The sequence below is a fragment of the Coffea arabica genome, chromosome 3c (genome assembly GCF_036785885.1).
Source record: "Coffea arabica cultivar ET-39 chromosome 3c, Coffea Arabica ET-39 HiFi, whole genome shotgun sequence".
Classification (NCBI taxonomy): domain Eukaryota; kingdom Viridiplantae; phylum Streptophyta; class Magnoliopsida; order Gentianales; family Rubiaceae; genus Coffea; species Coffea arabica.
This window is the reverse complement of record NC_092314.1, coordinates 39,800,024-39,872,112: the sequence shown is the minus strand read 5'-3', so window position 1 is coordinate 39,872,112 and position 72,089 is coordinate 39,800,024. Positions and strand designations below refer to the sequence as shown.

Here is a 72,089-nt window from a genome sequence, read left to right as displayed (position 1 = left end):
CAATCTCATCTTCAATTACCTAACCTCTCACTTATTCTCCTCATTACCACCCCCTTTTAGGTGATGGTATTGTTCGTCTTCCTTGAAAGTTTTGGAAGCAAGTAAAGTAAATTTGCTTTGTACAAAGGGCGAAGACATTATTTAATTAAATAAATATATAGGACATTTTCCCCTAATAAGTTATCAAATTTTTTTCTTTCTTTTAACTATATAAAAAAAAAAACCCACTTTGTATGTATGTATATATGTACCACATTAAATTTTGCAAACCAACTGCTTGTTACCGGTGGTGGTCCTGATTAATCTGGTACCAATGCAATTCAATTCAATTCGTCCAAGGGAGATGTCAGCAAATTAGGGGTCTCTATCACGTTTATTCAAAAAAAAAAAAAAATTGAAAGAGAGAATATAGCAGTAGATGCTTTCTTTAGAAAAAGCAAAGCAAGATACGGAGGTGTCTACTTTAATTTTGTACTGTTGTTTCACATGGTACGCTACATATGATATTTTGCATGTTTTCTTGTGTGGGAAAACTCCTGAGTTACAACACTGATATGAATACAATTATTTTTTAATTCTTGCTACTTGAGAATTCTAAGATAATCAATACAAATGGTTAGGTTTATAAGTCTATACCTTTTTCCCCCTTTTTTTGACTAAATAAAAACTTGACAAAGTTTCTAAATCAGCTAAAGTTACTAAATTCTCGAGCTGAGTCCAACTTTTGTGCTTTTCAAATATGGGTAAAAGGCAAGCTTTAAATTATACTCCAAATTGTTAGATAATATGTTAAAAAAACATATATTTTTATCTCAAAAGTAAAGGACCCAACATATATTTTTGTCTTAAAGGGGGTATCCATGTCAAGTATTGTGCAGTAGATGCCACAAATTCAAATATTTATTCCTTGGCTCAATATGTCTATTGATGAATAAACATAGTGAAAAATATGCTACTCTACTATACAGTGTTGGGTGGCAACTCCTCTTTTTTTTTTTTTATTCACATTTATTTCTTCAAAAAATGTGTCCTTGATTTCTCCTTTCCAATGATAATTGGGTCCATTATTTGAGCTATTATCTGCATATTTATTTCTTTGAAAGATGTGTCCTTGATTTCTGCTCTTCAATGATAATTGCGTCCATTATTCGAAAAATGTGTCCTTTGAATAATGTCTTCTATTCTATGTTTTGTATATTGAGCTACAAAAATAATAAGAACTTCGGTATCAATGTCAATATTCCCAAACATATACACAAGTACCGCTGTCGCAAAGTTTAATAAATAAATAATTCAATGTTGTTAAAAAAATAATTAATTCAATGTTGTTTAGAAACAAATAATTCAATGTTGTTAAAAATATATAATATTTTTAGGAGAGGGAGGATATTAATGATAAATAATCAATTTTTGTAGAGAAAATACGCTTTTGTATTTAATTGGTCAAGTAAACAACTTAATTTGGTACCTCCACGCAAGAGATGGAGAAAAATTTGTACTGCATATTCTAGTTCACCCTTGTACCACACAATAATAATAATACTAATAATAATAACAATAATACAACCAATATTGCACCAAGAACTTGATTTTTCCAAGCCACGGTGCAAATTCATCATTGGAAGTCTGGCAACCAGAAGATGTAAAATATATATATGATAATGTGCAATTGCAGGTCCCCTCTCACCCTATAAATACTGCCTTATGTGGGCAAGCATTTCACTAGAGAGACTAAAGACATGGCCAAGCTTGCCTTCATAAGTGTTCTCGTGCTCATTGCAACTTGTAAGTACACAAGCTAGGTCACTACTCTTTTTTTTTTTCATGTGGGCAAATGAGGTTAGCACTTCAGAAAATTTTTTAAACAACTTCAAATTTCTTTTATCAGAACTAAATTGACAGATATGCCTCCAACACTTACAAGGCTACCCTTTCAAGACTCTCTCTTCCTCTATCCCAATAGCCTGCTCCTTAAATTGCTATAGTGTCTGCCACAATTGTGTACATCTCCCGTTCTAAACTTTGTCATCAACGAGCCACAGATAGCTGAGCCTTCATACGCACCCCAAAACTATAGTAAAATCAACTAATTCGACTAATTCAAACAAGGGAGAAGCAAAGTAGGTAACGGTGAGTTAGAGTTTTGTCTCGGTTATCAGGATATTCACTTTAGGATCGGTTTGCATTGGCAAGGTTGATTGACGGTTGTGGCTATAGCAAGACGAAAAGACGAAGAAACTAAAGATTGTAGAGAGGGTAATGTTGTAATCTTAGTAATATTTTAGAGACACATTTGTCAGTTCAGTCAGTATAAAAGTGAGGTAGAGTGCTAAGGGCTTTTTTTTTTTTTTGTTTTAAGAGTACAAATATCATTTACCATTATTTATTGTAAACTATGATGAATTAACGGCATATCAAGTTATTTTAATTTTGGATTTTATATGTATCATCAAGAAATTTTAATTCTTTGGAAAATGACCAATTAATAATACCATTGATCAGATAACTTGAGTCTTTATTGCAGTGGTGGTCATGGCACCAGGTGGTAAGATACTGGAAGCTGAGGCAGCCACCCCACCAAGGAAACTACGGGAAATCGACCACCAAGAAAAGGAGATGCTCATAAAATTGCCCGCAAAAGCAATGAGCTCCAAGATTGGAGTTCCATATGGAGAACCCTGTTCACCGTACAACGAGTGCGACCCTGGTTGTCATTGTGCTTATATACGTTTCAATTACGGCATTTGTGAGGGTGACTGCGAGTGAATTGGTAAGTATTGTGTCAAGAAACCCTTCAAGTACTGAATGGTTTGTCGTCTGCATGTGTTGTATAATATGTATTGTGCTTCTGCATTTCTTTTTTTTTTTTTTGGTTTTCTGGTCGATGACATGGGATCTAGCATTCCCTTTATGGGAAGCAAATTATCATGAATGATAGTCTCATGCCAATAAAAAGCAGTCTATGCTAAACGGACCTTGTGTCCTTGTCAATCAGTCTTTGTTGTGAAAGTACTGCAAAAATATCTATATGATTGTGGTCGTTTTTTGTTGTTTATTGTGATACTCTATCTTTTTTTACCTTAACCCTTTAATTTAAACCAGCATTATACTGATACAGCGGAAAAAGTTTTCACAAAGAGAGTACACCAACCCCAAAATATAAAGAGAGCTGTAAATACCTAAAACACTACTATTTGCTCAACTATAGCTCGACAGACTCAATATTTAATAAAAAGAAACATTAAGGCTTCTTGGAATTCTTCTCCATTTCCCAGCTACATATCTGGGATCTTGAATAATTCTTCTCGGTGCAATCTCAGCTGGCATTTTGATCTTCTGGCGTTTTGGTCTTCTGATACATGACTTTGGAACAATGAAAGCACACCCCTTCACCTCGTCAGGCCAGGGACATGCCCCTTTCTATATCAGGCTTGAAGCTATGTTTTCAGAACCGGACCGGATATCGACTCGGCCGAGGTCAGGGTCAGGGGTCAATGGGTTCGACCGGGGGTCGATAGGGGTCGATAGGGGTCGAACCGGATGACGTCATAAATAAAAATTATTTAAAAATTAAATTATTGTATATAAAATATCCAATAACATATTGATATTAATAAAGGTATATTCATATATATTTGATGTTTCAAATATATTTAACAAGAAAATACAAAGAAATTAGAACAATCAAGTAACAATTTATATTATTTAATAAACATTAACAAGATTAGAATTAAAATTATGGATTTAATTGAAACATAACATCAAATTTTAGGACAATATTTATAAAGTATGAAATATTTGAGGTATATTAATAAATTTTCACAATTTAGGGGGTCAAAATATAATATTAAAAAAGTTTGAACTTTTTTTGCAAAAGCTCCTGTTGGACCGGTTTTTCCGGTTCTGTACCGGTCAAACCCGGTCAAACCCGAGTTTTGACCGGAATTGACCGGGTTTTGAATTTCTCGGTTTTGCTGATCAACTCGAACCGGACACATCACCGGTTCCCGATCGGACCGGTCGGACCGGCCGGTCCGGTCCGAGTTTGAAAACACAGGCTTGAAGCTCGTTTTTGCCTTCATATTGCAAAAATAAAAATACACCGACAAGAGAAAAAAGCAAAAAAGGGTAAATTACATATGACCCCCTTGTGGTTTCGCCTATTGCTATATGACCCCCTTAACACTACAAAATGACCCCTCATCATTTTATGTAAAGTGGAATTTGATGAAAAATAGCCTATGTAACATCCTTAATTGAAATACCAATAGTACCCTTACTTAAATACTAAATCAATCGACGACTTAGTCATCTTGTACAAAAGTATAAGAGGATATTTATAACTTATAAGGGATAAAGTGAATATTTATATAAACTATAAAGAGTTACATGGATATTAATATTTTCTCACATATACTTTGAGAGCGTATTTGACATAAACACTGTAACTGATTGTGTATTCTATCTATTTTTCACTTTATATAAAACTATACAGAGATTATGTGGCTAATTTGAAATTTTAGAGAGTCATCTGGCGTTATGTAAAATCACTTGGGAGTTATAAGTAATTTACCCCAAAAAATGGCAACCAATGTCTATGATCAAATTGTCTTGGCATAGGGAAAAAAATAACAATTCATGCATTTCTTGATTTCTTTTTCCATCCTAAATCGAACATACTATTGTTCTGGAAAAGCTTAACATATTTCACATTTTTTAGACAACTAGCTAATTAATAATAGACATTTAGAACTCATTTATTAAAGTAGATGGTTTTCGCATCTTGGTCTAAAGCATAACATAGCTATCCGGATATTAACAAATGAGTCGAATTCTTGTTTATAAATATTCGAGTTCAAACTTGGACCCAACTCATTATTCTAAATAAGATCAATTCGAGCTCGACTTCAAATTTGATTTTGGAGATTATTTAATTATATTTTTAATAAATGATACATTACTTAAAATAAGTTTAATTGTATTTCTTTGTCTTAAAAAAGCAAATAATAACTAATTTATGTATAATTACTTTTTTAGTAAAATATAGTATGTATTTAATAATATAGTATGTATTTATGTTTATATTTATTTATTTTATAGTATTCACGAACTATATGAATAATTTGCGAACATGCGTGTGTTTGGCTCAGTTATTAAACAAACCTAATATTGCACTCGAATTCGATTCGATTATCAAATGATCAAGTTTTTATTCGAACTCGAGCGAGCCAACTACAAATGCGGTCGCGAATAATTTGGTTCATTAAAAGCTATATTCAATTTCCTGATGAGCTACCCCAGAGCCCCGCCCCCCCCCCCCCCCCCCGCCCCAACCCAGCAATAAATTTGTGTGCTGTATTATATATAGTGGCTCCTGTTTTGGACCAAAAAAATATGTGGGGCCTGCCAAACTACTAATTTGCTATAGGGGTCCTATGGTCGCTTTAACCGACAGTCGCAGCAGAAAAAATCTCTCTAAAATATTAAAATGCGAATCTGGTTCAAATAACGCCTTTTTGGGACCATCTACCCCGCATGCCTCTTCAAAAGATTACCCTGAAATAGGGCTACAAACGAGCCGAGCCGAGTCGAGTTTTGAGCTAATCGAGCCGAGTCTCGACTAAGTTTTACCAAGTTCGAGCTCGAGCTCGAGCTCGACGAGCTAGCAATTTTCGAGCTCGAGCTCGAAAAAAATAAAAAAAAATTATTTTATTTTTAAAAAAATAAAAAAAATAATAATTTTTTCTGAATAAATAATAAAATATTAAGGATATATACGTAATTTCACTATGAAAATAAAAAATTAAAATATATTTATATATAATATACGTAATTTTATTATTAAATAAAAATAAAAAATATATATAAATATATATACTCAAACTCGCGAGCCGGCTCGCGAACTAACGAGCTTAATATTCTGAGCTCGACTCGAGCTCGATTAATCTCGAGCTCGACTCGAGCTTGACTCGAGCCGCTCGCGAGCGGCTCGATTCGTTTGCAGCCCTACCCTGAAACAAATAAATGTCAATCAAAAAAAGAGGAGTTGCCGGTATCTTGGGTGGAGTGATGGGACAAAATTACCCCTGAAACAAATAAATTATGTTTGAGGTATGGTCCGCTTTAACCAAACATGTTAAGGGCTGGTTTGTGATTGTGGTAGTTTATTGAAAAATAATTTTACAATAGGCCTCTTAATAAAAATATTTATTAAGTGCTTTTAAATATACTGTTTGAAGACATAATTCAATAATTGATTATTGTATTGGATAATATGTAACTTAAAATTGTTAAATGTATTTATCTTTTTATTTAGTTTATAATATAGAATAAAATGATTAAATTTAATATTTTATTTTTAAATCATAAAAATTACTCTAATAGCACCAAATTTAAACTTTTGCATGATATTCACCATAATTATGGTGAATATCTGCTCTTATATTCACATTAATAGCACAGTGATAAAATTAAGAGTAGATCAGAGTAGAAAGTCTACTCTAATAGCACCGTGATATTCACCATAATAGCACCGTGAAAGACTTTCTGCTCTTAATTATAGTGAATATCATGCAAAAGTTCACGGTGCTTCATAATTTTGAATAGATTAAGGGGATAATTTCAGAAACCTCCCTTGAAGTTTCTAACAATTTCACTTAGCTTCTCCCAATTTTAGAAAATTATACTAACCTCCCTCGGTTCAATAAACTGATTACAATACCCTCTACTTAATAGATAATTTATCACATATGTGGGATATAAATACCAAACCAAAATTAAAGAAAATATAAATACCTGCAACAGCTTGTCATCATCCCCAACCCTACTTTAATTAACAGCAATTTCTTTCTCTTTCCCTCTCTTTTTTTTTTTCTACCTCTTATTATTCTCTTCTTTCTACCTATAACCCCACAGTTTCTTCCACCCATCAACTACATCACCATGTAAACCTACCCAAAGTGTTTATTTCTTGTCTATTTCTCTCTTTCTGTGATACTTAACTATCTGCCCCGTTATTTATTTCTTCTCGTATTATAATTTACATGTATTAAAGAATCAAAATTTCCAAAATTACAAATTGAGGGAGCAAATGAAAATTTCATAATCAAGTTAGACAGAGATGATGAAGATGGTTGTGATAGAGAGGGAAAAAAATGAAATTAATGGGCTATGGTTAGAAGAGAAAAAGGGATGACTCTAGGTTATGCTATTATATCTATTACACACAAGAATCTAATATTTTCATTTAGTTTCATTTTTGTTTGATTTACAAGTATTGGTGGTGATTTGTCATAAAGATTAGTTTCTCTGTTCCTAACGCCGTTGGAGTATGGGATTGCTCTTGGCATAGACATCAATAGTGGTTGGCCTGGTCTTCTGTTCAAGGAAGGTGATATGTGATAGGTGTTGGGTTCATAATTTGAGGTGTGAGATTAGCCAATAGACAAAATATAGTGTTAATTTGGGCCGGGAAGCTTTTGAGGGTATTTTAGTTGGTGGTGGTGGTTATGGTCTATTTGTAAAGTGATTCGGGTAGAGTTTGGGATTTTGATGATGCCAAAATTGATAGAATTTGAGGATTAAATTGGAGTGCAATTTTGTTAAAATTTGGGATTTTAGTAATTTGAGGATTAAATTGGAGTGCAATTTTGTTAAAATTTGGGATTTTAGTGATACCAAAATTGATAGAATTTGGGAATTAAATTGGAGTTTCCTTGAACGGTTGATGAGGTTTTGGGTTTACAATTATCGTGGAAGCATACCAAATTTGGATAAAAGTGTTTGTTACTTTTTTTTTGGTTAAATTGATTGATAAACCTTTCTTTCACTTTCTTTTGATGTTATGATATTGCATAAGGGTATTTTAGGATACTTAAGTATAATTCTAGCCTAATGGATCTATAATGTTACTTAAGTAGTAAAAGCAAGGGAGGTCAGTGTAATTTTCTAAAATTGGGGAGAGTTGAGTGAAATTGTTAGAAACCTCAAGGGAGGTTTCTAAAACTACCCCTAGGTTAAGAGTGGAAAGTCTACTCTGAACTTTTGCATGATATTCACCATAATTAAGAACAGAAAGTCTACTCTAATAGCACCAAAAAAGCACTATCAAAATTATGGTGTCATTGCATCAGTTTCATGTGTGTTTTGTCAGGCTAATGTTGAAAGTCATGATCATTTATTTTTCTCTTGTCCATTCACTTACAGATTATGGTAGTATTTACTGCAGAAATGCAACATCATGTGGTTTGAAGGTAGTTGGTAGGAGACTATTAGTTGGGCTACCATGACAACGAAAGCTAAAAGTTATCAGAATTTGGTGCTTAAACCGGTGCTAGTTGCTGCAGTTTATTGTGTTTGGAATGATAGAAATCAAAGGATATTCACAAACTCTTACGTTGACACTATAAGTCTACAAAAACAAGTATGCTCCTTAGTGAGAAGTAGGCTGATGTGCTTGACAGGGGTCATTAAGTCTCAATCCAATATGTTACTGCAGTGCGAATGGAATTTGTCTCAATCCATATTTCGGCCTTAACTGCTGTCCGATTGTAATTTTAGCTGGATCATGTCTCATTGTTTATTTCATTGATCCCACCTTGTGGATCAACTTTATTGTATTGATTGTAACGTACATTTTACGGCTTGAGAATAAATTTTAACTTATCCAAAAAAAAAACCAGCATTATACTGATCCACCAGAAAAAATTTTCACGGAGTACACCAACCCCAACATATAAAGAGAGCCGTAAATACCTAAGACATTATTTGCCATGTGTGGCTCAACAGACCCAACATTTAAGAAAAGGAAACATTAAGATTCTTGGAATTCTTCTCCATGTCCCAGCTATCAAACTTGAATAATTCTTCTTCAGGCAATTTCAGCGCTCGTTTTGATCTTCTGATAGATGACTTGGAACAGTGAGAACACTACCACTTCACCTCCTCAGACTAGGGATATGCCTATCTCCAGTGGCAAAATCAAGATCTTTGTTTAGGGGATGTAGTAATTGGAAAATTCTATGGTCCTTTTAGATAACCCTTCCCTTAATTTTTACTATTTCTTAGTGATAATAGTGGTTCGAAGTCTAAATAATTTAAGTTAATCCAAAGCACTTATTTCACCACCTAACCGTGAATTTAATTTGTAGGTATGATACCCTAATCTCCTGTAATAATATTAGTATAAGTTTACAATAGATTTTTTAGATAACTAAATGTCTACAATGCACTACCACCACTTTATTCAAAACTAAAATAATTTAGAAAAGAATTGTCTACAACTTGTTTTTATTTGCAATCATTATCAGGTCATTTAATGGTATAAAATTACACAATAATTAAAACTATGCATAAAAATTGTATAAAAGTGCATAATAATTGAATTATTTATTGAGTACTAGATGTATATTTTCATATACACAATAGGCAGATAAAGTTATACATAGTCAAGCTATCAAATAAATGTTTGGATTGCTTGTAATTCATATGGTTTGACATATAAGAAAAGTGTTATGTTAAGCGAATAAACTTTGTTAAAAAGAAAATAAAAATAGCATCATATACTATATTTTATTTTAATGTTGCATTGTAGAAATGATGGTGATAACTGTAAAAAATTTTAAAACTTTTGGGAAGCAATTGTAGAGTTAGAGGGAATATTATCAAATTTTAAGTGGTCCAAAAGTAAGGCAACAATGGAAAAACTAAACTTTTCATAGGCTATTCTACAAATTTTAAAAAAATTAAGGAGGTGCACGTCTGGAAAAGGTATGATGTAATACTTACCGACTAGACAAGTTTGCAAATGCACGTCTGGATATTAACACCTTTGAGCACCCCAGAATTATGCCCAGACACTGAAGCATGCTCAACTTGTAATGCTTCATCAGCTGTTGCTGTTTGAGTAGTAAACTTTCACTACTTTCAAGGCAACCGATGTCTGTGATCAAATTGTGCTGGCATAGGAACAAAAGTTGCAGAAATTGACTCTGTTAGCTTCCTCATACAAGACCCCCTGGGGTTCGCTCGCTGGTTTTGGGGTGTCTCTCCAGGTCCTGGCATCGGGTGATCACGGTTCGATCCCTATTAACGTTTTGTGTCTCTTGGGAACAGGGGCAATAAGCGCAGTGGGATTAGTCGGGTTCGGAATATTATTTCATCGAATCCCGAATACCCACTGTGGAAAAAAAAAAAAAAGCTTCCTCATACAAACTTTTACAATCCCAATGGTCTAAAAGCTTTTTTTTTTTTTTTTTGGTAGGAAAGAATTTGGATAAGTTAAATTCCGATGACCACTAAATTCAAGACATATTCTGGAGATCATAGATCTATAAGGGTTCTTAATTACATCTACTAATATAACTCTCACTATGACAGTGAAATTCAAAAACAATTTTTTGTGAGATAATAATCGTTCTTATTAATTGAATTAACTTGTATTGGTGTAATAGTATAATAGTTATAATTTATAATATAAAAGATCTCCTGATGTTGGAGTCATGTACAATCCCGATGGCCTCGAACAAGTCACCACATTGCTAAAATGCTTTTCCACCATCTCTCTCTTGTATGCAAATAGTATACAATCAACATTTAAGTTTATTTTACCAAGCGGTTTCACTTTTTCAAATTTCTTATCTTTTTTAGATATGTAGACAGAAAAAAATACGCAAAGTGGAAGATGTTTTGACACATTAAAAAATGTGAGAAGCGAAAGAGAATAAACATATAAATAAATACTCAATAATTTATTAAGTCAAAACTCAACAATAACAATGCCATGTTGTGTCCTTTTACTTATAACAATTCATAATTCTCAACTTAGAATCTTTCCCCTAAACTCACTCTTCAATACTCAATTCAACTCTTCAAATAATAATCTATTACACTAGTACTATTTATAAACTGCAAAACCTCAAAAGCAAATACAATTGCAAATCAAAATTGACTTGAAATTTTCTAAACTAATATGGAAACTAAACAAATAGGGCACCAAAATAGAAACTAAAAGAATTAGGAAACAAACAAATAGAATACTTTAGTTTAATTTCCATTAACATAAAAATTTATTGCTTTTTTGGAGATTGAATGTAATATACTGGTTATGCTCTTTTGCTTTTTTGGTCCTTTTTTTTTTGGGTAATTTTGGGCTGTGCCGAGTGCATAAATAAACCAATTGTATTGGGATATAAAACATTAGAAATTAAAATGGAGGAGCAAAAAGAAAGAATAGTAGAAGGCTTAAATATCTAAAGGGTTAATTCCACTTTGTACCCTTCAACTTTGGCCTCATTCCCACTTACGTCCTTAAACTTCAAAATGGGACACTTAACTCTTTAAACTACAAAATTCATCTCATTTAAATATAATCCTTGACGGAATGTAGAAAATTAACAGAATAAGTGGCACATTCTGTTAACTTGTTTCGCAACTTAAAAAAATGAAATTTATGAGGGACATAACTGTAAATTTGAAGATCCCAAAAAATATCACCTTCACAAGTTCTCAAATTAAGCAAAAGTTTTTTATGTTTTTTATTTTCTTTTCTGCCTTCAAATCCAGATAGACCAACATTGCCGATAGTAGATCTTATACTAGAATAAGTATGCACCTTTCTTGGAGTCAGTCAACTCTCCACTCAAGTAGTGTGGTACATCAGTAAAAGCAGGAGAAAGCTAGAAGATATCCATTATCCATGGCGATGCGATCTGTCGTTTTACGTAGTGGGCTGGGTCGTTTATTGGAGGGGACTCCCCGAGCGTCTTCAATCTCTGCCTTTCGCTGCTTCGCTGATGACAAAGGTAGTGTCCTCAGCGAAGAAGAGCGTGCTAAGGAGAACGTCTACATTCAGAAATGGGAGAGGGAGAGGTTGGAGAAGCAGAAGCTGAAGACGGAGAAGGAGAAGGAGAAAGCTGAACGTGAGAAGTCTGAAAAGAAAGCTGAAGAAAGGCCCACAAGAGTTGAAGTGAATGTTTGTGCAACTTTGTGCTCAAAGCTTTTTATCTCCACAAATACAATGTGTTGTAAATAACTTTGTCATAACTCTTGACTAGAGTTTCTTCCTTGAGTAGAGTGTGGTAACACTTGTTCATATTTCACTACTGGTGTTACGATTTTGTTTTTCCTTCGATTATAAAACTTTCACTGCTTTCTTCTGTTAAAAAAAAAGTATGCACCTTTCTTCAACACTGAAAAAAAAAAAACTTCAATGCAACCCTCAAGAGAGAAGCCCGTGTTTCTTTGAACAAGTACTTGGAATCATCAAAGCTAATCCCCTCGGCATCAAGAGAGAACCAATGCTCAGTATTACAAAAACGCTGTTCAAACCCAAAAGCCACAATTTGGGACTAAGTCTCTCTGTGCTGCCTAGTAATTGGCTTCATCACAGGTAATATAGCCATAAACTCACCATTTCTTGGCTTCTTCATCTTCTGCTTACGCCTCCAACTGTGCCATTTGTTATTGAACACTGAGACAGTAGACGAGAAATTGCAGGCAATTTCTCTCACTTTGCCTTCTTCAAAAGGCTTATTTGGTTGAGAATCGAGATCTATATAATCTTTCATCGATGTTGTGGGACTAAATCAACCGCCTCTTCTTGTTCCACAATCTCCAAATTGGTGTGCTACAAGGGTGATTTCATCAGACTCGTTTTTGTTGTATTGTTGTTGTTGCTGCTATTGTAATTGCATACATTTTCTTCGTTTTGAGGCTTCTCTTCTTTTTCTTCTTTGGACTCAAAAACAGGTTTATTCACAAAATCATCATGGGTATCTTTGGTGATGATGCAATGTTGAGGATTTAAAGAAGACGAAGAGGTAGAGGGTTTGGCAGAGATGGTGACTTTAGACTCATCGTCGAGAGTGAAAAGGGGCCAGAGGGTGTTGCGGACGTGAACATCGCAAGACTTGCATCGATGCTTGAAAGTGCTAGAGAAATTCAAGCCTAGGCCATCGTGTTTTGGAGGCGAAGAAGGACTTGGTGCGGCGGAGCTCCGGGAACAATGATTGAGAGGGTTTTTTTTTTTTTTTTGGCCTCCTGAATTTACATTTATGCCCCTTGTAAATTTGAATTATTTTGGTTATAATAATTAGTTAACGGGATATGCCACTTATTCTGTTAATTTTTTACATTCCGTTAAGAATTGTATTTAAATGAGATGAATTTTGTACTTTAAGGAATTAAATGTCCCATATTGAAGTTTAAGGACGTAAGTGGGAATGAGGCCAAAGTTAAAGGGTGCAAAATGGAATTAACCCATATCTAAACCATGTGCAACCCTGATGAACAAAATTTTATTCAAATCCAACTATTATTATGCTAAAGGTAAAATCATTTGCAGTTTAAACGGAATACTCGAAAATTATTTGCAATTGACATTGCACACCGGGATTCTATTATTTTCTTTTTTTTGTATTTCACCTTTTTTATGAGCTAGTTTCCTAGGTAATTTACAATGGTGAAAAGCTAAAAAAAAAAAAAACCCTACAATATTGGAAATTTATATCATAATTCAATTAGAAATTATTTATGCTAGTCTTGTGAAATTTTCTTGACACACCGGCCACCTAGAAAAGGGAGATTCCTGCCTAGCAAATCTAGCAAATCACTGGATTCCTCGGAAATCTTGTGTGCAAGCAAAAGAAGTCAAATCTCCTAAAACTGCATTTATCTTTTTCATTCTAGGCTTAGTGATTCCACCTTGCTGTCTAGTTAGATTTTCAATTAAACATACTGATTCAAACTAATGCTTCTATGATTAACTTAAATAGGGTGCTACAAGAGTGATTCCTAAGACTCTTATATTGCTTAATGACCAAAAAAAAAAAGGAATAAAGGGTTGAAAGCATAGATCTACTGGACAAGAAAGACCAAGAATATGAGCAATGAGCCTACTTTGCTAGTTTGCTAGTTGGGAGCTGCTATAGCAAAAGTAATCTTTAATGGATTGTATCACATTAACTAGTTAAGGGTCCTTCTCCATTTTTCTGTATCGGATCCTCAGTTTTAAGGGATTGTATCACATTAACATCATCACCTTCAATGAGAATTTGAGAAAAGTTGCTACAGTAATGGGCTAATTGTAGAATAGCCGTTGTTCTCACAAAAAATGGATCAGCCGACACAAAACGAAGAATAATTTAGAAAAAGCACCTGTACGTTTTCCATCAAGATTCCACATAAACTAGTTAATTTTGGGGAAATGCAATTTACCTATGGTGTGCAGCTATTCTAGCTAAAGCAAAGTCTTAATCAACAAATAAGAATGCGTTTTCTCCTAAGCCCTAGTTAAATCATGTTTAGTTGAAAGATTTAATGGCTTTAGCTCGTAGCAATATAAGGCGCATGTTCTAGCTACGTCTTGCATATTGAGTTCTCCTAATTTCGGAAAACAATATATTTTTTTTTCAAATAATAGGGTATCCAAACACCCTCATCTCTTAATACAGAAAATTCTTCGGTGAGGAATAGTTTTTACGTCCTCCGTATAGTGACTTTGTACCCTTGTTGATTATATCTCATACTTGGGTATAAATCGTAATTATCCAAACACCTAATATAAAGTTTTTCATTTGGTGGAGAATTTGGATTGAAAGGTATTTCTATTAACAAAGGTAAAAGCACTACAAGCAAGAAATGTGTAAATGATTAATTCTTTACATGGATACTCACCCATCCCTCCACCAAAGAAACTTCAAATGTTCCACATCACAAGGGAACGTTTTACACGTTTTGCATTAAAATCTCAATTTTAGTCCCATCGAACACGTGATTTGTCATTTTGTTAAATTTAGTCCGAGCACGCATTAATATCTTCTTGACAGCATTATATCTGAGAAACTTGACTTTATTGAAGTGGTTTGTTGTTTATACAATTTTCGCATCAAACGAGTTTTTGAATTTAAGGACACTAATTACTAGTAGGCTATAAACAAATCAAACTCCTTCGAACTACTTATGAGGTTGCACGCTTAAAATTTGAATTTGCATTTGTGTTGAACGAACTCAAGTATAACGTTAGCAATTCAAATAAATTGACAAGTTCCAAATCAAGCAAGTGTATGTAAGATTCGAAACCTAAACACTTACCTACCTCATTTAGTCATTTTTGCCATTTCACTTTTTTTTTTCCTTTTTCGAATTAATTTACCAACTAACAACAAGCGACCTGGAGCCATTTACTTTCTAAAATCGAGACATCTAATAACATCTTTTCCACATTCACTATTTTTGTCCTCTTCTTCTTCTTTTTCTTTTTTAATTAAAAGCAATTGGAAGCTACTGTTTAATTACATTAAATAAGTCTAGGCATCTAAAAAAACTTGTAAAGAGGAGTCTCTGTTCATAGTTTTGGTGTTACTTGAAGAGTGTATTTTAAGATTGGAGCTTTAGACCTTGAATATACTTGCAAATTCAGTATGCATAGATACTTTTTAAAATAAAGAAATTAGTGCTAAAAACTTAAATAGTCTTTCCTAAGATTTATTGTCTTTCTTTTATTTTGTTCCAGAAAAAATCTCATTTCCAACTTAGTTACTATTGTAAAATGTGCAATATTGTTTGGATGAAATGTATATAAAAGTCTACTTATAGAAGGTGATTTGCAGACACAAAAGATTCAAATTGTAGATCATATGATCCTGATAAACTTTCAACTCTCATATAAATGCATAACTAGTTTATTTGTGCCTCATGCTACGCATGAGGGTGCCCAGTTTTTGGTTTTGTTGTTAGTTTTGTTTGTGAAGTTAATAGTAGATGTGTGTCAATTTGGTGATGAGAAGGCGGTAGTTTATGATATATGTACATACATTGCATTCTAGCAGTTTGTACATTAGCAGAAGCTGTTCACTATAGCATAGAAAGTTCATATAAAGAACTGTAGACAAAAGTAGCAAAAGCTGGTATGTATATTAGCAGAAATTGGTCATTAGCAAAAGTAGGTGACTTTATGGTACCAAACTGATATCAATAGCTAATGCAAAACATAGGGAGGATGTGTGGTTTTAGTTGGCTTTTTGGTGCTTTGGCTGGTCAGTGATTGTTCTTGTTGAATCTTTTTTTTAGTTGTTGGAGCTTGTGCGGTGGTTGGATTGGTTGTGTCTTTGGTTGAATCTGTAGTTACTATTTCCTGATCAGGTAGTTTCGATGATGAGGCTTCATTGGTGGTTGATGTAGGTGTCTGTGTAGGATCTTCAATTGGCAGGCAAGCGAGAATGTTGTATTTTGCTACAACTGTGTTGTGTAGAGGATGGGTGAATTTCCTGACTTGAAAACGAAATGTGCTCATATGGAGCTTCATATTGATGTCTGCAATGTCTGGAAGTTGGTTCTATGGACATTGGTTTATGAATGAGTATGTGTTTGGTTTTATATATGAGTATTGTGAATAAATGTGTATTCTATAAAAGGTAATATTGTTATTGTTAATGTTGAAAATTACCTTCAGTGCCATGTAGAGTATGTTTTCAGCCGAGATGTTGAGGTTGTATTGAGCATGCTGATCTTCAATTTGTGCAGTAATTGTTCCAATTGTATTAGATAGTTGGACTAAGAACCTGAGCTTGCATTAAGTGTTATGATTTTGTTCTGTTATGATCAGAAGAATATTATGAATTAGTGTGTGAATATGTTTCTGAGTTTACCGTGGTAGTGGTTTTGCAAATGTCATGTTGCAATGACGGCATAAGAAGTTGAAATTTGCTTGAGCTCCAGTTTGTTTTTTGCAATTGGAAGCTGGACTAGTGAGGATGTAGAGTCGATGTTGAGGCTGAACCATCTCTGCTTTGGCCTTGATCTAGAATGGCTTTGCCTATAAGATTTCAAGTGATAAAATATTAGATTTTGTTGTGATAGCATTTGTTATTGAATATGTTGTATCTTGTACTGATATATGTAGTAGTTGTACCAGGTAAGGAGTATTCAGTGCATAGCTGATGCCGTGCATATGCTCTTCAGGAGTAGGTTGCACTATTTGATGAGCTGCATCATAAAGTTTTTGTGCCAAAACTTGTTCAATATAAGGTCTGTTTGCTTTGGTCCTATTAGATTGTATAGGATGGTGTTAGATTTTGGTAATAATGTGTGTGTCTAACAAATAAATAAGTATTGACTTTGTAAACTCACCAACTTTTGAGTTCTAGTGCTTGGGGGATTTGTGGATCAAACAAGATAGCACTCATTGTTTGTGTCTCAACAGATAAGATTGGTATATGATTATTTGGAAGGCTAGTATCATGTTTTGTAAAGCAGGGGATATACTTTACTTTTGTAAGTTTATATGAATTAGAGAAAGAACAACATACCATGTATTGAAGTCACTTTGGCTCTTGTTATAATCAATGTTGGGGATTGATTTAAGATCCTCAGAAGGTACTGTGCTTCAATATCAATGAATTCTTGCCACATTGTAAGTATCATTGGCTTTTGCCTATATCAATTGTCAATGGTTAACATGAATATCGTGTTGTATTGTACTTTGTTAATTTGCATTGTTTTTATACTTACTTTTGATTCAGGATGATGAATTCTTCAAAAAAGGACAATCGCCTCTTTGTCGTGCAATGAAGCGTCGGGGAAGAGCTCCAATGACAGTGCATAGCAGAGCTGAGAGAAGAGCATTAACTATTAGTATTGATATGTAAGAATCATTGTATTAACAATGTAATGAAAATCATTAAAGTGAAGTAGTACTTATTGGATTTGTATTTGTATCGATGTGCTTATAGAAGTCTCTGAATGGTGTGAAATTGTAGCACTAATCAACTGGATACTAGTTTTCTTGATCTACTTCTTTGATGAATGTACCTTTGGTCAAGGTTAGTTGGAAAGGTGAAGTGCAATATCTGAAATTTTCTGTTGTTATGAGCTCCACTTTTGCATTGGCAATGTAATATGTAGAGTGCAAGAGAAGTGCTTCATCTAAAGCCTGTATATCTCTTGTGTATGAGACTGCTTGGATTGTACTTTTCTGTATTTTGTAGTAACAGAGAATAAAAGAAAATGAATGAGTTTTTACTTCTATTTTCTAGAACATTTTTGTTATGTACTTCTTATAGGAGTAAATTTACCTCTTTATCAATGAACATATATTTTTGGAATGTAGTGCTTCCATCTTTAGTCATACGAGGAGCTGTTTTCTCAATTAGAATAACTTTTGCAACCCAGTCTTCTTTTCCTTGTGCCATTTCAGTAATCGGAATGTATAGGTCTTATATTTCACTACAATATTAGCTAGCATTTGTGCATATACATAAGTATATATAGTGTTATTAGTGTAGTGCTGAAAAAAGAGCTGGTCAAAGTATCAGTATGTAACTAAAGTAAAAAAGCTACGTACAAATTCATAAGAAGATGGAAATTACTAAGCAAAGTTCAGAAGGATGAGCAAAACAATAGGCAGAATGTAAAGAAGTGAAAATCAGCTATTAGCTAGTACTAAAAGCATTTGTTGATAAACTATCTAATTAAAGCAAAAATCTATGTACAGATTTATTAGAAGATCCAAAATGCTAAGCAATGTTCAAAAACATGAGCAAAATAATAGAGAAAATGTGAGAAAGTAAGAATTAGCTATTAGCTACTGTTGAAAGCATTTATTGATAGACAACATTTCGTGTAAAATTGGTGCTTTGTCTTTGTTTGTGTGATGGCTGTATCAGAACTTTAATGTTAGTAGCTGTCTGTGCTCTTCATAAAGAAACATTAAGCTGTCCATGGGAGAAAACTGGCTCTCTGAGGTAAAGCCCGACATAATCAAGCGTTTGTCCTTGGGCTTTATTAATGGTCATTGCGAAATACAAGCATAGTGGATATTGAGTTCTCTTGAACGGCACTGAAGACAATTCATCATCAGAAGCTTGTAATGGTATCCTTGGAGTGAAAACAATTTTTCCTGCAAAAGAGTCAAATGCTATATGTGCTTGAATTATATTATTTGAAAATTCGTTACAGATTAGGTGTATACCATTTGATAGACCCTCACTTGGATTGATGTTCCTAAGAAGCATCAGTGGATAGTTCTTTTTTAGTATTAGCTCATGCAAAGGAAGGCCCCTAGGTGTAAGAGAATGCAATAGATCTTGATCTTGCAATTGCACTGAAGAGTCCAAGGATTAATCATCGCTGAAGTAGGTTCTCTCTGCTCCTGAAATTTTCATTATCAATTTATGGTTAATTTGATGGACAAAATCATTTCTTGTCATTAATATTGCTCGATTGATGATATATCATGATGTGGAAGTAATATGGTCCATATTTGGGAATACAGTATCAATCAAAGCATTTATCGAAGTTTCATCACCTTGAAAAGGAATGTTGATTGATTTTGGTATCTGAACTTTATCTTGATCAGTAGTTTGCTCTATTCCATCTCTAATTCTTATTCAGAATGTTCAGAAATCTGGATCAAGTCTTGCTCTCATATTGACTGTTAATCTGATCTTTTCGAATTTGTTCCATAATGGTGGCATGACAAGACTAGTATCTATGATATCTTCTTTGGTACCATGTATGATTGCTGGTAAGGTTTGACGAAAATCACCACCAAAGATAATTACTTTTCCACCAAATAAATAGCTGTTATTTGTTATGTCTTGTAACATCTTGTGAAGAGCTTCAATTGATTTCCTTTTAGCCATAGTAGCTTTATCCCATATAATGAGCTTAGCATCTCTGATTAGTTGAGCTAAAATACTTTGCTTGCTGATGTTGCAGCTCTTATTTTCGTCATTAATGGGAATTTTGAATCTTGAGTGTGCAGTTCGACCTCCAGGAAGAATGGATACTGCTACACCTGATGTTGCAGTAGCAAGTGCTATGTAGCCTTGTGATCTTATTGTTGCAAGCAGAGCTTTATAAGAGGTAAGTTTTTGCAGTTCCTCCTGGTCCATCAACGAAAAATGCTTTTGATATATTATTGTTGACACAATGTAATACTTTATCAAAAGCAATTTCTGCTCTTCGTTTAGTTGATATACTGAGAGCAAATCTTCTTCAGGAGTGATGATATTTTTTTCTATTTGAAGTTCTTTTGTGTCCATGTCATTTTGTAGTAGTGTATTTGGTAATAACTGAAAACCATAGTCTGTAATCTGTTTCCCCATTGCTCTCAAATGCATATCTATAATCTGCAATACTCTAGCATTGACAACTTCTGCAGATAATGTTTTATTCTGTCGAATGTCCTCAAAAAGAAAATCCTTAAACTTTAGCCACAACTCTTTGCAGTTTGGAGGATTGCAGTAGACTAAAATCGTAGCAAATAAATGACGAAGTGAAGATGGCATTTGATATGCGACAGCCACTACTAAACAAATATCTGCACTATTATCAGCTTGTAATAGACCTAAGAATTCTGCAACTTGTCTGAAGGATGTTGCAATTCTGCCATTAATCACTTTTAGATCATGAAATCATGTTGGTATTTTAACATGCTTTAATAAAAGTCTTAAATAGTACCTTTCACCTTGAGAAGGATGAACTCCAACAATTCTTCCAATTACATCTCTTAGCTATCGCAATGACCAGTATCTTGACTTAGCATCCCATACAAAGTATTGAGGAAAATCTGTATATAGACGATTCAAGGCTCTGTTTGGATTCAGACTTTTTTCAAAAATAATTTTTTATCTACAATGTTACAGTAATATATAAATAAAAACAACTCCAAAAACACTATATCCATATAATATATCAAAAGCAACTCCAGATATATAAAAAAATACACAACTATCCATCACTCTCCACCACCACGGCCACCACCCCCACACCCACAACCCTCTCTCCTTCTCCTCCTCCTTTTTTCCTCGTCCTCTCTCTCCTCATCCTTTCTCTTTTCTTCTTTCCCTTTTTCCGTCCCCCAATTTCCTTCCCCTCGACTGACCACAACTTTCCTAGTCACAATCAAATCTGATCGCGACCAGAAGCCGCGACCAAAACGGTCGTGATTAGAGTGATGGCTAAAGTTGCAACTACTACCCGCGAGTGGGAGAGGGGTTTGAAGTTGGAGGGAAAGAGGGGAGGGGGAAAAGGAAAAAGGGAGAGGAGAGATGGAGGAGAAAGAGGAAGAGAAAAAGGAAGGGGAGGGGGAAGAAATAGAGGGGAGGAGGAGAGGAAGAGAAAGGAGAGGGGGAGGAAAAGAGAGGGGATAGTGGTGGATCGTGTAAAATTTTACAAAAAATATCCCAAAAAATTGTAAATTATAAAAATAATCAAAAATATTTTTTAAAAATACTTCTAAAAATAATCCAAAAAATATTTACAGTAAAAGATTTTCATATACACAACTATAGTAAATTTTTTGAAAAACACCTCTAAAATCAGCTAATCCAGACAGAGCCTTTTTACAAAATTGTCATACTTATTCATCTAAAAGCATTTTTTACAACATTATCAATAGATTATTGATCTGAAAAAGTGATTGGTTGTTGATTTTTCAGATGCACTGATTGGATGTTAATTGTTAGCAATTTTATGATTAATTTTTCCCTTTGTCCTTGCCAAATATTGTTTTAATTGTTAACATATACTTATATTTGGTATTTGGACCTAATTTCAGGAAGTGGAGCAGAAAAATGCTACAAAGAGAGACCTTCTTGAGAGAATGCTCTACCCTGGGAAGCTTCCAAGATATTTACAAATCTGGCTCCACATTGTGCTACAACCGAGTCCTTTCCTTTTGCTGACTAGGAGTTTACTAGTATTAGGGAGTTCTACCAGAATTAGGAAACGAAATACAAGAAACATTCGGTAGTGCTTTACCTTTTGTCGTCTTTTCCTTATTCGACAGGGAGCAACTAGAAAGAAAGTCAGTCATTGTTTAGATTGAGGAGATTCGACTCTTTTATCTTTTGTCCCGTTTCTTCGTTTTGGGTTTTTCCGTTTTCTTCTATTAAGACTACTAGAACACAGTATTATTATTCTTCTTGATTATTAGAGAAAAAAATATGCCTTTGAAATCATTTGAACTGCGTGAAAATTTTCTTATGAGGCGTGGCTAAGATTTTCATCTAGTCAAGGATCAACGCGATGACGCAGTCCTGAATATCTGTGAGATTGTATTAGTTTTCATGCGTTCCTTAATTTATTAATATTTGCATGTTCTCCATTTGAATTTCTATGGGATTATTTTGTTAATTGGATGTCAAGGACCCGATATTCAAGGTGACTTGTTAATCTCCTGTCAAATTAATCAATTAAATCCGTAATTATTTAATCAATTAATGTCAGTGCCAACTAGCGTCTATACACACTAAGGGAACGTGCGATCTAATCTAAATAACCCTCGTAGCGTGTTATTGATTAGGGTTAGGTTTTTCTAATTCTTAATACAATTAGGGAGTTGATTCCTATGATCGTACCTAGGAGTGTTTTCTGGTTAGGGGTAATCAATGATCGTACCTTGGTTATCGATAAACTAAAGAAAAGCTAGTCGTCAGAGCTTGTTAGCGACTATAACTAACCTATTAATAAATTAAGTGAACCTCCCTTGCATCGATGATCGGATGAACGGACTGTGTCTGAGAAGTTGTATCCTTGGCTAGAATTTGTTTATTATTAGTTTAATTCCTGTCTACATTCGTGCTAGTTAATTATTTGTTTTTGGTTAAATTGTTTAATTGTTTTAGCTTTATTCCGATAAAACCCTCCATTGCCAATTGGAACTTCAAAGAGACAAATACCTCAGTCCCTAAGGAGACGGCCTTACTTGCCATTTATATAAATCAATAATTCCTTGTGAATAAGCAATCCCATTCTGGTATATCGGATTAAGCAAACTTTTTGGGAATAAGGTGAATCAAGTAACCCATTGCACATCTAGAGTCCCTGCTCCAGTATTTAGAATCGATTTTTTATTACTTTAATTGGCAAATAGGTTTATTTTTATTATTGCACAGGCTCGACACCTGTCATGCACTGGTAGAGTCATTACAGAGGGATGCATTTCATTAAGATCAAAACTATATATTCTCCACATAGTTTTTTGTGCTAAAATCCATCTAGTTGATTGAAAGTTCTTGATTTCATCAAGCATTTGATTTGCTTCTGCATTGCTGAGCTGATATAATATTTTGTCATGACCCTTGTAGATGTATTTATATATGTACTTAACTACTTGTATAGTGGAACATATTTCTACGTTCATGTGGCAGTCAAATCTAGACAAAAGATATGCATTGTAAGGAACTACCCACTGATTATCCAAATGATGTCCTCGAACCTTGACAGTCCTTTTGTTATTAGTTCGTCGATAGATTGGATAAGAGTTCTGGCCATGTCTTGTTGATCCAGCAAATTATTTTGGATAGTTGTCCTTGCAAATTCCAGTTTTCTGCATACAAGAACAGTTTGGATTCATTTGTCCACAGGGTCCGTGTATCATATGTTGTGCTACTAAAGAGTGCGGATGCTTATGTATATGAATATCAGGTAGCTCAGCAGAAACAATGCGATCATATGCTTCTGGGGTCAGTAACTTAAAGCAATGCTTTAGAATGATAAGAAAATGTGCATGCGCAGGACCACGTTTTTGAAACTCAATAACATATATGTAAGCTGTAACTTTGTCAAAAATATGTTTCTTGAAAAGCTCGTTCTTTAACATTTGCAACTTAGTTCCAAAAACTCGAGATACCAGATCAAGCCTATTCTCTATCTTCTCTGTTGGCAACAAAAGCTTCTTGATTTCTGGCCAATTTTTGTTGCAGGTCATTGTTAAAAAAATGTCTAGCTTGCCATATCGCTGAACCAAAGTCATTGCATCTAAATAACGACGCTTTATGTCTCGTGGACCACCAATAAAGCTGCGAGGCAATATGAATCTTTTGCCAACATTTGAGCCATTGATTTCTCCACTTGAGATGCTATCAAGAAGACCTTGATATAACTCTATCCGAAGACGATTCTGGTTCTGATCATTTCTGAAAAAATCAAGTCATGATATTTCAATCTTGATGTATATGTCAACCACGTACTGTTGGAGTAGCCTTCTAATATGCAAGAGCATTGATTTGTCTTCAGGTCTAATCTGTGGCTTGTAGCAATAATATTCTCTGCAAGATACATATTTTCGCTTTTTGCTGCAACTGTTTGTAGAAAAGTGAATAATTAGGCATAATATGTAATGAGTGCAGCTAATGTGAATTGATTTTGAATATAAATTTTGAATATATGTGATTAATAATACTTTGGTTTTCGGCATGTATAACATCTTCTGCAGTCATGAACATATTTACTGAAACTGTTCTTTCTCCTAGACAGGTTGCACCTAAAGTAGTATTATTTTGTGCATTTGAAAGTTTTTTTATTCCTGGATGTCATCCTAGTTCTCCATTTAGGAATATAAGTGGATATTGCATTGGATCATAGGGTCCATAATAGTGCTTCACAATCTGAGCATTCCTACTTTTTGAATATACTTGAATGTGTTTGCTATTAGTTTGATCAGAGGTCTGTCATTCTGTCCAGAGAACAGCAACCTGTGAGACTGTTGGCTTGTTGTAAATGTGCTGATCAACTATTGGATTTGATTGCAACATTATTCTATATTCATCTAGATTAGGCAAGTCTTGCAATCCATGAAAAAATGATGAGTATGGATTTACTTTTAATAGATTAGCCAACATTGCTATCAATTTTTTTTCTGAACTTGCTTGATATGGAAATACGATTATCTACTTCATGCTCAGTATCATAGAAATACAAATGCAAATTCACTGGCTTTTGACCATCAACAGGAACTAATGGATTTATAAAATGATAAATCTGATCTTGCACTCGAAAAGTATAGAAACCATTGTATTTTTTTCCTAGTTCCTTATCACAATACATTCCTACTGAAGTAAAAGCAAACATATTATTATAGCTGCGTATACAATTGCGAAAATCTGCAGCCTCATCATTGTTATTGAGATATAGTAACATCAATTCTCGAGGCATCTCAGTTTCAAGGAGTCAAATTTCACCTGATGAACAACAAAAACCAAGAGGCTCTAGTGAAATTTTTTTGCTCCACAGTGTTTATAAGAAGGAGCTTCTGGTAATATCATTGCTTCTATAGCAATGTCTTGCAGAATATCTCTTTCTTGTCTTTGACAACGTTGTTGAGATCGCTGAGCACGTTTTTGAGATCCAAGAGTGCCATTGTTTGTTGCTCTACTACTTGAAGCAATTTGATGACAATCATTGTTTATCATTGTACTGATTGAAGGAATGTCAACAGCAGAAGTGTGAATAACATTTGCTGTTTGAGAACTCTGTGTATCTAGGAATGATTCTAACTTGCCAGAGGTGAAGATATCATTAGAATTCTAATCCAAACTAATTATAGCAGGCTTTGATTTGAAAGATCAGCTTTTCTTCCTTTTTTTTTGGTTACATTTTCTTGCATGTTCTAGAATACCAGATCCTGATTCAATGTATTCAATAGGTATTGATTCTAACTTTGTAGAGGTGAAGATATTATCAGAATTCTGATCTAGGTTAATCATAGTAGCTTTTGAACTTGAAGAATCACATTTTCTTCTTTTCTGCTGATTACATTTTCCTAGTTGTTCTGGAACACAGATGCTAATTGAATATACTCTGGAGAAATTTGCACTGCCATTAATGCTACAGTACAAATGCCTCTGCTAGAATCACCAACCTCTTCTGATCTAGTAACAGTATGACGCTCTCACCGTCATCTATTTCTTTCCTGGTATCGTTCTTCAAGAGTAGCATATTTTCTTTTTGGTGGCATTGTTTATTTGTTAAGCAATAATTAGAACTGCAATTATGCAGGAAACTTAGATAGCTCCAGTCTAAGAAAATGTAAAATTAATCATAGAAATAAACATACAGGTAGGAATAATCAAAGTTGATCATAACCAAAGATATCAGGCAAAAGCTTTAACATAAGCACCTTTATATTCTTATTAATAAAATATAGCAATTTTAATCCATATCAAATACAAGGACTCGGATAAGAAAACGAAACTAACCGATCAACCGTTGATGATGATCCCTCAACAATTTGCACCAGAACCAGGCTTAAACAGCCACCTGCAATTCGATACATAGATAAAAAAAACATAGAAACGAGAGATGAAGAGCTCATTTTATAGGAATCAAACTTGCAGAGCATATAGGAATCAAACTTGTAGACTACAATACGTATACACTTGAACTTATTTGCAGACTTTGAATGGTTCTCTGTTTCTACACTTTAATTTTGACCCATACATATATAGAATCCACACATGCAGTGCAGAATGCATAACAATTCTGTAAGTTAAAGCTACGAACTACTTATCCATAATCATCTAACCTCGAATTGAACTCATATACCACAGCTACAACCTAATCCAAAAAACATCATGAACTCATACACCACAGCGGCTACTATATAATGCATGATGAAGACATTTAATATGAAAATAGCTTCATGCATGCAACAAAAGAGATGGAATCGTGACAAAAAGGAATAAGAAGGAACTCACCAGTAGTTTTCAAAGCTACGACAAAAGAACTAAGCAAGAAGACTGCAAAACAGAGCAATTTTGTACTTTATATATGAACTGAGAAATGTCTAAAGCACATTTGCACCATTTTGAAGAGAGACATACAAGACATAGAACTTCACGAGCTCCCAATTGCTTCCATGTAAGCTAACAAAACTACCGTATGTGTTAAGCAAGTCAATCTGTACAACACCAACATATAAAATTGAAATTCCATAATTGACCACCTACTCATGGTGCCCATACGGGACCATCACTATTCCATTCATATGAGCCAACTCCCCTTTTTATACTACTTATGATATGGAACACGGTTGTACCACCAACAACATTTCAAATCGCCAATTAATGAAGCATGCTAACTTTGGCCACTAAAGGCGCAGCAAGGACTACTATGATGCTTGCTGTTGAAACTTTTTTGATGTCGAATTTTTCCTTAAGCAATTAAACCCTTGGGAATTGTTGCGTACAGTTTTTTACGATAAAAATCTATTCCGCGAGATGACCTCTGAGAACTATTTCATGAGTCATTAACAAATGAATTTATGTGCATTAATGACTTTTTTTTTGGTTATTGATTTTTTTTTTGGGTCAAATTGAGAACATTACAGTGATTGAATAATAACGATTTTAACTCAGCTGGATATGTGCATTTTTGGTGATGGGTTTGATCCACGTTTCTAAGATTGTGGCTGGCATTTGATGCTGCATGTTACCGAGTCCACTATAAAATAAAATGAGTAAATTGTACCATTAGTTTAAGTGCTACTTTCTCCCATGTGTACCTAATCTAATCACCTACATCTATTAATAGTGGCCATGTCAAAATAACTACTTTTCCAGGAGCATTACACTCCCGTTAACCAAAATGCCTTGGAAGAAAACACTCCCTAAAATGTTGTATCTGGTACGAATATTACTCAAAAATTTGGGACCAAACATCTTTCCAATTGGTCTCCTTTGGTCTCCCCCCCAAAAACAAAAAAAAAATGTCGTTTTTCTTTTACTTTTTATGTTTGTAATAAAGTTTCTCCTAAGGTTTTTTACTCAGAGTTTCTTTTCTCCTAAAGACTCCTAGTAAGAGTTTTTTCCTATTATAGGAATTTTTAGTAAGAGTCCTAGTATTTTTGTAGCTTTTCTATTTCTTGTATTATATCTGAATTTTTTTTGATATTTGGTTGTCTAATCTAAAACTTAGATCTTTCTCATATGATCTCACCATAATATTTGCTCTTGGATCAGTGCATTAGCATATTTGAGAGGAAGCAAGAAGTATGGCAAAACAAGCATAGGTGATCTTGCGGCTATGAATATTTATTTTTAATTTTTTTAGAGATTCATAATGTCATTTTCTATTGATTTTTCAAATCTGCAGTATCTAGTATTTGTCCTTTAGGTCTATTTATATCTATTTATGGTTGACGTAATTTCCACCATTAGTGCAGATTTAATTAAATGATGATGTTTTTATGAAAAGAAATCAGATTTAGCATTAAGAAAACAAATAAATTTTATGTGAAAAAGTTAGAGCTAATAAATGAAAATGCAATGTTTTGTCAAAGGAAGAAGCTCATTTCATGTTGTATTCTGGGCTTATTCTTAATTGATTATATTAACTAATTATATATCCTAATTTTGGATAATCAGTTTTTGTGGTATTCTCAATTGTTTTTATATTCTGATTATAGATTTTTTAATAACAAAAAAACTAAAATCTATAATCATCTAAAAAGTAGTTTTTGTTGATCCTAATTATTCTCTATAATCCCGTTCTACAATCAAATTTTGTAAAATCTAAAACAATCGAAAACAAGGCCTATATCTTACTTCCTATGGCACTCTCTCTCCCACCTTTTATTATATTACATTTGTCTGTAAAAAAGTTCTATTTTAATTCTTTTTATTTTATTTTATCTAGTTCCAATAGCTAAAAACAATATACAACATAATAAAACAACACTAAATAATAGAAACCAAAAAATACAATAGAAAATTCATGACAATTAGTTCCATTTTTCTATGATATTATGTATTTTTAGTTTGTTGTAATTTGCTTCTTACCCTGTTATTAGTTCTGGAATTTAAGGAAAAAAAAGGATTAACATAGGATGTTTGTATAGGACAAACAACAAAACTATAAAAGATAAGATAGAGAGCGGTATAAGGAGCCGAAAAAAAAATTGTTAGGCTTAAATATCCCCAAAAGAAGGGTCCAAAAGACAGTGAATAGACATAAGAAAACTTGCGAGGACCACTTTGCAATTGTATTTCAGGTGGAGTGATGGGACAAAAATGCCCCTACAACAAATAAATTATTTTGACACGGGGCCTACTTTCAACTGACCAAACATAGTGCGAAGTGGATTTCGGGTTTCTACAATTGTTAGTGGAAACTACACCATGTAATGCAGACAGTAGTATGACAAATGTAAATACTAAATTAATAAATATAGATACTAATATAATTATATCTAAAAGCACAATAAATTTTTGGGCAATAATATCAAGGAGAGAGAAAATTTGTTGTATTTTTTTAATAATGTTATTTTAGTGTCTATATTTATTGATTTAGTGTCTACACTTATTATACTACTGTCTACACTGTATGATATTATTCCCATTCATAATTTTAGAAGCCCTTGATCCCTATAGAGTATACAATGTGGAGAAAGAAATAACTAGTTTGACTAGTTTGAGACAAAAAAAAAAAAGGTTTAGTGAAAAAAATGAGAAACACGTGAAAGTTCGATAAATAATGGTGCACTTTGCCCGAAAAAAAAATTCGTATATGGTTGCCTAGAGGTTGTTTTGTGAAACATGGTGTTTGAACACAATATCAGCATTTAACTCCCATCATGAAATAACGATATTTAGCGAGTGAATAAAGTAATTAGAAAGCATTTGGATCCCAAATTAAATCAAATACATCAAGTTTTCTTTTTCTATGTTTTAATGTACTCATCTTAATCTTTCAAGTTTGTATGCATCTGATCAATATCTCAGTCACTTTCGTCCAATTTGCTGAATCTCATATTTTTGTGAATTATATCTTGTCTACCGTAAAATGTGGGCTGAATGTGACCCTAAAATGTGGGCTGAATTTGTTCAAATAAATAGAAAAACTTGTCAAGTCCAAGCAACTAAAAACTTGAAACATGATAGCTTTCAAAAAAACCGTTTTAAAACTTTAATTTTTTTTTTGGGATTAATAATGAGTGATATGTAATGACCATTTGAAAAACCACCACGGGACAAACTGACGCAAGTCCCATTTCACCCCATAAATACTGCCTCAAGTGGGCAAATATTTCACCACAGAGACTAAAAACATAGCCAAGCTTGCCTTCACAAGTGTTCTCCTGCTAATCCCAACTCCAACGATCTCCTCTTTTTTTTCTGCATATAACTTTTTGTTTGTTATCATACATGTATGACGCATCAAATTGCTGTATTTTCGGATTTGATATATGTCATGAAGAACTTTTGATTCTTTGAAAACTGACTAATTAATATGAATTTTTATTGCTGTTGAGCTCATGGCACTAGCTAGTAGATACTGGAAGCTGAGGCAACCACCCCACCAAGAAAGCTGCTGGAATACGACCACCAAGAAATGGAGATGGCTGTAAATTTGCCCACAATTGAGAGCAATGAGCTCCAAGATTGGAGTTCCATATAGAGGAATATGTTCAATTACTGCATTCTGCAACTCTGGTTGTTTTGTTATATGGTAGGCATTGTCGTTGGCATTGTGGGAAAAATAGCTATATCCATTGTAGAGTGAATGAGAAAATTTGTTCTCATAATGACACTCTTGAAAGAATCCAAGGATAATTATCTATCATTCATGTACATAGGATTCATGTATATTAATTATTGATACATGATTTTGGATAGGATTCATGTGTATTAATTATTGATACATGATTTTGGATAGGATACATGTACTTAATACATGATTTTGGAGTTATCTTATTGAGATACATGTATGTACATGAATGTAGTCCTTTGATAAACGTGAAGATAATTATCTGAAATTTAACACTTGTTGCCAATTTCTAACAGTCACCCTTGGCCAGCATCTATAAATATCTCCTTTTGTTTCAAAAGCAAGCGCACTCTCTCTCTCTTTTTCCTTCTTGCATCTTCATCTTTTATAGTGTTCCATATTGCTCTAATTCGAGTTCGCTGTGGTGAAAAAAGTTTGGTGCTGACATATTCACCTTTAATCTGTTGTATCCTGGGAGACAGACGCCTACTTAACCTCGAGCACTCTACCTGGAGGGGGCGAATCTGTTTTAAGGAAATTGTGCTCACAAGCCTCGGATTATTATTATTGTTATTTTCAATTATTTTTTCTTTCTAGGTTGTATTTACTCTTATAGTGTATCAGCCTGTTTTTTTATTATTTCCTCTAACAGTCTTAAAACAGATTCTGTTCTCAATGGCTGACAATACAGGAAGAGAAACCAACAATTCTACTTTTGATGCCTCTGCCTCTGGCACAATTGTGAAACAACCTGAAGGAAAGGTTACTCCTACGGTTTCTACCAACCATAGTGAGAAACCTGAGAAGTTCCATGGCTCGAACTTCAAGACATGGCAACAAAAGATGTTGTTCTATTTGACAACATTGAATCTCTCGAGATTCTTAAGTGAGGATGCTCCAAAGCTGCCTGAAGGCTTAACTGATGCACAAGCTGTCAGTGCTATTGATGCTTGGAAGCACTCTGATTTCCTTTGTCGAAATTATGTCATGAACTGCTTGCATGACTCGCTGTATAACGTGTATCAAATACACAAGACGGCGAAGGCATTATGGGAATCGTTAGATCGAAAATATAAAACCGAAGATGCCAGGGCAAAGAAATTTGTCGTTGGAAAATTTCTAGACTATACAATGGTGGATTCCAAGACTATTATCAGTCAAGTGCAAGAAATTCAGATTATCTTGCATGAGATTCTAGTTGAAGGCATGATTTTGAGTGAAACCTTTCAAGTAGCTGCTGTTATTGAGAAGCTACCTCCTGGGTGGAAGAATTTCAAGAACTATCTCAAGCACAAGCGCAAAGAGATGAGTATGGAGGAACTTATCGTTAGACTTTGAATTAAAGAAGACAACAGGGGTTCTGATTGCAAGACAACAACTTCGGTTGATGCTAAAGCAAATATTGTGGAGTATAAGCAAGAGCAAAACTCCAAAGGCAAAAAGCCAACTCGAAATCTTAGGGCAAAAGGGAAAATCTCTAAGCAGAAATTCTAAGGAAAGTGTTTCAACTGTGACAAAAAAGGTCACAAGTCCACTGAATGTAAGCTTCCAAAGAAGAAGAAGCATGAAGCAAACTTGCTTGATAGAATCGAGGGAGACATGGAAAACATGAACCTGACTGCTATGGTTTCTGAAGTAAATATGATAGGGTCAAATCCGAAAGAATGGTGGATTGACACTGGAGCTACAAGACATGTTTGCACAAACAAAGACCTGTTCACTACCTTCGAAAAAATTGAAGGTGAAAAAATGTTCATGGGGAACTCTGCCTCATCTGCTATTGAAGGTCAAGGGAAGGTGTTTCTAAAGATGACTTCTGGCAAAACATTGATTTTGAACGATGTTCTGTATGTGCCAGAAATCCGCAAGAATCTTGTTTCTGGATCATTGCTGAACAAGCATGACTTTCGCATGGTTTTTGAATCGGATAAAGTTATATTATCCAAATCTGGGATGTATGTAGGAAAAGGATATACAACCGATGGGTTGTTCAAATTGAATGTAATGACCATTGTGAATAATAAGAATAAGTCTTCTGCTTATTTGCTTGAGTCTTCCAATTTATGGCATGGTAGACTAGGTCATGTTAATTATGATACTTTGCATAGACTAATTAACTTGGATCATATTCCTTCCTTTCACATCAATTCAAACCATAAATGCGAGATTTGTGTAGAAGCAAAATTAACAAGGTCATCTTTTCAAACAATTGAAAGAAACACCGAACCCCTTGAATTGATTCACACAGATGTCTGTGATTTGAAATTTGTTCAAACAAGAGATGGTAATAAATATTTTATCACTTTCATTGATGATTGTACAAAATACTGTTATATGTATTTGCTCAAAAGTAAAGATGAAGCCTTGGAAAAATTCATTCTCTACAAGAATGAAGTTGAAAATCAACTTAACCGGAGAATTAAAAGGTTAAGAAGTGATAGAGGTGGTGAATATGAAACACCTATTGGTGATTATTGTGCAAAATATGGAATTGTTCATGAAGTAGCTGCACCTTACTCACCACAATCGAATGGTGTTGCTGAACGGAAAAATCGCACACTAAAGGAAATGATGAATACGATGTTACTAAGTTCAGGATTGCCTCAAAATATGTGGGGTGAAGCTATTTTGTCAAACAATTACCTTTTAAATAGGGTACCCCGGAAAAAACAAGATAAAACTCCTTATGAGTTATGGAAAGGTAGGAGACCATCCTACAAATACTTGAAAGTGTGGGGGTGTCTTGCAAAAGTGGCTATTCCAGCACCAAAGAGAATAAAGATAGGCCCTAGAACTGTGGACTGTATCTTTATAGGTTATGCACATAATAGTGCTGCTTATCGATTTCTTGTGTATAATTCAAAATTTTCAGATATACACAAAAATACAATAATGGAATCAAGGAATGCTTCATTCTTTGAAGATGTGTTTCCTTGTAAATCGAATGCTGCATCAAGTTCATCAAAACGAACACATGAAGTTATGAATCAAGAAAATCATGATCATGACTTGATTCAACAAGATGAACCGAGACGTAGCAAAAGGGCTAGAGTGAAAAAATCATTTGGAGATGATTTTACAACTTTTCTATTAGAAAAGGAACCACAAACCTATACAGAAGCTGTAAGTTCTTCTGAAGGATTTTTGTGGAAAGAAGCAATAAAAAGTGAGGTTGATTCTATCTTACAGAATCATACATGGGAGTTAGTGGATCTTCCTCCTGGTTGTAAACCTTTAGGGTCCAAATGGATCTTTAAAAGGAAAATGAAATCTGATGGCTCTGTCGATAAGTACAAAGCCAGACTTGTAATCAAAGGATACAAGCAACAAGAAGGTTTGGATTATTTTGACACTTATTCTCCTGTTACGAGAATAAATTCTATCAGAATGATTCTTGCTATCGCTGCATTGAGAAATCTGGAGATACATCAAATGGATGTAAAGACAGCTTTCTTAAATGGTGATTTAGATGAAGAAATCTACATGGAGCAACCTGAGGGTTTCATAACTCCGGGAACAGGAAATAAAGTTTGTAAATTAGTAAAATCATTGTATGGACTAAACCAAGCGCCAAAGAAATGGCATGAAAAGTTCGACAATGCAATGATAACTAATGGATACAAAATAAATGAGTGTGACAAATGTGTCTACACTAAAGAAACAGAACTTGGCTATGTCATCTTATGTCTTTATGTAGATGACATACTTATTGTTGGTAGTAATGACAAAATGGTCAAGTCTACAAAGAACATGTTGAATTCAAAATTTGACATGAAAGATATGGGGCTCGCTGATGTAATTTTAGGAGTTAAAATTACAAGAATACCAGACGGCTTGGTCTTGAGCCAAACTCATTATGTGGACAAGATTCTAGAAAAATTCAATAAGAATAATTCTGGAATTGCAAGAACTCCATTAGACAATAGTTTCCATCTATCTAAGAATAGAGGAGAGAGTATTTCTCAAGTAGAATACTCACGAATCATTAGAAGTCTAATGTATTTAATGAGTTGTACTAGACCTGACATTGCATATGCAGTGAGCAAATTGAGCAGGTTTACAAGCAACCCGAGTGCTGATCATTGGAAAGCAATTTTAAGGGTACTCAAATACCTACGGTACACTCGGAACTATGGACTGCATTACACTAGATACCCTACTGTTTTAGAAGGGTATGCTGATGCAAATTGGATATCTGATATAAAAGATTCAAAGACCACAAGTGGGTATGTGTTCATACTTGCCGGTGGGCAGTATCTTGGAAGTCTTCTAAACAAACTATTGTAACTAGATCTACAATGGAATCTGAATTCATTGCCTTGGACAAATGTGGAGAAGAAGCTGAATGGCTCCACCATTTCCTTGAAGACATTCCAAAATGGGAAAAACATGTGCCACCAATATGTATTCACTGTGATAGTCAATCAGCAATTGGAAGAGCACAAAATAACATATATAATGGTAAGTCTAGACATATACGTCGTAGGCATAATACCATCAGACAACTACTCTCAACAGGAGTTATCTCTATTGATTATATGAAATCAAAGGATAACATAGCGGATCCGCTAACCAAAGGATTGAATAGAGAGTTGGTTGCAAAACTGGCAAAGGGAATGGGACTAAAGCCCATGGAAGGCTAAGTGTTATAAAGGAAACCCAACTTAGCTGACTGGAGATCCCAAGATCTAGGTTCAAAGGGACAACCTAATTATAAGGACTTAGCATAGTCATTGTGGGAGGATATCCCTAGACCCATTCCATAATGAAACAATGACGCAAAGGAGAATTAAGGATAGCACAATGGTGTTCTTTAATGATTCTTAAGTGAAGTAATTAATTACTGAAGACTTAAGTAAATCACCTATGTGAGAGTGAAGTGGGGCCGCTTCAAATGAGAATTGTTTAGGGCTCAATTCTTAAAAAACTCTTGCTGAACCAGGTTGATGTTCATGGCCAAAACGAACATAACTATGAGAACTGAACAAATGGAGCATGATTCCTGTGTGAAATATATGGTTCATTTACACTAAAAAACGGGACAGTTCAAAGACATCATGTCTACTGGATTACTAGTAAAGTAAGTGTATTTCACAAGAGAAGGTTCAAAGGGTAACACCAACCTATCTTATGCAGGTTTCAGTCGTGGAACACTACTGTAGAGTCAGATCAAAACAATTTTTCCATTCATGTGGGGGATTGTGGGAAAAATGGCTATATCCATTGTAGAGTGAATGAGAAAATTTGTTCTCATAATGACACTCTTGAAAGAATCCAAGGATAATTATCTATCATTCATGTACATAGGATTCATGTATATTAATTATTGATACATGATTTTGGATAGGATTCATGTGTATTAATTATTGATACATGATTTTGGATAGGATTCATGTGTATTAATTATTGATACATGATTTTGGATAGAGTACATGTACCTAATACATGATTTTGGAGTTATCTTATTGAGATACATGTATGTACATGAATGTGGTCCTTTGATAAATGTGAAGATAATTATCTGGAATTTAACACTTGTTGTCAATTTCTAACAGTCACCCTTGGCCAGCATCTATAAATATCTCCTTTTGTTTCAAAAGCAAGCGCGCTCTCTCTCTCTTTTTTCTTCTTGCATCTTCATCTTTTATAGTGTTCCATATTACTCTAGTTCGAGTTCGCTGTGGTGAAGAAAGTTTGGTGCTGACATATTCACCTTTAATCCGTTGTATCCAGGGAGACAGACGCCTACTTAACTTCGAGCACTCTACCTGGAGGGGGCGAATCTGTTTTAAGGAAATTGTGTTCACAAGTCTCGGATTATTATTATTGTTATTTTCGATTATTTCTTTCTTTCTAGGTTGTATTTACTCTTATAGTGTATCAGCCTGTTTTTTTATTATTTCCTCTAACAGGCATTTGTAAGGGTAACTGCAAGTGAAATTACGGAGTATTGTGCTAAGAAAACAAACCTTCACGTACTGAATGGTTTGCCTTGTATTGTGTTTCTGTTTGTTGTGGTTTTCTGGTTGATGGCATGGGGCTACTATATATATATTCCCTGTTTGGGAAGAAAATTCTAGGCATCAATCATATGATTAAATAGTATATCTCTTGCTGAAAGCAGGCTATATATGCCTATTAGCACGCCTGTGCAATAATAAGTGAAATACTATCATATATTTATGAAAGCCTTTCGTTCTTAATTGTAGTACTATGAAAACAAATACATGGCAAGTGATGACTAAATTTCTGCCAAGACATTTATATACTCAAAGCTTTCTTGGGTATCTGGCAAAGAATTTTGTTCTCTACCGATGTAGTGCCTTTCTTTTAAAGTTGTTGCTCGTCATTTTGAACAAATGTGTGAAATTTATCAAAATGGGCCAACAGAAAGTGTAATTTTTCTTCATCTGTGATTTGCTCACACTCTTTCCTCTAGTGATTTTGTTCAAGAGATTGCGCCAGTCGATCTCGGATGGATTTTTTGTTTGTCCGGCGTGCAATAGCTATTTCAGCGCAAGATTTCATGGTTACTAGCGTTACTTCCCTCGGAGAAATGGAAACAAGCCTCCTTTTGTATCAATTTCATACAGACGGTGCCAATTTTTGAAGGTCGATAGTTCAAAGTCTAGCTGTGACACAAAACTTGCGTAGAATAAGGAAACAAAGGAGGAAATAAGGTCGAACACGAACCACTCCAATGCTTAATCAGTGCGCGGTCTCTTAGAGAGAGAGTTTGGAAGGGGTGAGTTACCTTGTTGTACGTTGGTAAGGGGCATTTATACATGCACGAAGGCGACATGTGCCCTATTTATTATTAGTGGCAGGGAGGAGGGGGTAACAACCTTTTGAAATATTACAATTTTATCTATAATATTTCATAGAAATTTGGATAAATTATGCATAACCCCTCTATGATTTTGCATAAAGTTAGATGACCTTCCTAAGATTTCAAAATAGTCACACAAGCCTCCTGTGATTTTACGTAAAGTGAAAAATGAACGGAATATATAATTAGTTATGGCGATTAGAACACACACGCTCTAAAAGTACATATGATGAAATTATAACATCCACTTAACCTCCCCATCCCCTACTCACTTTTGCCTCCTGTGATTTTTGTATTTATCCACACATAGTTAGCATTAAAGTAAGCCACTGTTGATATTTCAACTAATTACGTTATATAGACTATTTTCTCTTAAATTTCTAGTTTATATGAAATCATAGAGAGGTGAAGTGAATATTTTGAAACATTTGTATGTGGTAACAAATGAAATCATAGGTTATTAGTAATTTACCCTAGAAATTTATTCTTACTCCTTAATTTGCTACCTTCCTTGAATTCTCTACCCCCACTCCCTCTATGCCTGACTTTTTCCTTGAAAATGTTATTATCATTCCCCTCTTTACATTTAGCTTTGATTAATTTTTATAGTTCTTCTTGTTATTAACATGTCAATAGAAGATTGAAGTCTTCAAATAATAGCTTGCATTAATAAAATCATTGACATTCACAAGTTTCAGACAATAGTTAAAAAAAAATAAAAAAAAAAGAAGGAAAAATTGTTCAAAATATCCCTCACATTTTATAAAATAATATTTTTCGTCCATCATTTTTAAAAGTATAATTTTACATTTCTTACAAATTTATATTGGTCAAATTTAATTTTCGACTAGTGTTTGGCCGAAATCCACTACATGCCTTGCAGGTGATCATTTTTTAGGGGCAAAATTGTCAAATCGTATTTCACATAAACCTATCCATAGTCCCTCACATTTCATAAAATAAATTTTTCATCCCTCACAATTCATAAAATGAATTTTTTCATCCCTCATTAATCATGTGTATGAATAATTTTTTCTTGTTTTTGAAAACCTATGTATATGTCTATTTGATTTCACCTGAATAGTATTTTTTTTTTTCTTCACAAAACTTACACTACACATCTATAAGCGTAGGAACTATATGGTACAGGCAACAAATTCAATGGTAGTACAAGACCACTGTTTTGTAGGCAAGCGAAGTAATGAAGTCCTCGAGGAAACAAAAATGAAGCTCGTCTGTGCCACCCAAGTGATACATCCACCCCTTTCAATTCCAACTGCAACCCTGTTCCAGATCTTCTGCCTTTTACAACTTCTGCCAGATGAACTCATGCCTGGCCACACTTGCTTAAACACGCAACTCCCTCTTCTAAATAATCTTGCCTGGTAATCCAAAACTCAGGTGCATCCTTCATAATTCCTGCAAGAACTGCTCCTCCGAGGTATACCATGTGCTTTCTTCGTGGTGGATCCTCTATCCGCAACCGCAGTTTCTTTAATCCATCTTTGTTTCCCTTCAAAACAACATCAAGATAGCGATCTAAAATTTCTTTCTCCAAGCGACTCGGTAACCCAGGATACATTGTACTTCCTCCACTCAAAACAATATGCTGGTATAGCATCATGCGGTTGTCAATATCCATTTCCTGAATGCAACGAAACACCATGTCCGCCATTCCATCACCTTCAACGTCAATCAGTTCCGGAGTGAAAAGAGCCTCAGATGCCTGGAATCTCTCAGTCCCAACTTTAATCAACCTTCCATCAGGTAGTGTATAATTCTTAACAAGGATGGTTGTCTCAAGTCCCAATTGATATTCCCTTTTATAATCATAACTTATGTAGCATAATTTCTCTTTAATATCCCTAACTGTCTCAAAGTCAGCACTTCTATTCATTGCATACCCTCTCCGTTGAAGCAAATCTACGAGATATGATGTAATATGGCGTCCAGCCACATTCATTCTTTTTGTGAGATGAGGGAATGAGTATCCATCCACAACTGGAACCACATGCGTAACACCGTCACCAGAGTCAATAACTAATCCTGTAAGCAAACCTTGAGCATACAATGTTAAAACAGCTTGAACTTGTATGAAGACACCAGTGAAGTTGTACTTCTCAAACATGGTCTCAACCATCTTTTCACGATTCTTGGATGGGTTTAAAGGGGGATCCGTGAGCAAGATCTTACACTCTGTTGGGTCTACCTTCAGTTCATTAAAAAAGGCATGATCCCATACATGGCCCATATCATCCCAATTTTGCACAATCCCATTGTTGACAGGATAGGAAATATCCAGCTGATGTCTCAGTTTCAAACAAGCATCTCCAACAACAATGTCCTTGACTTCTTGTTCCATGAGAGATTCTTCATATCTTAGCATTGGCCTTCCAAGAACGCAGGGGAATACTGATGTGGGAAAATTCTCACCTGCAAAGCCACACTTGACATAACCAGTGCCATTGTCGCAAACGACGACGTTGCGGCTGTCCATTTCTCCGTGATGACTCTCAAGTCCAAGGGGTGAAGAAGCTGAAGTGATCCAGAGGCTAGATTTCTTTCATCGGAATGAGGCCCTCTGTTCTTGGATTAAGTACTGCTGTACTGATGCAAATCGACTTTTGCTTGTAAAAATGGCCACCTGAATAGTATAAATAACATGTAATATATCTATATTTAATTCCACTTAAATAAGCTAATTGTAGTTGTAGGTGAAATCGAATAGAAATATATTACATGCTATTTGTACTGATCAGGTGAAATTAAGTAGACATACATATGTTCAAAAAAAAAATTATTCGTATACATGATCAATAATGGATGAAAAAGTTCATTTTATAAAATATGAGGAACTAAAAAATTTATTTTGTAAGATGTGACGGACTATGGATTAGATTATGTGAAATGTGATTTGACAATTTTACCACTCAAAATGATGACGTGCAAGGCACATGGTGGATTTCGACGAAAACTAGTCGAAACTTTAGATATGGACCAAATTTGACTAATGTGAATTTATAAGAAAAACATAAAATTACACTTTTAAAAGTGACAGATGAAAAAAATCATCTTGCAAAACGTGAGGAACATTTTGAACAAATTTTTCCAAAAAAGAAAGAAAGTAGGTCTTAGGTGATAGGATGGTTTGGAGATTGTATTGAAGATAAATTACATCATGGATAAAAATGGTACAGCGTAATTGTAGACCCAAATTTTGGGGTTCTAATAATAAACAATATGTGCAGAGTTATAAATTTGAAGAGATAAAACAAACACTCAAAATATGTGGGAAAGAAGATAATAATCAACTCAAACTATCAATGAAATCTCAAATAATGAAAAAAGTCAAACTACAATAGAAAATTTGACAAACTCTTCTAGACTTTTTCAAGAAAACATCCTAAATAATATTCTATTTATAAACTACCAGACTTGTTAGGAAAGAAACCACTTGCATAATAAATTACCAAATAAAACACAAATTCCTAAATCACACAATTACTAAAAACCTCATTCCAATACAACTAATAAATAAATAAATACTTCTTTACTTGGTTTAGTTTGGCAACGTTACCTCCCTTTAACCAAACTCTCCATTGAGACACATCAAACACCATCTCGAACAACAATCTCTATGCAAACATGCAACTCCATCTTGTTACCAGTTATTAGTTTCATCTTTACACGTGATAGTGGACGCCCTTTGTATTTTGCAAATAATTTCTCAGCAATTTCTTTTTAATCAAAGTACTTACTCATAGAAACCCATTCATCACTAGAATCACCATATTTACCACCAATGTAAGTGCCCAAAAAATACAAAATCATAGATTGCTTTCTTGCCAAAACTACACTCACCAAATAATTCAAAATAACCACTACCACAATCACCCAAAATTTTCATACTGTCAATCAACTCTTTTGGAGCAAAATATTTTTGAACTCCAATGAAATCCGTATCCATCAAATCAAATATCTTTCCATCATCTTGAAGAGAGTCAGAACCAATAAATTTTTAACAATTATTTTTTCTTTATACACCAAATCAGACTTTTTTTGTTTTCGTTATCAAATTACCACATTGTTTTTCTTTAACAAATTCATCACTCCCAATTTCTCCAAATAAGGTATGCAAATCAAAACTATCAACTAATTCAAAATTTTCAATATCATTCATATCATCAACAAATCTATCATTCTCAAAATCCACAAACCAATACAAACAACCAGACTTCGGTTTGAAAGCATAATTTTTCTCAATTATTTGCAAAACATAGTAAATGTCCTTCCAAAATCTCCAAAGTATTTTAGTACAGCAAACAAAAATTTTGAAAATACTTTCTACCATTGTTTTACGTATCACTTGAAAGAATAATTGTGCCTTCTTCTGAAAACATGTTTTGACAACTCACTTGCATCAACCCAATAAAGAATATCATCTAAATTACACTGTTTGAGATATTTTTTCACTGTTAAAACCCAACCAAAATATTTGTCTATTTGTGCTTATAAGAGTCAATATGAAAAATTTTTCACTATCAATCAAATCTCTATAATTTTTTGCCATTATTTAACAATTTATATACCTGATTAAATTTTCCTCTCCCCTCTGTCAAGTTTTCCTAGGCTCCTAGTCGATTAACCAATCAAATCCTTCAATCTAACAACCTGTAGCAATCAACAAATCTGACAGGATTCCTCTCCGATCTGTCTTCACACCCGTAACAATCTAACAATTTTTAGACCAATTTTATGGTCGAATTCTTCACCAACTACACACTTCAGGATCAATTTGTGGTCTAACTCAATTAACTGAATACTTTTCAGCAATTTTTGTATTCTAATTCTCTGACAGTGAAAATGTCCAGGAATAATCTCATAGTCTAGCTCTGATACTGATTGTAGAATCCAAATTTTAGAGTTCTAATAATAATAATCAATGCATGCAGGGTTACAGAATTGAAGGGATAAAGCAAATACTCAAAATATATGTGGGAAAGAAGAAAATAATCAACTCATAATATTATTGAAGTCATAAACAATGAAGAAAATTACACCACAATAGAAAACTCAGCAAATTTTTATAGACTCACTCAAGAAAACATCATAAATAATATTCTATTTATAATTTACCAGATTTGTTAGAAAAGAAGCCACTTGCATAAAAAATTACTAAATAAAACACAAATTCCTAAATCACACAACTACTAAAAATCTAACTCCAATAAAACTAATAAATAAATACTTCTAGACTTGATTTAGTTTGCCAATAGTAAGGATATTTTAGAAAATTGTAACATAATTATCATTAACCTTTATATCCATTTCCTGCGATTCCTTCCACTTTTGAATCTGCCAAGAAAAAAAAAATAGAACAAGTCCCACATTCGTCCGTCTTTTTCTTTCTCCTTTCAAAAATCAATCCAAATAAAAACCTTATCCCTCCATGGATTTCCTTTCCTTTCCCTCATATTATTATCTTGTTATGAGTGAGATGTTGTTGACAGTGATATTTATATATTACCCACAGAGTTAGAAAAGGCAACCGTTAAAGCTCCTAATAACTAACTTGAGGGGACTCTGTCCGCAAAAAGTGTAGACAACCAAGTGTACAATGGATAAGTCTTACTCAAAGTAACATGTTCTGTATTAAAAAATGCCCTTCTTGGATTAGGGAACTTCCAGCCTTCAGATTTCACAAAACTTGCTCGTGTACTTCTGAGTTCTGAAAGAGCAATAAAGAACTCAAAAATTCCAGGTATTCCATAGCTGTGTCCAGTTTGCACATAGCTTAGCTACTTCGAAATGTAAAGTACCAAAACAGATTTTGAGCCTTTCTGAATACCGATCAACTGCACACTCTGTCATTACATATTCTTACTAAACTATTATTGCCAACTCATAAACTTGTCTCCCCTCCCTCTTGGATACTTCCTAAATGTGAAAGTCAGCGATCCATTCTTCTAAATCACACCTCTATAAATGCATTCCTACCAAAACCCCCAAAGCATCAGTATTTCATCACATTGCATAATATTTACTAATCCATTTCATCTTTAGTCCTCAAAATTAAGCTCTAAAAATGCCATCTTCAAGAGCGCTTAAGCTTTGCCTACTAATGGCTTGCCTGATCTTGGAAGCCTCAGCAGCCGGTAACTTTTACCGGGATGTCAAGATCAATTTTGGAGACGGAAGAGCTAAGATAGATAAGTCAGGCCAGAGAAGTTAGGCCAGCTTCTCACACTCTCGCTAGACAAATTATCTGGTTCTGGCTTTGAATCCACAAATGACTATCTCTTTGGTAGATTTTACATGCAAATCAAATTTGTACCTGGCAATTCAGCTGGCACAGTTACCACATTCTGTGAGTTTCAAAAGAGCTCTCCCTTTTGTATTCCAACTTCATAGGCACAAAATCTGAGTTTTTGCTACCTCTTTAGCCTTCACGGACAAAATTAACTTTTTTTTTTTGCATCAATGCAGTTATCTTCTCAAGGCGAAAGGCACGATGAGATTGATTTCGAGTTCCTAGGAAATGCATCTGGCCAGCCATGTACACTTCATACCAATGTTTATGCACAAGGAAAAGGAAATAGGGAACAACAATTCCGTTTGTGGTTCATGTTGGGGAAACCGGGTAATTTTCCACTCAAAAATTCAACTAGTGATTTAAACCAATTCAGTAATTCTCAGGAAAGATTGTTAAAACAATCTCCTAAGACAGAATTACTATTCCAAGTAAATTCCCAGGAAAGGCTGGAGGGGTTACAAGCGGTCCCACTTAAAACCCAGTCTCTTATGGCAGAATTTACGTGCACGGTGTATTATCACAATCAGACCCGTGTATACATAAACAATACGTACACACGAATAAGCAAAATACACCCAAAAGAACCGTATAAAACGCTACAAATAAACCCAACAAATATATTGAATACTATACTACAATTGAAAAGAAACTACTAAATAAATGCAGAATAAATAAAAGAGATAAGGAAAGAAAGCACCCGAAAATTGATAACGGAGTTCGGCCAATTTTGCCTAATCTCCGGACACCGCCTAAGTGACCCGCTCTTAATAATTTGGGAGAAGAAAGAATACAAAATTTTGGTGTGTTTGAATTGGGAAGGGAGAGAGTTAATTTATAACTCTCAAGCCCCTCCCCAAAAGCTAATCCCACCGATGTGGGATAAGAAATGTCGCCAAAAGTCAACAGTTCGATCCAACTGCAGCCTTCCACACTTATTCCATAGTTTGGAACCCTCAGAGGATTATGTAAGTTACAAACTCCTTAAATGATTTCTATTTCTAACAAGCAAAAAATGGAAAATCATTGCCTCAATTTCTAACATATTTGCATATCTATGGTGCGTTTACAGTTTCTTGGTAGATGGTAGCCCCATCAGAGCATTCAACAACAATGAAGGATCTGGCATTCCATTTCCAAAGAATCAACCAATGAAGGTTTACTGCAGCTTGTGGAATGCAGATGATTGGGCAACACAAGGTGGACAGATCAAGACAGATTGGACACTAGCGCCTTTTTTAGCCTTTTATAGGAACTTCAATGCTGATGCTTGTGTATGGTCAGCATCAGCAGGTTCATCTTGTACTTCCAAAACCCCTCATTCTATCAATACACAAGCGTGGGAAACCCAAGGGCTTGATGCAAAGGGACGAAACAGAATGAGATGGGTGCAATCTAAGTTCATTATCTATGACTACTGCAAGGACTCCAAAAGGGTTAACGGACGCTTTCCTGCAGAATGTAGGCGTTCAAGGTTTCTGTAGGACCCCAACTGGGAGATTTTCCTGATTTGTTAAGTTGCTTGTACAAAACGTAGATGATTCATTATTCTTTTGATCAGCTCTAATTAAAAAAAAAAAGGGAGAATTGCTTCCTATAAGTCAAAGATTTCGATTTCAGAATGAATTCCAAACACATACTACCATGGCACAAGGTTTGTAAAATCGGGATACTACGTAGGATCGATTTTAGCTTCACAGGATCGGATTGTAGAATCATAAGATCCCACCAAATGTTCCTAAATTTACTAAATTAATGAACTCAATGCAATTTATCAGTCTTAATCCCACAGTGAGTATCGTAAGGCCAGCAACCTGAAAATCTAGTGAAAATCTAGAACGTAACATTTTTTAGTTTCTGATATTAAAACAAAAATGAAAAATGGAAACACGAGATAATTTATATTCCAATCCAGAGCAGCCTAACTTTGAAATAAAATGCTTCTTAGTTTCATGATAATTTGAACACAAGATAATTTGAACCAATGCTTCTTAGTTTCATGATAACACCAACAAAGAATCACAAGGAAATAAAATGTTGCAATTAAAGGTTGAGCTCCCTGGAACAAGTCAACAGGATCGATAGATAGCAAGCAAGGAAGAAATAAATCCTTTTGGAAGTTCATCAAAATGGAAGAAAAACATAAGGAGATATACAAAGCCAAATCTTGATATCTTAGAACGGAAGTTGGTAGCAGTCCAAACTCCAAACTCCAAAGCTCATAAAAAAACTCACAGGAGGAGTAAGGAGGAAAAGGGGTCGGAGAGAGAGAAGCAATGGAGACGGCCTGCAATTCACCTCTGCCCGCGGCCTCTGCCGACGGCCTGCAATTCACCTCTGCCCAGTTCACCTCTGAGGCTCTGCCCAATTCACCTCTGCCGAAATAACTAAATGCAATTCACCTCACCTCTGCCGAATTTGTTTGGAATCAAGATGGAAAAGAAGCTTCAAGTGGAGATGGGGAAGGAATTGCTCCACCCGAATTTGTTTGAAATCAAGATGGAAAAGAAGCTTCAAGTGGAGATGGGGAAGAAATTGCTCCAGTTCACCTCTGCCGAATTAAATGCCCCAATTTGGTTTTGGTAGAATGAAAATTGAAAAGTCCCTTTGTCTTTCTCGGTGCCCTTTTCCATTCCCGAAGCCATATGACCCGTGAGAATCTTTAGTGTGTTTTTTTTACTTTAGACAAAAATTGTCACATAATTGCAATTAAAGGTTGTAATTCTTTGGTAAATTATAAGCTTGTCCCAAATGTTTGCATTTTATTACAAAATTTAGCCTCATTTTTCTAAAACTTGCAAAATTTCATAGAATCGCAATAGAATCGTAGGATCGTACGATCCTACAAACGATTCTACAAATCCCATGCAAAATGAGGTATTTTCCGATTTCACATACGATCTGGATCGATCCTATAGATTCGAATCGTAGGATCGTGATTTTGACAACATTGCCATGGCATGGGTCATGTGCGGTTCTGATGGTTCTAATGTTTTACAAGGGTTTGGGGTAGGTATAATTGAAGTGTCGATACGGTTGTACTGTTGTTTTATATTCTATATGATTTAGTGCATACTAATATTACTTTGTGGTACACGTAAATTTTGTTCATGCACATAATTGAATATATGCATACAATTACACGTCTATTAACGTACACACAACTCATGAAAAAAAAAGGAAAAATTACATTTTTTTCCCTATGATTTAGTATTTTTGTACATAATCCCTCTATAGTTTCAAGATCTATACATAACCCTTTCATGATTTGGATTAAAGTGTCAAAGTGACGAAAATTATCATTGTAACAAAACCTTTTAAAATGTCAAAATTACCTTTGTTAAAAAATTAAAATGGCTGAAGTGATCAAAATATATAAATATAACATACATGACGCACTAACCCCGTATGATTTTATATTTTATCATATAATCCCCTTATGATTTAATGTTTTACCATATAACCCCTTTTTGGTTTTCAAAATATACACATAAGCCTTTGTAGTTAATAAATAATTTTCAACTTTACGTAGGGGTGCTTTTTTATATTTTAGTTGACTCCATTATGAATTGCAAGGTCCATTACTTTGACACTTTAATCCAAACTATAAAGGAGTTATGTATAGTTTTTAAAATCATAGGAGGGTTATGTAAAAATATTAAACTATAGGGGGTAAAATATAATTTGCCCAAAAAATACGATCGCATTATTGTACAAAGTCAAAATTCTTGCCCCAATTCCATTTTAAAATGCTTCTAACTTGTCATTACCTAAACGAAAGTATGATAATCCTTACATTCTAGCAAAATATCTGTTTGGATTGATGATTTTTTTAAAAACAAAATTTTCAATTATAATGTTACAATAATACACAAACAAAAATAACCTCAAAAACACAAAAATAGCAACCTCATAAACATAAAAAATAACTTCAAAAATACTAAAAACATTAAAAACAACCTTAAAAATACCAAAAATACAAAAAATAGCCTAAAAATAACCTCATCTCCAGTAAATATTTTTCAACTACATTGTTACAGTAAAATATTTCAAAAACACTCCCAAAAACAGCTATAATCCAAACGGAGATAAAGCCATACAAACGGGGCAACAACAAAGAATATTGTTAAGCTTAAAACCTACTTCATGAGCTGAAGAAGTATGTCCATTTTTACTATTAGTTCCAATCTTTCAGTTTTTTTATTTTTTTGGGTGACTGTACCACTAGTTCAGTCCACATCAATTATGCAATTAACTAAAGGTTGGAAGCTGTGTAGTGGCAAACTGCAATATAATTTTAGAAATATAAGGAACCCCCAGCTCAATAATCATGTTCAATACTACTGCAAATCTCATAATGCTAGAAATGTAGGCAGCTGAAGAAGTGACAAATGACATATAGTAATATCAGCTAGGAATATGGTAGAAGATTACAGATATGGAAGCAATCTCCTGTGGATCTTATGGGATTCTCGAGGGAGAAGCATGGTGCTCAAGTAGATCAGCCTCCATGAAAGTACCAGAACCATCTTGATCATGGCTAGCCATCTCAGCCAAGTTATAACCGGGAACGGAGGAATCGGTACGATACCAATCTCGAATCGTCAATAATTTCATATCCCCATGACTCCGACTCATTCTGATTCGATCAATATTGGCCGATTCGAATCTGTGATGTATGGAATCGATCAAAATATTCGAGTTGACTCGGATATTTTTTTAAATTATATCTTTTATGGCATTTTTTATTTTTAGTAATTTTTTCAAATTTTTTGAAAATTTTTATATGTTATAATATGCATATCACTCGATATTCAACCGATATGCCGCGACGAATATGGAACAACCAAAACCGCGAACCATCATCTTGGTCTCATTTATTTTAATTCCATTTTCCAATATTCTATTAGTAATAGTCACACTAGCCAAGTCTAGACTCTAGACTACGTTCCCCTGGACTGTAAATATCATGCTTTAAATCTCCCTTCCTTCATCCATCAGACATATAAATTAATATCCAATTCCTTCTTCATAGCTATTTTTCTTGCATTGAAATTAATTCTGCTTATCACATATTAACTAGAAAGATGTCTCCGATTCCAATCGTCTTTGGAGGCAGAAAAACCAATGTGTTTGATGCCTTCTCCCTCGTTATGTGGGATCCATTCGGTGGATTCTTTACCTCTTCTATTCTTATTAATCTTCCCACATCAGCTGGTGAAACCACAGCATTTGCCAATGCAAGGATTGATTGGAAAGAGACCCCACAAGCCCATGTGTTCAAGGCTGATGTTCCAGGGCTGAAAAAGGGGGAAGTCAAGGTTGAGGTACTTGAGGAGGGAAGGATTCTACAAATCCGTGGAGAGAGGAGCAAGGAACAGGAGGAGAAGAATGACAAGTGGCACCATCTGGAGAGAAGCAGCAGGAAGTTCCTCCGAAGATTCCGGTTGCCGGAGAATGCCTAGGTGGCTGAGGTGAAAGCCGGCTTGGAAAATGGAGTTCTAAATGTGACTCTGCCTAAAGTGGAAGAGAAGCAGCCCGAGGTCAAGCCCATTGAGCTCTGTGTTTAAATGTTACTTTCTACTGCATACTCCTTAATTCCTCATACGCAACTGCTTTTAATAAACCAATTACAAATTAAAAAAAGTATGTATATATATATATATGTGTGTGTGTGTGTGTAATTGTTGATTGTAAGACTTTCTTTGTAAGTTATAATTGGTGAGAAATTTTAGGTGCTGTTTGGTAAAAGGGGATCTGAATCAGGAATTGAAATAATTCAAATTCTTGTTGTTGGGGTTACATGTATTGGATTCAAAATGTTTGAGCGAATCATTAAAATTTGAGAGTTCTTAATGCCCAACAAATTGGAGGGATTTTGGTAGATTTCTAAATTTGACTCAATTGGACTCGGAAACTTCAAAAAGAAAAGAAAATAGATCGTTTTCATCACTCTATCACGCCGGCCCAACCTTCACGGCAGTGTCTTACCATCAGATTTCCTTTTTCATCTTTTTTCTCTCATCCCATCTTCCACAGCAGGCTTTCATCATCACTTTCCATTTTCTCTCTTTTTTCTCTATTCACTCTCTCCTCTAATCCTCCATGGCAGTAGCCCACCTCATCTGGTTCTCTTTCTTTTCTTGTCAATCTCTCTCACTTTCTCTTTTCTTCTCTCTTCACTCTCTTCCTCTCTCCTCTAATACTCCACATCAAGCCGCTCCTTTCCGTTTGGTTCTCTCTCCTCTCTTTTTTTTTCTTTTTGTGTAAGCCTTTTTCTCATCTCTTGTCAGTCACTTTTCCATACTCCTTAGATTGTAAGGTTGATTGGTGATGATCAAGTGTTGGTTCAAGAGAATATGGTGAAGCATAAGTACTTAAAGACTGGGAAGAAGGAAGCAAGAAAAGGGAAAGAAGAAAAAATAAAGAAAAGAAAATGAAAAATAATTTGATTCCAAAACCTTATAAATATATACTAGTCATTGTAATGATACTTTTGATCAAAACCCATACTGAATTTTGGATGCAATTCCAAATACAATTCCAATTTCTAAACTTGAACCAAGCGCCCCTTATAGTGTCGTTATATTGAATTAACTGTAGTATGGTATAGTTTGCTAAATGAAATGTAAAAGTATGAGACTTGTAAAAGTTGGTTTGGACTAGTAAAATAAACACTTGTCACGGGTGTCAAAATTTAATTATTAGAAACTCAAACTTGTAGTAGTGGGTGTCCAGGTTGAACCCATAGAGAACAGTTGAAACTTTGATCTCCTTTGTTAAAATACTGAAAAGTAAATTGAAATAACTAAAAAATAGAATTAAGACAATAATAATGAAAATAGATGATAAAATAATAAATAACAAGCCAAACCAAGGACATGAAGACCTTTATTCTGATTGATCGTCAACTCCTAAAAATTCAACATTTAATCAACTATTTGGCTTAAGTTACTCCAAATGCCAGTGATAACTTACAAACTCTCTAAATTCAACACAAAATGATGCACTCAAATTATATTCTTATTATTAGACAACCTAGATATTGACGCAATCCCGAATTACTCTAATAATAGCATTAAGAATCAAAAATCAGTCAAAAATGACAATACCCCATGACACATGAAGTTATTTAATCAACACCATGATTCCCCTAAAGATTCACAAAAGGGGACAACCAATTATTAACTTTATTTTCCATATAGAAATACTAATAGAAGACAATTTTGGATCAAAATTAGTATTTTGGCATGAAGAATACATGTAGAGAGAATAATTGTCCACTTACTCAACCGTACATGCATCAACATAGAATAAAATCAAGGAATGATAAATTGCAAATCAAAAATTGAAAAGATCAAATGTGGTCTCACAATCGTTGGGATAAATACTTCAATCTTTGGCTTGAGTAGAGAATTTGCTAGATGTTGCCCTCAATAGAGAAATAAAGATGTTCATAGCCAAACTCTAGTTCTCTTTGTTCTAATCTACTCCTAAAAATGTAGAATATGAGAAAGTAGTGGTCTCTGGCCGTTCTCCCCCTTCAATTCCCCCAAATATGGACCAAAACTCTCTATTTGTAATGCTAGGAGGTAGGATTTTTAAGTTGTAATTGGATACATGCATTAAAACTGAGAAAATGCATGTCTAAACAATATCGGATCTTAAGTCAGATTGTAAAATGGGCGCCTATCATTGCTTAACTTGTCAATTTAACCAAAATAAGTTTGAACCTCGAATGGGCCTCGTCTTTGACCCCCCCCCCCTAATTATAGCACGCATTAGCTATTGCCTTCATGAATTTCGCATTTTCCTTCTAAATTGACCTGTTTTGCATCATTTTCACTCCAAATGCTTTTTTAATCTGTCCAAATGTAAAACATACCTTAAGTAGTTCTTTTAAAGATAAATATGCATAAAATCATAGTGATAAAGGAACATAAAAACATGATAATTAGGACACATCATAAACACAGAATCCATCCATGGATTATTGAACGAATTCTATGTGCGGATTCTAGTCAGAGACGCCACCTGCTCTCTCGTCAAAATCTGCAGGAGGAATCCACGGATGGATCAGTTTGTGGATTCCATAGTAGTATGAGTACCAAACTAGGTCCGTTGGTGAATTTGCTTGGATCCCTCCACGGATTTTGTGTAACGGCCAAATTTCCTTGAGCATTTTCTTGACACCTTTTCGACGTTGTGGATGTATTAATCACTGCTTCGAATCTTTTGTCCCCAATTTAGTCTCTATTCCCCCTATCCCTTCTTTGTACAGTTGTCACGTCGTCTCTAACTTTTTGATGATCCAAACTCAAACAAACCGATAATAATCGGTTGACAAGTTTATTTAAAACTAATTCATCTGATAACTCAAAATTTTTTTCCTTTGGATAAATCAAGCGGTGGTTCCCTAATTAGAATTTCTTCAACTCTAGTTTACATGAAGAAGAAGACTGCAAGTCTGCAACATTCCTTCTTGTATTAGGATATAGTGAATAGTTAATTGTATTAGGAAAACCTCAATCACTTTAGGATTCAATTTTATGAATGTCCATAAGTTATGATAAATCACTTCTTGAATATCGTCATGGCAAATCTGGACTAGTTAAATCAAGAAAGGGAAAAATAATTAAATGGTAAATCAGTCAATTACTATTAAGTAATTAATTTTAAAACATGCATTTACATAATTACGAGATGTAAAAATAAATTAGAAAGAGCTAAATAAGTTGATATAAACACACACATGCTTGATAAGAATGTTAGATATTGGAATTTGATTCTCAAAAAATTATCTGATGGATAACAATAAGAGAATAGCAATAAAATTTCAACCACTCTTACTTAATAGACCTAAAAACCCTGCTAATACTTGAATAACCATGGTCTATCTTGTTGGTTCGTAATATCAAACCCTTGCCTATTCATAATTCAAAACATCTAAATATTGCCGGATTTTCCATCAATTGTGCATCTACAAACAAAACCACCAGGACATGGCATGGGACAGCCGCAAATTTCATTACAGGCAACTAAACTTGCACTCGGTTGACTAGAAATGACATTAAGGTCTATAAAGTCATTGACACTTGAGACTGAACTTGTGTGCTACTTCAACCCATAAATGTAGAAAAAATAATCATAAGTACTAAAATATCGAGATGAAATTCTCATAACATATAATACCATCAATGGACAATTAGTAAGTTACGTGAAGTAAGTCAGTCAATCTCATAGAATCTTGCGACTCTTCAAGAAAATAAAAATGTGCAGCTTGGTTCATTTGATTTGGAGCTAAAACTAGAGTCTATGTTAAAAAAAGCAATAAAGAGAATATTATTTATGGTACGAACATAATTAAGTGCCTGAAAAGCCTTATGTAATAAGTTTTTATTTACTTTACCTGGATAAAGATGAAATTAATTATTGCTTGTTGATCTTTTGAGTGTTTTTGTTGCAAGATTAAAGATATAATGAATGAATCAAAATACTTGTCAGGGTTTAAGAAAAAGATGATTCGGGGTAAAAAATAAAGAAGAGTTTTAGTTGATTTCTACGTTTACGACCAGCAAGACTCTTTTTTATTAAAAAAGAAAGTTTTGAGTTATCTGTTGGTTTTGAATAAACTTATCAACTGATTATTATTGGTTTGTTTGAGTTGGGTTATCAAAAAGTTAAGAGACAATTGTACAAAAAAGGGGACAAAAGGGATAGAGAGTAATTTGAAGATAAAATATTCGAAACGATTAGTCACACCTTGTGGTATCTAAGATGAGTAGTGACTGTAAACATTTGTGTGGTGTTGGAAAACATCACTGAACATAAAGTAGGGTAAAATAGACTTTACCTTCCCATAATTTAGCGATTTTTCACATAACCTTCATGTAGTTTAAAAAATATACATAACTCTCTCATGACTTGGACTAAAATATCCAAGTAACAAAAATGACTCTCTGTAACGGAACCCACAAAAATGTCAAGAATACCCATATTTAAAAACTAAAATGGCCAAAAGCGACCAAAATATATAAACATAATATTCATGATATTTTAACTCCTTATGATTTTGTGTTTTACCACATAACCTCTTTATAGTTTAGTGCTTTAACACTTAACTTCCTTATGGTTTTCAGAGTATATACATAACCCTCTTACGGTTAATAAATAACTTTCAACTTATATAAGGATACTTTTAACATTTTAATTAACTCCGTCATGGAATACAAATTTTCTCAATTTGACACTTTAGTTTAAACCATGAGGGGATTATTTATAATTTTGAAAATTATAGAAAAGTTATGTGAAAAAGTGGTAAACCATACAAGGGTAAAGTGTATTAACATGTCTCTTAACAAATAAAAAGTAACTAGAAGCTAACTTTCACTATCGATCATTCTTGTGAAGAAAAAAACTTGACATTTGTTACCAAGTTTTTCTCTAAATCTTTTTGTATTTTAGAGGTGATTTGCCGTAATCCTATAACAAATACTTTGAGTATTAGGGGCAAATAACATGTCAAGGATAGTGCTAAACACATCTTAAAATCATCATTTTCATCTCTCACTTTCCTAGTGAAAATTATTTACCGTAAATTTCTACACTATATATAGACACACACACATATACTCCTTTCGTTCCATTAAAATTGTCATTTTTTTTTATTTATCCCAAAATGTATATCACGTGCCTAAAATAACAAATGAATATTTCTTCTTATTCTAATTTTATCCTTCAAGCACTATCTTTAAATACGTGGCTCAATACAAGTTTTCTCAATGATGAGATATAGAGAGTTGTCGCACACTATCTTTGAAGTGCGTGACTGGCACTGGTAATTGTTTGCTAGCGCATGCAGTACATAATAAGCAAAGAGTTGGCGTGGCTTTAATTAATTTAAATGGTGGGCCTTGACTGTTGACTTGTTTGCAGAGGCAACTTAACCACACAACTTTAGGTAAAATTTAGGCAACTCAGTAGGAACAATTTAGGAAGTACAAACGGCCATCTCTTCTTTCTGCCTTACCATTCAAAGAAACTTCAGTTCTCCAAAAGTGACAAACTTTTCGGGACTGAGCTCTAGTGTATATTTGTCTGTAATGGTTGATAGTGAAACTTTCTTTGTAACTTCTAATTGGTACAAAATTTTATAGTTTCGTTACGGTATGGTTATATTGAATTAACTGTAAGTTACCTTAATGGTGTGTAGAATTTTTCGTAATTTTCTACTTCTTCTACTTCTTGTTGTAATCTTCATGAAAATAAGAAAGTGGTCGTGTATTAAGTGTGTTGTATTATAAGTTCTCTCGTAATTTTGAAATGATTGTGTGAGTTGAAATCTTGACTGTACTAATTGCATCTTCTACTGTACCTTAAAGTTCACGTTTGTTCAAGCTTTTGGATGATTAAGATCATTAACTATTATCATCAGATTCGCACAATGTAAGGTTAAAAACAGATTGTATGAAAACTTCTTAATGCCATTAACTCGCAAACTTTGCTTCAATACGTAATGATTTGAAATTAGGGTAAAGAAATTCAGGAAGCCACTAGGCTGTTTTCTTTATAAAGTTTTGGACGTTTTGCTCAATTGACTATTAAAAACTTCATTTTTTATTTTTGGTGCAAGTGAGAGAGCTCAAATTCAGGATGTCTCGCTTACATTTCCTCCCCCTCTCCCGAACCGCCCAACCTATCTCTTCCCCCATAAGTTTCAAATAACTCACTAAAATTCTAACTGTGGAAAATAATGGCCAATCAGTAATGTTTCTTAATTCCATAAAGTTTATGTGCATTTGTATCCATACCTACTAGTATTTTATAGAAGAAAAAAATTTAAAACACCAAATAACTTTATTATGTTTTTTATTTTATGTTTCCTAATCAACACCTACTTTTACTCTATACACACCTGATGGCGAAATTTTTTTCAAAAAAAGTCTGAATATTTAGAATGCAGATCAAGGGATTTGATCCCTTGACCTACATCCAAATAGAGTTTTAAAACTCTCTTAGTGACCAACTACCTTAATTCACTGTTATATATGGTGATTGGTGGATTTATTTCCTTTGATATGTTTATTGATCATATGGGGAATAGTGTCCCCATACTCAACCCAATAAAAAAACTTACTGAGTAGAAAAATATTTACCGGCCAAATTGTGTAGAATGGCTGATTTAGACAAAATAAGTAGTTGAGTGAATCATTCGAAAGTCCAATGGATTGAGTGGCCAAGAGTTTACCATCGTAATAGTTTGGTGACCAGCACACCTGAAGAGCATGAGCAAACACCAAGCAGCCCTACATAGGGCAACTGAACAAGCATCAAAAGCAGTAAATTAGCAATACCTATTAGTAGACCATAATCAAAATTGCCTAATATTGATTATATGTTTACAGTCACATAACACTAGACTAGAAGTCCAAAACATACAATAACCCATTCAAAGCAGAATATAAAACTATAGTAACTCCACAAGGAGTTCTACAGATTCCAGACAAATAAAACAGTATCTACAAAAGGTCATTCCTGACAAAATCTCTCCCCAACGACATAACGCTTGAAATTGTAAGCAAGCTACAGCTCACATCCAACCTACATATACGTGTTTTGGGAAGAAAGAAAAAACTAGGCAGTGAGTTGAACTTAACTTCTTTTGTCATACAATCAGAGCCGCACTTCTCTGTCATATATCCAGCTAAAGGGAATGCGGGGTCCTTGTTTGGCTCTCGCTTGAGCTCTCTCCTCTAGCTTTCTGATTCTAGCAGGCAACCCACAGACATAATCTTGAGCTTTGCGACCCTCAGCAGATAGTCCAGTCAGATCTCCCACTTTCCATCTGCCAACCAAAAACTCCAGTATATCTGCATAGTCCTTGGCTGTGTAAACACCAAGGCGTTGTGCAACAGCTGAGAAGTGCTCAAAAAGGTCATCATCGCGTCCGTCATACATCAAATGAGCTGGCATAGAAATTTTTTTCCTCATCATGTCAGCAAATGCTAGCACAGTCCCATTAGGGTCAATCTCATATAGCTTCTCAACAATCTTGGTGTAGGCAGTTTCATGACGCTTTTCATCCGCTGCAATTGTACCACAGATCTGAGCCAACTTGATGTCCCCATGTTCCTTGGCTAGTCGGGCTGTGTTCCCATGGGAAATAAAAGTTGCCCTTTCTTGGAAGGATGTATAGATAAATCCAAGGTAAGGACTGTTTTCAGTCCGAGGATCCTGCAAAAGGTGATAGAAACATAAGATTTGAAGTTGAGGACCATATTAAATGCAAACGAGGAAAAGGAAATAAGAATTATTAATACCTCATAGAAATCTACTGATAAAATTCTTAAACAGTTCAATAAGTCAATAAGTCAAGCAATGTTCTCAGTTCCAACAGATGCGATGAATTGAGGACCATGTTTAAACAAAGTAACATCAAGTATACGTCCAATTTCTACAACCCAATTAGAATGCTTTAAACATTTGACGATTTGAAAGATTATGTGGGTAATCGAAAAGGTACATTTTACTACCAAAAAATCAAGTATACAATTGCACAATCATAAAAGTACTTTTCCTGACAACATAAGGATCTAGAGATGGAAATTATATATCTAGGATTGCAAAAAGGAGAGTATTTGCTTCTTTTTTGTACATTTCTCCTTCTGTTAAATGTATAAAAGATGCTTCAGAACTGAAAAAATATGTTCCAAGGAGAAATGAAGCTTGCAAAAGCTTTTCTATTTCAAAATTCATACACATTTCTTCTCGTAATTGGGAAAAAAGGTCAAGGACAAAGATATTTCACATTCAAATATTATGGCAGGGAATGCTTGCAGGATTGAGAAACAAAGCAAGTACTGACACAGTTAATAAGATAGTATACCAAAATATTAAACGGGGAGGTGCCTCACCATTCCTGACCCAATCAGATACTGAATTGTTTTCTCAATCTGTTTCATGTCTACTCGTCCAGACAAGTAGAGATACTTGTTAAGGAGGTCACCGTGCCTATTTTCTTCTGCAGTCCAAGCCCTGGTCCAAATTGCCCACGAGGTTAGACTTGCACCTGTCTCATCACGAACGCCATCCAATGTATTAAGCATGGTCTGGTAAGTTGGAAGGGCTTCTTCTGTGATCATATCTCCAACTAAAACAACAAAGTAATCATCTGGAATTTCCTTTGCACGTTCCCTCAGTTCCTTGACTTGATCATGAAATCCGTCAGAAGCAGGATCTGGCAGGAAATCCTGTGGTTGCCAACATTTTTCCACAGGCTTCAAGTGAACCAATATATTTTCCTCAGCCCAGTTCTCCATAGCCTTAAAGATCTCAATTTTTTGAGCCGGCATCGAGTGCGTTACTTGTACATGATCTTCATGGGGAGGAGTGAAAGGCTTTTTGATGTTTTCAACCTCCCTACATATAGAACAAGAGATACAGATTACCAAAAATATTTTTTAAAAGAGAATTAGTGTGGAGATGCAATCATAACAAGGGAGATCTTTAAGCATTTATCATCCAGGATAGACTCACCCTAGATTCCTTAATTAGATGATAATCCAAATACATATCATCCAATCCTTAAACAGGGATGGTTAAATTAATATTGCTCTGCATGCAGTTGTTTCTAGATTGTCTTAGTGCTAATTGTAACCACACAGTCAAACAAATATGGCAAAAACACCAGTGTCAATGCTTGTAAGCACGCTAAAACTTAGTTTGTAATTACCAATTTAAAAAAAAAAACGGATTAAGAAGCAATCCATTACTAGCTGATTTCAGCGTAGGAAAACAATGTTGCCTCCAGAGGCTATAATGAAATGAAACCCAGCTTTCAAGAATCAAGTCCATCAGAATTCATCTTACTCCTTCCTCTGAGGACAACATAATTCAAACATATTATTTGACCTCAACCAATCAATTATAATTCTGCTAAGACAATGACATTTTGAGCCTCTCATGGTATAGCTACATTTCCAGTGTTTCAGTCTGTGTTGTTAAAGGCAAACCTAGCAAGGAATTTGTAATAGATGTCAAAAAACTATATCAGATAGATGAGACAGTTTTTCATACAGAAGCCTTAGTAACCAGGATATCTTGCAGCATTAACCCAGCTTTTATACAGAAGAACAGAATAAGTAGACAAATTAGACATTATTGTTCTATTTACCACTTTCGTCCACCATGACCCCAGACAGTAGCCCCAACCCTAAAAGGAAAAAGATACATGCAAGCTGCTTAATTACAAGGGACAGTTTTTACCCCAGAGATGTGAAAAATGATAAAACCATCCCAGGAAGTGGCATATTAGTTGGGATAAAAAAAGCAAAAAAAAAGCGGTCCAAAACATCAACTTAACATAATGATTTTGGAGGTCAATGGTTTATCGTAACAATTAAACTATGAATACTCTTAACATTATTTTACTATCTGATTTTCTATACAATTTTCAAAACAACAAAATTTGTCATGCCTCAAAAATATGTTTTAGTGCCATCTCAACAATGTTATTATCATTTACTATTTTACAACAGTGACATCTAAAGATGGCTAACCCATAGCTCACAAAAGTCATGCAAGATAGTGACCACTGTTCCCAATCTTCCAAGTAAAATAACCGCATGCAACAAATACTTGTGGCCATATTGAAAATTCAGTTCAGGTCTTAACTACCTTCAAACTGTGAGGTCCATAACTCGACCAAAGGATTGCCTTCTAGAACAGGGGATGTAGAACAATTACACAAACCTACACTTTTCCATGATGATGAACATGAAAAGAAAAATGGTTATAGCGAATTAGCGATGCCATAGTCTGTGAACTATCCATCTCTTCTCCTAGATGCTGATATTACTGACTCTGGAATATACTAACCAAAATTACTTGGATCTGCTATCTGTATATTTGTACACTATCTCAAGTTGATCTATGCATCTTTTAACTGGAAGTCTACATCCATGATAGAAAAATACAACATAAATATATAAATAAACATGTAACTTATGAACAGTATTCAGCACATTTGCACATGGAGATGATGACAAGCACATAAATTTGCTTCAAAATTCTTATGCATGTCACATTTCAATACTGCATTTTGCTATTTGTTATGGACGTGTGCTAACTAAGATTCAATTATAAAACATGAGATGTTAGTTTGATTTAATAGGCATATTCAACTGTATCAAAGCAAAAGGAAAAAAAACAATAGAATCACATTCTTATCGACTTTCTCTAATAGATGAAGTAAATTCAGAGAGATGTGACATGCAAGAACTCACAGCAGATTGCACACATATAAAAAGTGAATCCATGCGGGTAGCAAAGGTCAGGTGCAGGGGTATACAACATACTTGACTACAAAGAGGACAAGTAACAAGAAATTTCAAGGGTATTGCTTTTAGGACATAAAAACAGCATAATGAGTAGAAGAAACTGAAAACTTATATATCCTGGGGGCACCAGAATTACAAGATAGTGGTTCCACAAAACAATGTACGACAGGTCAACAAATGGCTAGCTGACTAAAAACGACCAAATACAAGAATATTTAGAAATTAAGAGAAAGAATGTAAATAAATACTTTTCTATATCACAACCTAGAAACAATTCAAGTCCAAGAGAAAGAACCTGTGACAAAAAATACAAGTGAAACGTGGTTCACCAACTAGAATCTATAAATTCCATATCAAGAATAACAATCCTATATCCTTAGATTAAAAACAGCTACATGCACTTTTATGAGATAACCATGATGATTGCAATAAAATCCCATCGAGAGTAGTTCCCTTAGCCATATTAAACCATTAACACATGCAGAAAACTACAAAAAATACTAACAATTAAATAAGCATGCAACAGAAACCCCATAAATGACAATGCAACTGGACTAAGTAGCGAAACAGAAAATGGTTTGGCTGATCTAGCTTATCTTGATGCATAAAGAACATGCATGGAAAGCTCATAGAACCATTCACAGAATATAGGTGGGAACAGAAAATGACACAGGACAAGTTTGCAGTCAACAACAGTGTCTGAGATAATAAGGTAAAAGGAGATTGATAATATTCAAATAGGAAGAATAAATTGGAAGAAAGCACATAGGAATGGAGGAGATGAATCAATTGTGAGTTGAGATTTTTCAAAGTCACATGTGTTTGATTGAATTTTACAGAAGAAAGAAAGATAAATTAAACCAGGCAATTCAGCCATATTGCCACACCGACAAAACAAGATAATTTTAGAGCTAAATCCCAACAATTTATAACAAACCACAAATGATCAATGTTCTAACAACCGCTTAACACCAGATGCATTGTACTATACTCAACATTTAAATTTTTGCATAAATGAGAAGGCTACTGAAGTCCCACATTGAAAAATCAGATAACTTTAAAGCTAAGTCCCAACAATTTTAAACAAACAATGGATGCTTACCACTCTAAGGACCACTTACTTCCAGATGCATTGTACTACGTCAATATTTTAATTGACTCGGATAATAATGACTACAGAAGAATGCTACTGAATTCCCATATATGACAATGTGACCGAACTAATTAGCAACGTGATAAAGAGTTTGTCTGCTATCGCTCATCTGGACACGTAAAGAACATGCACAAAAGGGTAATCCAGCTGTTCGCAGATTTGAGATGGTGACAAACAATGAGAAATGATACATAAAACAAGTTTGCACGGAACAAGAGATGTGTGAGATTATAAGGCAAAAGGAGCTTTAAATATTCAGAAAGGAAAATCAATTATAAACTGGGATTTTTCAAAATAGCATATGTTTGATCTACTTTTACAGAAGAATGAAAGATATACTAAACCAGGCCATTTAACCATATAGCCAACCCAATAAACCATGATAGTTGTCAGAGCTGACTCACAGCAAATTAAAACAGACAAAAGATATCTAATGCCTAACAACCACTCAATACCAAATGGATTGTTTCATAGTCAGTATGTTAATCTTCCCAGATAACAATGACAAGAGAAGAATGCGACCGACATCCCATAAATGACAATGTAACAGATGTAATTGGCAAAGTGACAAAGAGTTGCCCAATCTCGCTGATCTTGACACGTAAAGAGCATGCACAAAAAGGTAATCCAGCTGTTCACAGATTATAAATGCAACAAAACCGACAGATGGCATGTGGCAATGTAAATGAGCGCTATCACACAAGACAAGTTCGCACTAAACAAGAGGTGTGTGGCATGATAACTTAAATGAGGAAAATTAACATTATTCAGATAGAAAGATTAATTGGAAGGAAGGAGATAGGAATTGAGTAGATGAATTACTGTGAACCAGAAGATTTTATAACATGTTTGACCTTCTTTTACAGAAGAAAAGAAGATATGAACTGAACCAGGCCATTTAACCATATTGCCAAACCAACGAAACCAGACAACTTGCAGGGCTAAGTCCAAATAAATTAAAACAATCAGAGAAGTCTAATGCTCTTACAACCACTTAATACTAAATGCATTGTGTTATACCAATATTTTAGTTGTCCACACCATAAGATAGTGGACAATGACAAGAAGCAATAAGCACACAGAAATCACAAAACCATTTGACCATTTCAAAGTGTTAAAAACAGGAGCATTAGTACATTAGTTGCCATTGTTAAAAAAAAATAAAGAGAAAATTTGCACAACTTATGAGATGAAAATTGAGAAAGTAAAAGTGACAAGACACCATAACCAGTTTGATCAATGGAATTTTCAAGGACAAAATGACCTACATGTCCTGAATTAAACCATAAACTGATGGATTTCGGTTACAAATACATTGAAAAGACTTAGAAAGCAGAAAATTAGATATACAGAAACTAGTAAAATGATGAACTAATAAAAATAACACCTTCCAAGATATATATTCACAGATACATTTCGGTTTTTGCCCAAAAAAAATTTTAATTACTTGAACAGACCCAAAAAATAAATAAATCTCGGCATCACAAGATCATAAAAACCAACAAGAAGTTAAAACAATCGGAAACAAAATTAGAGCAAAGCAGCAAAAACCCAGATGAATAAACAGGACAACAACATAAAATTTTGCAAAGATCCAAACTTTCATTAGAAAAATGCATAAAGAACAAAAGGGTCACCCTAATATTCATTTTTAATACGAAAAACACATTCCATTAAAGGAAAACAAAAAAGGGAAAAACTTTTACTTTGTTCCAGAACGAAGAGTTGAAGCCATGATGAATTTGGGAGATCTGAGGCTGGCCATTGGCGGAAGACCAAAAGAGGGGAACTTCTGGGATTGAAAGTTGATAGCATTCAACTGCAAAGCCATTTTCTTTTTCTTTTTCTTCTTTTAGGCTGCTTATTTGAGTATTCTTTCTTGTTCCTTTGGTGTTTTAGCTCTGTTTTCTTTCACCTCCACAGAACTTGAAAGACGAGAGGCGGAGAGAAAACGTAAAAGCATATAAAAGAGAGAGGAGAGAAGTGGAAGTTGTGGGACACGGAAGCCAGTTGGAACCTGGGAGGTTTGCTGTTTACCAGCGTTGTACGAAATTATGCAAAATTGTCTTTTACGAAATTTCATTATTGTCCTTGTAGATTTCTATATTTATACAAATCAAATCAATAATTTTATGGGAAACTTACAAGAACCTCACCTGAGGTTTATGACAATTGCATTGATTTGTCATGTAACTTTGATAATTACATTTGCATCTAATCGAGTTTTCTTTTTTCTTTTTTGCATCTAATTGAGTTGAAAAGGTATGAGGCAATTAAATAGAAGAACAATGGAGAAGCAATTGGAGACTGGCGGTTTAGTAACGCAAGTGCGCTATGATGTTTGTACAAAATTGTCTGTTGAATGAAATTAAAGAAATTGCCCTTCTAGAGATTTCTACAATACTAGGTATTTACGCAAAACTTGCATTTTTATGAAATTTTATTATCGCCCTTTTGTAGATTTGTGCACAAATCTAACAAGTTCAGAAACCTTTCTCGAGATTACATACAATTGCCACAAATCTAACAAGTTCAGAAACCTTTCTCGAGATTACATACAATTGCCAAAGTCATTTTTAATAGTTACACATGGAGCCCTTAATTGTGTCAAAAAAAAAGTGGTTAGGATTAGGGCAACCAAATATACAGAGCAAATAGGAGAAAGGAACAGGAATAGACTGCTTGGTTGGGTGAAAGGGCTAGATGGTGGGAGAGAAGGGATTTTGTAGAGTACAGTCCAGGGAAGCTTAGTTATTTATTTCTTCTTTTTAAGGCACCATTTTCGTGTAGTTATTCCATGAAGATTATTATCATCATTTTACTTTAATGAGGGATGTGAGTGAATTATTGAAACTTTTGAGGACTGAGTGCAATTGTCAAGAACTGTGGAAGAGATTTCTATAATTATTCCCTTTTTAGTGTTCAAAGTGGACAAGTGCTTACTTCTAAATGGTATCTGGATTAATTATTATTGTTGTTGTTTAACAACTAAGTAATCAAGGTAGTTGCTATCCTGCCCCAAACTGCTTATAGGAAATTCAATTTGACCGTCCAAGAAGGTTAAATATGAAAGAGTCAAACCTCTTGTTTTTAGTGCAAACTCCATAGTAGCACAATTACATATTCTTGGAATTTCTAGATAAGTCAGCTGGATTACTAAATTGCTATTAAAGTAGGAGGAATCTAATGAAGAAATTTGTTTTAGAAATTAGTAGTGAATTATAATGGTTTAATATCATTGATCCTATATCTTGATAAACTTGCAATCTTTTCATTTTGCTTTATGAAATTCCTTGCCATGGATTGGCTATTGAGTTCTTCCTGGATCTTGGGCTAAATGTTTTAATCCCTTTTTTCATTGGAAAATAATGTCTAAATAATTAATGAGTACTCCGGGGTGGAAACATCTTATGATTATTAGGGTAGGCAATTGCTCCCTCCCTCAACTTTAAGAATTTGGTTAGTTAAATTATCAATTTTGGTAATTTGCCTCACATTTATATCCTACGAGTTTTCTAAAACTCTTTTTAACTTTTATGTTGCCCCCCTTAAATTATCTCGAAATCCCTTCATTCTTTACATTTCAAAATAGAAAAATAAAATTTTTTCCTCTATCAAATTGAAATTTTAACATCACCATGGGAATAGACATAGAATTTGAAAACATTTTAAGTTAATTTTAGTGGCAACTAAAAAATATATATATATAATTAAAACTACAAATAATTTTGTTTGGATCTGTTATTGACTGTTTATGCCAAAGTATTTAAAAGAAAATAAACCAAGTTTATTTTATTAATATGTTTAATTTATTAAATTAAAGCTTTTAGTCGGTTGTCCACTTCTCAGTTTCCTTAAGTTTTAATTACCCAATCAAGTCCTTGCCGTATTTGGTTCTTTAGTCAGTTTCCTTTTGTCATGCTTAAGTCGTTTAAGCAATGTCAGGTCCAAGTCCATATTAGTTTCAGTATGTGAGACGGTTCAAAAGTTAAGAAGTCCAAATTGGTTTCAGTTCCTAAGTCTTGTGATTAGTCTATATAATACAGTTTCCGGAAAAAAAAAAAAGAAAAGAAAGATCAGTCTATATAAACTACTGGTTCTACTACTATATTTGTTTCTTGAAAAGAGAGTTGAGTCAAGTTGAGTAAAACCTCGTACTCCCTCCGTTCCACTTTGATAGTCCTGTTTCTTTTTTTACACAGTTTTAAAAAAAGTAGTTAATTTTGTTGGAAAAATAAATTTGGATTGCTATTTTCCTAAAATACCCTCACATTAAATAAAGTACAATTTTATGGGAACTTGAATTGATGGTAAAAAAAAATCAACTCTCATTAAATAGGGTAGGTTTATAGTAACAACAACTTACATTAAATAAGGGTATTTTAGGAAAATTAAAATACAACTACATTTTTTAATTGAAAAGTAAACTATAATTTGGGACAGACGAAAAAGAAAAATAGGACTATCAAAATGGGACGAACGGAGTAGTTGAGTTGTCAGTTGTCGTGAGCGAAAGGGTACAACTTAATATTATTATTGTTGAGTTTTAGATTAATAAATAGTTGAGTTTTTGTTACGTGTCAATTCTCCTCCTCTTCCCACATATTAATATATGTTAAAATTGCTTCCGCTTAGCCGCTATGCGCGTATTTTTTGCTGACAGTATTGGCTCTTGACCTTTTGGTCATGGTTTTTTGCAATGTATGTAATGCTTTTAATCCCTTCTTGGATTAGTGTAGATAATAACCACAACGTTTAAGAATAAATAATCCACCAGTGCAATATTAGAGAAACACATACTTTATAGTACTGTTGTTTCAACTTTCAAGCTTTGCTATATACCGCCACAAAATTCTAACTGACCATGGTCAGATACAGCAGGGTACCTTACTACACTCAGCCACAAACTAATTACACCTTCTTATTATGATTAGCAATACCTGCGAGTAAATTGCTCGAAAGAAGTATTGAGGAATTCAAGTAAATTTTCCCTAAAAGATTGTCTTCTACTCCCTCCGTCCCACTTTGATAGTCCTGTTTCTTTTTTCACACAGTTTAAGAAAAAGTAGTTAACTTTGTTCGAAAAGTAAATTTAGATTGATATTTTCCTAAAATACCCTCACATTAAATATGGTACAATTTTATGGGAACTTGAATTGATGGTAAAAAAAAAAAATCAACTCTCATTAAATGGGGTAGGTTTATAGTAACAACTACTTACATTGAATAAGGGTATTTTAGAAAAATTAAAATACAACTACATTCTTCAATTGGAAAGGACTACAATTTGGGACAGATGAAAAAGTAATACATGACTATCAAAGTAGGACGGAGGGAGTATTTCTTTTATTTAAAAAAAAAATTTCTCCCCCTTCTTGAAAAAATGTCTTTAGATTAGAGTTATGCACAATTAAGTATTTGTTGGTAATGCCTCTTTTTAAGTTCCTCATGGTTAGGATCAGAGAAGCTCTAATTGAGAAAACATGAAACTAGTTGAATAATGGATTTGTTTGCAGTTGTCTTTCTTTCTCTTCTTTCCTTAATAATTCGAGGGCTTTGTTTGCACCATAGTTATTAAACCCGGCCCGGGGAGGAATCCGGTGAAAGAAGTGGGTCAACGGGTTACTGGTTCAACCAGTGGGTGAGTGGTCCAACCGGTGGGTCACTAAATATACTTAAATATTATATTTTATAATTTTTGATATGGTTGAAATTATAATAAACTATACCATAATAAATACTCAGTTAGTCCAATTTATTCTAAAATCATTAATTCTTATAAGAATTAACGAATTCTAAATTTAATTAGTAATCAATCAAATATCTAAGTGTAATTATCTAATTTATTTACGAATTTTAAGTACAAAAAGTTATTAAGAATAATGTTTGTCTTTAAAATGAATTGTCTAATATGCTTCTTTTTAAATCCATTCATAACTTATAGAATTTGGGGAATAATAAAATTTTATTATAAGATTCCAAACAAATTTGTTTTGCTAAAATAAAATAAGAACAAAGGTATAATATATAATATCGAAGGGCCAAATAAGCACCAAAGGAGTTGCTGGTCCAGTGGTGAGGGCGCGGTGTTCTTCTGCATAAGGTCCGAAGTTCGATTCTTCCTAACAGCATTTTCTAAAAATTTTGACACAACAACCGGTTCCTTATAAAATCGTCTGGTTCAACCGAGTCCATCGGTTGAACCGCCGGTTCGTTGACAAGTCAACGGATTTCTTGCACAAACGATCTAATTATCAATCCAGCCCGGTTTCATGGCCGGTTCATCGGGTTGACCGGTCGAACCGTCGAGCCGGACCGGGTTTAATAACTATGGTTTGCACCCTGGTGCAACAAATTTGGTACGAAATCACATAAATAATTTGCATACAATTTCTGACCTTAACAGTCAAGCAATCAATACTTTTCTCTCAACTGAAAGTGCAGCCAACAATAGCTGATATCTATTAACTGCATTACCCCATTCCACCTCAACAGTCAACACCTCATAAGTACAATTTTGTTTCCAAAATATACTTGACTTTGAATGGAATTTCGGGTTCATTTTGTTGAAATTCTTGTAGAACGACTGATGGGAAAAAGTTATTTGTTCTTTTTCTCATTAAATTCCTAGTGCCACTCTGCCACTGCCAAATCAGCCACAGGTAGCTCCACTATGGGGATTTTGTCCAACGTCATTTTTTCCAATGACCTAATTTTATTTTATAAACCAACTCCCAATAGAGGAGTTGGTCACCACTGTATAGAGTGGGGGTGGGAGGTCAAGGGTTCAAACCTTGTCTCCCATCAATGTGCCTCAATATGAGGAGTGTTCTAAATCCATGTGAGTGAGTAGTGCACCCGTCTAATCAGATAGTGGTTAAGTTCCCGTCTGGTTCCCCTGATTCAATTGGTTCACTCCCTAGAGTCGCTTCCTTTAAAAAGTAAGTTCCCCCCGTTAGGAGTAGGAGTAGGCTAGGCTAGGCTAGCTGTTGCCGCTAAAATGAAAAAAAAATTATTTTATAATTATAATAAATATTGTTTTCTTTAATCCATGTATTTCTGTAGTTTCCTACAAAAAGTATCACATTTATGTAATATTACTTGGGTTTACCACTTTTTTAGATATTTATGTCTTCGCTCCTTACCTTAAAATATTAAAAATTTTGAAAAGTACTGATGTATTTATACTATTTGCCCTCACAAAAATTTTTAAAAAATCCATCTCGGCTAATTCCTTAAAATATTATCCAAAAAATAAAAAATTGCACAAATGCTACTTTGACAAGATTATGTTCTAAATACATGCTTGTCATGCTGACTGTGCATGACAGATAATTTTTTTTAAAAAAAAACCTTAAAACACTGTCTTGCTTATTATGCATGACAACAATTAAAATATGAAGTGTTACCATGCTGACTCAGCGCGACTACAAATGCTTTCTCTTGTATGTAGTATTTCTATGTCATGGGACCATGTTAGCTAGGCTGAAAGGCGACTATTTGATAAGGGGGTGGGGTAGGAATAATCCACCCTAAATCGGTTGTTGGACATGGACATTTCCATGGAATGTACTCTGTATTGGCAACTTTGGCATGAATTGACTTTGGATGGGAACAAGGGAAAGGTCTATTTATAAATGGTGCTTAGGAGGATATATATTTGAATTTGCCTTGTCTTCCTTCCCTTCATGTGTCTTTGTTGACAAATGGAACAGAAATTCACAAGGAAGTAAGGAGAAAACAATTGTTAAAAAAATTATTGGACATTATAATTGGACAGTTATAATTAGACATTAATTATTAAAGTCTTATAAATAATATCCATAAATATTGAAAATAAATACGATTGATTAATCCACATCTATAGCATGATCCTATTTGTCTTTATAGATATTGAGTTGATATTAAGTCCCCACTAACAAGTGACCTAACATATCACCCAACAAAGCAGCACTTCATATTTTTAAAAAAAATTCAAGTAGTTATCGTGCACAATTAGCACGGTAGCGCTTTAATTTTTTTTTAAAAAAAAAAATTGTTTGCCTGCGGTGCACAATCAACACGGAGCATATATTTAGAGCATGGCCTTGGCCTCGTCATAGCAACATTTGTGCAATTTTTTATTTTTTGGACAATATTTTAAAGAATTAGCCATCCATCCCTATCAAAGATATTATAGTAAACAAGAGGAGATGCAGGCACAGACAGTCGTTCTTCAGTCACCAAGAAAAATGCCAACGGAAGGTGCCCAAGCCGTTGGGGAGAGAGCGGCATTATTCCCCGCAGGCAGAGAACACCGACTGGTTAGGACTTTCTTGACGGATATTCCACATCGCTCCATTGATTCCTTGCGCAGATTCCCAGCTAGCTAACTGCATTCTTAATTTCAGTGACAAGTCAGACAACGACCTTGTATAAGTCCCATTTCTTCTTCAAGAAAAATTGAGGAGTAATCATGGTCTAAAAATCCATGACTTCAACGTGTCACATAGAATTTCTTGCATCACCACTATGTTGAGGGGCCAATTCAATTGTTAAAAATATTTATGTTTTTATCGTAATTGTACCCTCTCAATCTTGAAAAGGACAAGTTTTCCTTTATATTACTCCCTTATATTATGAGAAATTCTCGTTTCTTTCACATTATCCTCCTAAACAACCAATTTTTGAAACATCTCTCCTATAATACAAATGTTTTAAAGCTATTAAAATATAAAATTGTTTGCTACTTGAAGAAGAAATAAGTTCAATAATTTCACAGCACCAAAAAATTCATAATAAAAATAGAGTAAATCTTATATACACTGATAATATATACACTATCATCGTTGGATTCATGACATATGTGTAAAAGTTGAATTTCAAACTCAAATTTTGCATAGTTATCGTTCATCTAACGCTTTAATTAATCCAAATAATATCTTTAATTAAATTTCTCTTTACGTAATAATGACATCATTTTCAACGTATAACATTACCTGTACTGTCCATACGTCTTATCTCCGCCACTGATTACCATGTATAACTCAGCATTACTTGTTTTTGTCAGCTCATTACAGGAAGCAGAGTACAACATAAACGATTTACAATTGGACTGATAAATTAAGTCTAGGTAAACATTTTTCCTTGTCCAAAACCTCGTCAAAGTTTTGGCCTTAAAAAAAAAAAAGCCTATAACACAAACAAATGCTAAATTTGAAAGGGTGCTCATAAACGATGACAGTGCACGTGCATTGTACTGAGAGTCTGAGACTGAACAACTTCTATACAATTTCTTCTGCCGTGTTGTACTGAGAGTAAGATTTCCTGTCCCATTATACGTATGGTAGCTTCTACGGTGGAAAGTGGGATGATCATTCCACCGCAGGCAGGAAGACTATTAGAAGTACCACTCAACATGAGCATCTTTGTCTCTGTGTTTGGGTCCAATTGAGAGAAGGTAACTGGTAAAGGCAATCATTGTCGGAAGGATTGAACAGCAAATACCGATGTAAATTGAACTAACTCCAGTGACAAAACCGGGTAGAAGATCAGATATGGCAAAATGCAAAGTTTATGCTCATGTATCTTTGGGTCTGTATACCCACTAGCCCCTTCCACAGCCTCCTTAGGCTCCCCTGTCCCTAGATTAGGATAGAGTAGGTTATACAAATGTATCGTTGCTGACAAAAAAAAAAGAAGCAAAGTTTAAATTAATGACTTTTTTTGCTTCATGAAATACTCCTCATTTCATTTTTTGTTTTTCTGGGACTATGTGATCTTTATACAAATGTCACGCGACAATAGGATAAAATCCCATAATATATATATATATGTGTGTGTGTGTAGATTCCAAGAAGGACATCACCAATTCAATTGAGTATGCCCTTGATTAATATTAAATGGCACCCCTTGATTCAATAATTCTTAGTTTAGATTTAATTGAATGTTGTCCATTATTATTTGTTGACTTCATTCTCATGTGACGAGAATATGAGTGATGGAAGTCCTTGATACAAATAATATTAAATAGTTCCTAGTGATAGGATTATTAACTGGGCAAGATTAATCTGGAAGATTAGTCTCATATGCATTTTCTATGATTAATATGAGATATTAATGATAATAGAATGACGTGATACTAGAATGAATGTGAGAGGCACTTGTGTGACAGGTTGGATTGAACACTGATTTAGTTAAATAATGAATCATTAGGTTAATAATGTCAATGGTTGCAAGACTGCATGTGATCCTTAAACCTGAGATAACACGGTTGGCTCATTCATAGGTTGTTAGAGTCTATCAATGCAAAAAGCACTTGTTCTAATCACAGATGAGTGTTGGCAATTAGTGTCTCTAAATGGGATCTGTTATTTCATAATAATTGGATGGATATCTTATAAAATCTATCAATCTTGACTAAAGAAGTTCTTGGCTCAGACGAGTTGATTCATGTAGATGATCAATTCTATAGTCAAGTGATTTGATGGATTAAGTCATATGATCGAGTATTTGGGTTTGACATTATTGGGATATAGTTAAACTAGACTTAATTGGGATATAGTTAAAGAAGGATTATGATGCACAGTAATTACAATCATGGTTCATGTAAAAGATGATATGCTGCGAGGCATCACTCATGATCTATGGAGACGAGAGATATATTTGAGGAGTATTCTCAAGTGTTAGAGATGTTCTAATTAATGTTAAATATGGAGACGAGAGATATATTTGGGGAGTATTCTCAAGTGTTAGATATGTTCTAATTAATGTTAAATAGGTTTAACATTAATTTCATTGCGAACTGGGGAACGAAACTAGATAGTCACACACAAAAGGGTTTGAACTAATAGATAAATTAATTAGTATGGGTTTATACTTGGTTAAGGGTGCTAGCACATTTTGAAACCCAAGTTGAGATGGAAATTGGAGTTGGCATTTGAGTGTAACTCAAATATTATAAAGAGGAAAATAATAGTTAATATAATTATATTAATCATGTTTATATTTTCATGTGATCAAAATAAAGCATGAATTAAATAATTGTACTAGTTATATTTTATCTTTTGTTTTGATTTGATCAAGATAAGAATAAAATATATTGGATGATCATATGAGTTGTGTTATCTTAATATAATTCTATACTTAAAACTGCAGTATTCTATCATCTATTAGTTTGAATCTGCGTGGACAAACCACAGGCCTAACGTG

General features: G+C 34.2%; 5 protein-coding genes and 2 long non-coding RNA genes across 7 annotated transcripts; 5 read left to right on the top strand and 2 right to left on the bottom strand.

Moving 5' to 3' along the window:
* The first annotated feature begins 1,689 nt into the window (after positions 1-1,689).
* LOC113735063 (uncharacterized) lies at positions 1,690-3,055 on the top strand. The gene is made up of 2 exons (XR_003459506.2): positions 1,690-1,785; positions 2,525-3,055. It is a non-coding gene; the product is annotated as an uncharacterized lncRNA (long non-coding RNA).
* Positions 3,056-12,040: 8,985 nt separating this feature from the next.
* Positions 12,041-13,132, top strand: LOC140037714 (uncharacterized). Its single transcript, XR_011841720.1, has 2 exons — positions 12,041-12,633; positions 12,748-13,132. It is a non-coding gene; the product is annotated as an uncharacterized lncRNA (long non-coding RNA).
* A 17,813-nt stretch (positions 13,133-30,945) lies between these two features.
* On the top strand, positions 30,946-31,608 carry LOC140037963 (uncharacterized). Its single transcript, XM_072083152.1, has one exon. The coding sequence runs from the start codon at positions 30,946-30,948 to the stop codon at positions 31,606-31,608; it is 663 nt and encodes a 220-aa protein (XP_071939253.1).
* Positions 31,609-38,164: 6,556 nt separating this feature from the next.
* Positions 38,165-46,068, bottom strand: LOC113735060 (actin-related protein 2). The gene is made up of 2 exons (XM_027261984.2): positions 45,645-46,068; positions 38,165-39,743 (listed from the first exon to the last, which is right to left on the bottom strand). Exon 2 carries the CDS (start codon positions 39,594-39,596, stop codon positions 38,427-38,429), a length of 1,170 nt encoding a protein of 389 aa, XP_027117785.1. The 5' UTR covers positions 39,597-39,743; positions 45,645-46,068; the 3' UTR covers positions 38,165-38,426.
* On the top strand, positions 43,185-44,893 carry LOC113735934 (xyloglucan endotransglucosylase protein 1-like). The gene is made up of 4 exons (XM_027262895.1): positions 43,185-43,326; positions 43,408-43,466; positions 43,586-43,739; positions 44,493-44,893. Exons 1-4 carry the CDS (start codon positions 43,185-43,187, stop codon positions 44,891-44,893), a joined length of 756 nt encoding a protein of 251 aa, XP_027118696.1.
* Positions 46,069-48,410: 2,342 nt separating the features above from the next.
* On the top strand, positions 48,411-49,030 carry LOC113734526 (18.1 kDa class I heat shock protein-like). The gene has a single exon (XM_072083247.1). It carries the CDS (start codon positions 48,497-48,499, stop codon positions 48,872-48,874), a length of 378 nt encoding a protein of 125 aa, XP_071939348.1. The 5' UTR covers positions 48,411-48,496; the 3' UTR covers positions 48,875-49,030.
* A 6,739-nt stretch (positions 49,031-55,769) lies between these two features.
* LOC113735059 (stearoyl-[acyl-carrier-protein] 9-desaturase, chloroplastic-like) lies at positions 55,770-62,918 on the bottom strand. The gene is made up of 3 exons (XM_027261983.2): positions 62,606-62,918; positions 57,323-57,827; positions 55,770-56,642 (listed from the first exon to the last, which is right to left on the bottom strand). Exons 1-3 carry the CDS (start codon positions 62,728-62,730, stop codon positions 56,082-56,084), a joined length of 1,191 nt encoding a protein of 396 aa, XP_027117784.1. The 5' UTR covers positions 62,731-62,918; the 3' UTR covers positions 55,770-56,081.
* Between the last annotated feature and the right edge of the window lie 9,171 nt (positions 62,919-72,089).

Excerpts from the sequence above, each read along its gene's own strand:
- LOC113735060 (XM_027261984.2), bottom strand. The coding sequence starts at position 39,596 with ATGGACAGCCGCAACGTCGTCGTTTGCGACAATGGCACTGGTTATGTC.
- LOC113735934 (XM_027262895.1), top strand. The coding sequence starts at position 43,185 with ATGCCATCTTCAAGAGCGCTTAAGCTTTGCCTACTAATGGCTTGCCTG. Across the intron at positions 43,327-43,407 it reads AGATAAGTCAGGCCAGAGAA|ATTTTACATGCAAATCAAAT; the intron begins GTTAGGCCAGCT and ends TCTCTTTGGTAG. Across the intron at positions 43,467-43,585 it reads TGGCACAGTTACCACATTCT|TTATCTTCTCAAGGCGAAAG; the intron begins GTGAGTTTCAAA and ends GCATCAATGCAG.
- LOC140037963 (XM_072083152.1), top strand. The coding sequence starts at position 30,946 with ATGGCTGACAATACAGGAAGAGAAACCAACAATTCTACTTTTGATGCC.
- LOC113735059 (XM_027261983.2), bottom strand. The coding sequence starts at position 62,730 with ATGGCTTTGCAGTTGAATGCTATCAACTTTCAATCCCAGAAGTTCCCC. Across the intron at positions 57,828-62,605 it reads ACTCTTCGTTCTGGAACAAA|GGAGGTTGAAAACATCAAAA; the intron begins GTAAAAGTTTTT and ends TTCTATATGTAG. Across the intron at positions 56,643-57,322 it reads ATCTGATTGGGTCAGGAATG|GATCCTCGGACTGAAAACAG; the intron begins GTGAGGCACCTC and ends CACCTTTTGCAG.
- LOC113734526 (XM_072083247.1), top strand. The coding sequence starts at position 48,497 with ATGTCTCCGATTCCAATCGTCTTTGGAGGCAGAAAAACCAATGTGTTT.